This window comes from Macaca fascicularis, chromosome 6 (genome assembly GCF_037993035.2).
Source record: "Macaca fascicularis isolate 582-1 chromosome 6, T2T-MFA8v1.1".
NCBI lineage: Eukaryota > Metazoa > Chordata > Mammalia > Primates > Cercopithecidae > Macaca > Macaca fascicularis.
The window spans coordinates 122,084,139-122,156,227 of NC_088380.1; the positions used below are offsets into that span (position 1 = coordinate 122,084,139).

The window sequence follows — 72,089 nt, forward strand, 5'->3', positions numbered from 1 at the left end:
GGAAAAACAAAACATTGGCAACTTTAACAAAGTTCCAAAATATTTTGTTGAAATTTTACTATCCAACAAATTCAAACTTCTGCCAACTCCCATGGCTCTAGTCCATACATCTTATTCTGCAGTCCGGTTCTTATTTGCAGTCAAGTGATTCCCTTCTGTCTAGGGTAAACAGAGGGGTTAATGAAAAGATCTAAGAAGCTTATAGAATCTGGGAGGACCAGAGAACTGAGCCCTAGGAGAAAGCCACCCCACACCACGTGACTGTTTTGGCAGAACACACACTCCTGCTGTCTGTGGCACTGCATCTACATTGATAAGGGCTGATGCCAGAAATGCTGCCTCAGCTGCCCCCAAAGAACAGATGGCTCTAGCACCATGCCTGTCAAAAGAACTGTTTCCCATCCCACTCCTATGCCCAGCCAATGCCTTACTATATTCCACCTCTGAGTCTCACACAGAACCATCACCTTAGCTGAAGCAAGGTCTCATGCAGAACCATCACTTCAAGGGAGGTGGAAAAATGAATGCTTAGCTCTCTATCCTCTTTGAACTGGAAGCCAAGCTAAAAGATGGCTGGAATGGGTGCTAAGCAAAACAGTTTACAGCATCTCCAGGAGAATCCTGAGGCCTAGAGCCCTTCACCTTCAGGGGAGGGGAGTTTCAGCCCAACGATAGCTAAACTACATTTTTGGGAGGAAAGAGTAGCATTTGGAAAGGTTGTCTAGTGATTCAACACAACAGGAACATTTTTAGCCCATTAGTGAAAGCCACAACAGTAGAAAAGTGAAGAGCTTCCAGATAACTCAGATCTCAAAACAACCTTGCCTGATCACTAAAGCAAAAGGTAAGAAACACACAAACAAAAACTTCACAATCATTCAAATAATTGCTTTAGTGGGTTTTTTTGTTTTGTTTTTTTCACTTACAGACACATCCTCAAACCCTGAAGTTCAATAGGGTAGGGCTGGGTTTGCTTCTCCTAAGTGATGAACCTTAGCTTCTGCAGGCACCTTTCAAATTCGAACAGTAATGTCAATGAAGCCACTCGTCCCTGAATCCAGAGAGGATTCTCTTTAAATAAAATAAATATAGGAAATAACATTAGCTTCTTTGTATCTATTAACATATAACTGCAGTGAGATAAGAGCTAGAAACAATACAATTATACAAGAAACATTCCATTTACAACAAAAGTTGTTTAATGCGATTTTTCAGTAATCGGAGACTAAACACGTCAAAATTTTAGTAGTAGTTATATGTGAATAGTGAAATTACAATGACATTCCTTTTTGTCAAATATTAAACAAAAAACTGTTTATACTAAGTATATGATCTCTTTTTAAAAGAAAGCAATTTATTTTCAAACAATATGTTAATGTACAGATATAATGCATTTATTATTTTTATCCCTTCACCAAATAATTGTAGTTCTTTAAGCACAGGATGTTATCTAAAACATATAAGCCTAAAAGTTATTTGTGATATTATCCCTTTCTCAAGCAGTTTACAATGACATGAGCAAAATTTGGTAACAAATAATATCATCACAAATACTACAAAAGTGTAAGTATTCTTATAAATACTAGAAACTTCATTTTTGAGGGGAAAATGTGAATGCTGGTATGCACATGTAATTCTTGGAGGTACGAAGTTTATGATTCTGTGAGGGGATGAGGGGCTCGGGAAAGAGATGAAAGAACATTGCACTACAGAAGGGAAAAACAAAGACTTGCACACAGAGTGGTTCATGTCTGCTGAGAATCTCTGTTCAGTGGTGTCCTCAATTTCTTACTAGAGCCCAGTGGCCAAAAATACCATTTGTGCATATTTGTGTAACCAGTCCTCCTCAGGATTAAAAATACAATTTTAAAAGTTATAGCTACTGAATTTTCTAATGAAACAAATCAGGACAAAAGATGTTGTGTCCTAGTCTGTGCAAACAGCAGGTGTCTTAGTCCATTAGGGCTGCCATAACAAAAACATCATAGACCAGGGGGCTTAAACAAAAGAAATGTATTTCTCAGAGTTCTGGAGGCTGGGAAGTCCAAGATCAAGGTGCCAGTATATCTGGTATCTGGTGAGGGCCCACTTCCTTGTTTTTGGATGTGTCTTCTCACTGTGTCCTCACATGGCAGAAGGGGTGAGGGAGCTCTCTAGGGTCTTTTTTATAAGGCCACTAATCCCATTCATGAGGGCTCCACCTCATGACCCACTCATCTCTCAAAGGTCCCACCTCCAAATACCACCACATTGGGGATTTGATTTCAATATATGGATTTTGGGGGGACATATTTAATCCACAATAGAAAGCTAAAAATATTTGAGATTGGCCAGCCATGTTCTGAACATTAGAGCCAGTCCCCTCCAGAATGCTATTCATTAAGTGTTTCACTTCTTAAAGTAGAAAGCAAAACTTTAAAGAGGTTGGGCCAGGCCCTGTATTAATCTTCTTTTTTGTTTTAATTAACACATAATAATTGTATGTATTTATGAGGTACAAAGTGATGTCTCAAAATGTATATACATTATGTATTGATCAAGTCATCATGTAACACATCCATCACCTCAAACATTTATCATTTTTATGTGATGGCAACATTCAAAATCTTCTCTTCTAAGTATTTAATATATACCTTAGTGTTTACTATAATCACTCTACTGTGCAACAGGATGCCTAACTTATTCTAATTTTAACTTTGTACCTACTGGGCAACCTCTCTCCAACCCTTCCCTTCTCAGCCTCTGGTGACCCCTATTCTATTCACTATTTATACGAGATCAACTTTTTAAGATCCAAAATATGAGTAAGAACATGCAGCATTTATATTTCTGTATCTGACTTATTTCATGTAACATTATGTCCTCCAGGTTTACCCATGTTGTCACAAATGACAGGATTTCATTTTTTTCAATGGCCAAATAGTATTCTGTTGTGTGCAAGTACTACATTTTCTTTATCTATTCATCTGTTTTTGGACATTTAGGTTGATTCCATATCTTGGCTATTGTGAATAGTGCTGCAATATACATGAGAATGGGGAATCTCTTTGACATACTGATTTTATTTCCTTTGGATATATACCCAGCAGTGGGGTTGCTGGATCATACAGTAATTCTATTTTTAATTTTTTGAGGGACCTCCATACTGTTTCCCATAGTGGCTATACTAGTTTACATTCCCACCAACTGTGTGTGAGGGTTTACTTTTCTTCATATCCTTGCCAACACTTGTATCTTTTGTCTTTTTGATAATAGCCATTCTAACTATAGTGAAGTGGTATCTCATTGTGGTTTTGATTTGCATTTCCCTGATGATTAGTGATGTTGAGCATTTTTTTCATATGCATATTGGCCATTTGCATGCCTTCTTTTGAGAAATGTCTATTCAGGTCTTTTGCACATTTTTAATTGGATTATTTGGGACTTTGGGGGGTGGGTTTGTTGCTACTGAGTTCCTTATATATCCTGACTATTGACCCCTTGTCAGATGTATAGTTCGCAGATATTTTCTTCTATTCTGTATGTTCTTTTCACTCTGCTGATTGTTTCCTTTGCTGTGCAGAAACTTTTCAGTTTGATATATTGCAATTTGTCTAATTTTTTGCTGTTGCTTTTGCTTTTGAGGTCTTATCCAAAAAAAGTCATTGCCCAGTCTAGTGTCATGAAGCATTTCCCATGTGTTTTCTTCAAGGAGTTTTATAGTGTTGGGTCTTAACATTTGTCTTTAATCCATTTTGAGTTGAATTTTCTATATGGTGAAAGACAGGAGTCCAGATTCATTCTTCTGCATGTGGACATCTAATTTTCTGAGCATCATTTATTGAAGAGACTGTCCTTTCTCCATTGCGTGTTCTTGGCATCTTTGTTGAAAATCAGTAGATTTTCTTGGCTGTAGATGCATGGATTTATTTCTGGACTTTCTATTCTGTAATCCTCTTTCTTTGGACTAACTTGAATATTCTCTTGTGGCCAATTTCCAATGAGAGATTTTTAAAGAGCAGCATCTACACAGTGTTCTGAAACCTACTTCTCCACCAACTTTGAAAACACTGGTCTGGTGGTAGCCTCTCAGGTGGGTTTATACTCAGGGGATTCATTTACAAAGAAATCGTCTTGTTCATCAATGTCTAGGTTGCAATTTAATCACATTTTCATAAAAATAGAGTTAGCATTAGGAGAAAGTTGTATTCTGACTACAGGGTAAAATGGAGATGTGTCACCAGGGGACAAAACTGGGACCAATGTGTGGTCACTCCAACTAAAGCATTTTAACCAGAATGGAGCTACTATTTACAAATGTATTTGGAGTTGGACCACACCCCTTTCTCCTCATATCTATTTATGTCTACTGATCTAAATGTAGGCTGGAAAAAACATGTGTCCACAGTTGGGTCCAGACATACACAGACAAGGCTGACAGCCTTTAGGACTTTGACAGAAGCCAGCTTATGGGATCAGAGAGGCCTCTAAGAGTGAATTCACCACTCTGAGGCAGCCTGGCAGAGTTGGCAGCAAGACTTGCATGTCAGAGACAAGTGGTTTCAGATAAACAATATTTGAATCCATCCTGACCCAACTACGTGGGGGCATGCTTGTGCCCTGTGGAAAAATATCTTTGTAGTCCAGGACTGATAGAGCTGTCCCCAAACTCTGCAATGCTCCAGAACTGGCAGAGTCCTCTGCAGGAGTGGTGCTTCCGAGTTAACACATTCAGATGTTAATGTTAATGGACTGTTCCCTTACTATGTGCTAGAGAAGCTGAGGGATAATCAGGCTTCATGAGCAAGATTTTTTCCTCAATATAATTAATTGTTTAATAGAGACTCACATTAACAGAACTTTTTGTCTTATAATATAGTTACCTCCCCAGCACTGGAAGTGTTTAAACAGAGACTGAAAAATCTTCATTGAATGGAAAGTTGGCCCAGCTAGCCTTAAGGTCCCTTACAGGGGGCTATGCTTCTAGTTAAAATGTGGGCTTAAATGTGTTTTTTTTTTTTTTTTTTGCGCCTTTGTTCAGCTCACATGCATATGAGAAAGTGTTAAGATCATATCAAGAAGCCAACTTTCCTACTTCACTGTATTGCTATGATGGTTAATTTTATTTGTCAACTTGGCTGGGCCATGGAGTGCCCACATATTTGGTCAGACATTATTGTGGGTGTTTCTGTTCTAAGTTGGGGTGTTTGGGGAAGAGATAAACATTTAAATTGGTAGATTTTAACATGAGAGTGACATTTGAATTGCTAGAGTAAAGAAAATTGCCTTACATAATATGGGTGGGCCTCATTCAGTCAGTTGAAGGCCTGAATAGAACAAAAAGACCAACTTGCCCCTGAGTAGGAGAGAATTTTCCAGTAGACCTGACCTTGAACTTCATCTGTACCACTGACTCTCCTGGGTCTTAAGCCTGCTGACCTGCACTGCAGGTTTATACTTCCCAGCCTCCGCAATCCTATGAGCCAATTCCTTATCATAAATTATATATATAATTATGTAATTGTGTATATATCTCACATATGAGATCTATATCTATTTACCTATCTATCTATCTAATTTGATCTCTTTCTTTGGAGAACCAACACAATACAACTGCTTTCTCAGTCTCCTTTGTTAAATCTCTCAATTTTCCAATCTCTACTCATGCCTTTACCTCTCTCTCTGATCTTATATCGTGCCACTCTCCCACCCTGGCCTTTCTGCTATTCCTGGAAATCCAAGCCTAGAAAATTCAGGCTAGTTCTCACCTCAAGACCTTCACATTTGCTCTATCCTCTGCCTGAAGCAGTATGTCCTCAAATCTTCACAATGGCTTTCTCCTTTATAGCATTCATGTCTCAGCTTAAATGACACCTCCTCAGAGGGGCTTCCCATGAATACACTGCCTATCCTCTTTTCTCCCCTACCTACACCCCCTTACACTGGTTTGATTTCTTCATAGCACTGACCAAGATCCATCTGCAGAAGAGGCTGAGCCTCCAGACCATGCAAAGCTCACCTATTCTGCTACAAAGTAAATTGCTGCCTTGTAACTGTTTAGCCCAGATAGCAAAGACAGACAGACAGAGATATCCTGAAGTGCCTGCAGAAGGTAGGTTTTGGGCCTGACCCAGGTGTGCTTACTGCATGGGAGGCAGGAGTGAATGGAGAATGCACCTGTCTTAGAGCAGGCTGGCCAGAGAGACACCTGACAGGTCTAAGTCAACAAGGTCCACAATCAGGTAATTATGTCTCCTTTGGAGTAAGGAATGGAGAGAAGGGCTGGTAATGGAAAAACTTTTGTGGAAAGATGAAGCCTGGGAAACAGGGATCTAACAATTTCGGGTAATAAAAAATATTGCTTGAAGTGATTGGCTGAAAAGCAAGTAAAGTGACTAGTGTATCTCTCAGAGACCTCCTCCAACCATAACTCAATGCTGGAAGAAAATGCAGCATCAGTGATGACATCCAACACCTTATTTCTTTAATATAGAACATTGCTCACACTCTACTGGTACCTTGCCTATGATAAATAAAAGCAAGCACTGCCCCACCCTTAGCCCAATACCCTTTCTGCATGAACTTGGTTGCATAAGTTAATTATCTTCCTACTCCTCCTGCCATTCATGTCATTTACAACTTAGGTTGCTTTTCTCTTCACTGGCTTTATTCTCCTTCTGCATCTCTGTGAATATCTTGTTTAGATTGTAGGTTCTTCATTTCAACCAAGGATGCAACATGAAAGCAACAGGCTTATTGTGCAGAATCACACATGTTAAAGGTGTTTATAAAATACTAGAGAAAAGAGAATTTGAACACCCTTTTCTTCTTTCATCTTCCAAAATGAGTTCATCCATGTCTGCATGGATCAGCCATCCAGAGATGTGAGCCTGGGCAGGGCTGGCCTAGCATTCCACACGTGAATTCACTAGGCCAGGCCCTGCCCAGGCTCACATCTCTGCTTGGCTGATCCCCCTGTGTGTGCCTTCTACTGTTTTTCTTGACAGAAAATCACAAGTAAGAAAGTGGCATTTTGGCAAATTTAAATAAATTTTGAACACTTCCAAAGACAAAAAAGGCAACATAAACTGAATATGAACCTTCAAAAACCGTATAGGACACATAGTTGTTTTAAACCATATAAAAAGAAAACTTGTAGGAATAGCAGCATACGTTTAAATGAACACTCATATCACACTGTGTCTCCCTGAGAAAGCCATGAGAACTGATGGGGCATTTAAAGTCATTTTTAAATACACAGATTCTTAACACAATTGCCTTCTAAAGTCTTAGCTATAACTAGGTATTTAAAGAGCACAGAAGTCTTCTTCAAGCGTTCTTTTGCAAAACAGTGGAACAGTTTTTATTGAAGCAAGGATTTATTACTAAAAAGATAAAATGTAACTGTGTTTCAGTTAGGATTCTTCAGTTGCAAGCATTAGAAACTAACCTAGCTAACTTAGCAAATAATAGGATTTATTAAGAGCATATGGTGGTAGCAGATACTTGCTGAGGGAAAGCTGAAGAACCAGGCCTCAACAGGCACAGGAACAGGCTGCTCTGGGAATCTAGGTAGTTGAAACCAACAGGAGGGATTTCTTGAATTGAATGAGTGCCAGCCATTTTTTAATGTTTGTATTACATCGAGATTCTAATCCGGAGACAGTGCATCTGATTGCCCCTTCTTGATCAGTGTCAGCAGAACAATCCGTCTAAGGCTGTAACCACCAGGGGAGGAATCAGTCTCAAACAAAAGCATGAGGCTGTTTCAAGAAGACAAGAACAGATGATGCTAGGATGGTGGTGGGAAGGAGAATAAATGTCTACTCTAGACCACCAGGTGACTCACTGATAAAAGTGTTTTCATCTCTGTCATGTACTTTTAAGTATTAATTTGGTAACAGCGTCTAACATAATACATTATGTTAATGTAATATAATGCAATATTGACTTAGCAATCCAGGATAACTTCTTTGCATGGTGATTGTCATAAATTTATACCAGAAGGAATATCCTATGTTCCAATGAAGATACTGTCTCCCTTTCATTTTAGAGAGCAATGAAAAAGAGTGCATGCCATATATTGATTTTGGCATATATTTCTCACAGTGTGTATGCCATATATGTGTGTTCTCTCTTTTTGTTTTAATATTCAGGTGTATCTAAATTTCTGCACTCCTTGAAGACCCATAAGCTAAATAGTCTTACTTTTTTTCACTTTTGAGCTATTAATAGTATTTTGAGGACATGTACTCCAAGCATAGATGGTGAAACTGTCTTAATATTTCCTATGAATCTCTAAATAGCCAATATTTTAAAAAATTTTTTTCATTGTAGATTTTATTTTTATGTTCCATGTTGCATTAGGCCATTCTTGCATTGCTATAAAAAAAATACCTGAGGCCGGGCGCGGTGGCTCAAGCCTGTAATCCCAGCACTTTGGGAGGCCGAGACGGGCGGATCACAAGGTCAGGAGATCGAGACCATCCTGGCTAACATGGTGAAACCCCGTCTCTACTAAAAATACAAAAAACTAGCCGGGCGAGGTGGCGGGCGCCTGTAGTCCCAGCTACTCGGGAGGCTGAGGCAGGAGAATGGTGTAAACCCGGAAGGCGGAGCTTGCAGTGAGCTGAGATCCGGCCACTGCACTCCAGCCTGGGCGACAGAGCGAGACTCCGTCTCAAAAAAAAAAAAAAAAAAAAGAATAAAAAAAATACCTGAAGCTGGGTAATTTATAAAGAAAAAGAGGTTCAATTGGCTCACAGTTCTGCAGGTTATACCTCATGGCTCCAGTATCTGCTTCTGGCGAGGGCTTCAGGAACCTTACGATCATGGCAGAAGGTGAAGGGGAAGCAGGCATATAACACTGCAGAAGCAGGAACAAGAGGGAGTGAGGAGAGGTGCAACACACTTTAAACAACCAGATCTCATGAGAACTCACTTTCGCAAGGACAGCACCAAAATATTTATGAGGGATCTGCCCCATGACCCAAACACCTCTCACCAGGCCCCACCTCCAATTGTGGGAATTACATTTCAACATGAGATTTGGAAGGAAGGGCTGGTAATGTAATATCGAAACTATATCACATGTGAACCAACGATCATATGCAGAGTTCCTTTATTTATGTCTTTGGGTTCTCTTTAACTTTTAAAATTCTGACAGCTAAAGGAATATTTGCTCCTTCCTTTCAGTAACAAAATTAAATTAATCTTTAAAAATTGTAAATATTTGACTATAAAAATTCCATTAGGACTCATGTATAAACATATACTGCCATTGACTGCTGACTACTGTGGTTCAAAGAAGAAAGAAAATGACTGGATTATCGTAAGCAGGACAGGTTTTGTTTTATAACTATTAAGAAAGTGACAAATTGCCAAGCATTTGGCTAGAGCCCCGATTCCTCTTCTTCCCCTCACACTCCTCATTTAACCCACCAGCAATCCTTTAGGAACTACCTCCAAGTGTTAGCCTATGATTTTCTACTTCTTCCCATTTCCACAGCTAACACCCTAGTCCCAGTCTCCTTCTTCTTGCCTACAGCAAGAGCCCTTTGAAGGTTTCTAAGCTTCTACTTGCAACAACTGATTCTCCAGGAGCCAGTTTCTTTTAATAACATGGAATATGTCAGTTCCAGGTCAGAACCATCTCTCAGCTTTCCATCACACCCAGAATAAAACCCTAGCTCCTCCACATGGCCAACAAGACCTGATATAATGCACCTGTCAACCTCTTCCACACTTGTGCTGTCCTTGCCATTCCTTGAATGAGCAAGTGAGAGCCCATCTCAGAGCCTTATGCTTGCTCTTCTCTCTGCCTTCCACACTCTTATCTCCAGAAGGCTGCACAGCTTGCTCCTTTCTACTTCTCAGATCTCAGTTCAAACAGCAGATCCTTGGAGAGGCCTCTGTAATCAGATACCTCTATATTGCTACCCCAGTCCCATTCCCACTCACTCTTCATCTCTCTACATTGGGATTTTCTGCAGCATAATCTGACATTCTTTTTGCATGTCTCTCTTTTATGGGAAGATAAGCTTCATGAGAACAAGAACTTTGTCTTAATTGCTGCTGATTCTCCAGCCCTGTAATGTCACCTATCACATAGTATACTCTCAATTAATACTTGTTGAATGAATTTTTCTACTTCTGAATACAACGTCTATTCCCATGAGCTATTTATGAACCCAGTTACCATAATGGAGAAGACTGATATGAGTGCTACAAAGGTGAGGGTGAAAGTCTAAAAACGTGGTGGTACAGAAACAAAATGAGAAGAGACCCTGGAGATCCGTAGCATTTCAGATAACCTACACTGTACCAGACAATATTATTACTGAAAGACTGTCAGTAATTCCCTACTCTGTGTACCTTACAGATCTTTGGCAAGAATGCATATTCACCTGAGGTTGTAGGATCTTAGAGAACAAAAAATGATGAGGAAGTGCCTGTTCTGAGGCAGACAAATGAAACCAGAAATCTAGGCCTTCTTCAAAGCCTAACCTGTGTTTTGACATTAAAGAATTTGCCCAATCTCCTCTGCAGTTGTGTTCTAACTCTGACCCTACTTCGTCTCTGAAAATGGAAACAGACACATGATAAGTGTAGTGGCAAGAACTCTGCACTTGGAGTCAGAGAGCACAGGCTTGATGTTATGAGTTCTGACACTTAGTAACCTTGTGACTTTGGTCACGTTTCAGGGGAACATATTCCCTCATCTGTAAAATGGAGATAATGCACCTTATTCACAAGTTATCATGGAGAGTCCATGAGATGTGGCTGCGAGGGAGCTCAGCCTGATGCTTATATGGAAGTGCTCAAGGCATATTCATTTCCTTCCATCCTGCAAACTCTGTAGCTCTTTGCTTTTCATCCGTCAAACACAAAATAATGATTTGGCAGGCCATATAGGCTTCTAGAGCATCAATATACAGGCTTTAAAGGTTTGTTTTCTGAGCTTCACATAACCAAATGTATTACATCTAATCAGCCAGAGATGCAGTCTTCTTTGGCTAGGAACAGCCTCAGATCTTGAAAATACATTGCCTTCACTGCATTTTATTCTCAGTGCATCACTAAAATGACAAGCTGCTTTCCTCAGAATGTATCAGGAATTCTGTTTCTTAGCAACACTCTTCCCACAGGCAATAAAAGACAGAACATAATTCCTTTGAGCATTAGGAGTCTGCTCATAATACTGAAAATGTGGCCAATTTCCCCTTATATGCAGAATTAGAAATCAGTTCTCCATGTTGGAAAGACAATACAATTGAGACCCTTCAAAGTACAGCTTTTGAAAAGTTTAGCAAATTTCTTATTCTAGGGCCTGCTATTTCAGGGCTTATTTTTAATGATGTTACAGAATTTTAATGTATTAGGTCATGATTCAAAATTAAGAATGAAGCATTTCTAATTCTAAGCTCTTTCCTCCTACTACCTCTCAAATTCATCTTTTGAGAAAGTATATCAACGTACTCATTTTGACTATCAGCTGCACTCTTCAGTTTTGTATTCCACATTTCAAAAAATACATTTGTGTGTGTGTGTGTGTGTGTGTGTGTGTGTGTGTGTGTATGTGTGTGTGTGAGATGGGGTCTCACTCTGTCATCCAAGCTGGAGTGCAGTGGCATGATCACAGCTCCCTATAGCCCCAACCTCCCAGGCTCAGGCAATCCTCCCACATCAGCCTCCTGTGTAGGTGGGACTACAGGCGTGCGACACCATACCCAGCTAATTTTTAAATTTTTTTGTAGAGATAGGGTCTTGCTATGTTACCCAGGCTGGTCTTGAACCTCTTGGCTCAAGGGATCCTCCTGCCTTGGTATCCCAAATTGTTCGGATTACAGGCACGAGCCACTGCATCCAGCCTACATTTTTAATCAAGTATAAAATAAGCTTATCATAGACATAAAGTTTGTTTAAAGGTTAAAACCCAAATAAGTCTAGTATTTATGATATATTAATGATTTACTTTTCCATCAAATAATAATACTATTACATTTATTTAGAAATTATGTGCCCGGTACTCTACTTAGCCTTTTAAATGCTTTATTTGCTCCTCATAAAAGCCTTGTAGGGAAAGTATTAATTCTCATTAATCATGCAACTGAGGCTTAGAATAGTCAATTAACTAGGTCAAGGTCACACAGCTAGTAAATAGAGACCCATGTAAGTAATATATTAACCTTTACTCTCCAATATTTATTTGTTTCCTTTTTGCCTTTATTTTGTGCTCTGCTCATCATTATCTTTGATCTAGTTTGTTGAATCTAATTGAATGAATAAAATCACATGTAACTTTACATTTCTAGAAAAGGTAATATTCAGTAGTTTCCCAAGGAAATTTGAATATATCCAAAATTGATACTTAATCCTTTACACTGTAATTATATGTTGCAAAGATCCAGAATTAACACTTAATCCTTTTACACTGTAACTGTTGGTTGCAAATAAGGTATGTTGAATGAATTCAATGTAGTAAAAACGTTTCAATGAGCTATGAGTTATTTCAGATAAGATTCTCATCACCAGAGCCAAATTATTTGTCATCTGTTTGATAATTAGGGTGATTTATCCCATCTTCTCTGTGTCTGCAATTTTGTCATGTCCTGTGGATAACTAGGTGATTAGCAAGCAAAACAAATTTGGTCACAATTATTTCAAGTGTGTTGTCATCTGATAAATCTAATTTTTTCTTAGACACCTGACACTTGATGGCTTGCATGTTCTATGACTAAAAACATCTTGCCATTATAATTTAATAAGCCACTCCTTAACTTCAACATAAGCACTCCAGCAAATGCACTATCTGTTATGCTGTTGGCACAATCCAACAAAGTGCATTATCATTTAGCTTTATATTAAGTAGTGTCTTGGGAGAGATCTCTCTTTCCATATATATATAAATATACGAGTAAGTAGATATACAGGTATTTCTCTATATATTTACGTATATGTATGTATTAAATGAAGTGTCTTAAGGATAAAAACACAAAAGATATTTAAAAGAGTGCTTGTGATGAAAGAATGTATTAAATACACATTTCTTCCTTTAGCTACTTTGAGGTAGTAGTCCATTGCTAGAGGCATATGACATTATTTTAAAGGGCCATTAAACATTAAATGATTCATATACAAGTAAATAAGAATATAAATAAAAGTTGTACTTTATACACTAAAATAACACATGGGTGAATTTTTCTAGTAAATTAAAGGAAATGCACTATACAAACTCTTAACCTCCTTGTATCCTGGACCTTGCAGGAAGGTTTATTTGAGTTAGGACTACAGTCTGTGACTACAAAATGAAGACAGGCTCAATGGCTCAAAAGGTTCTCAGTCCCAAGTCTTGGCCTCATTACAGGTTGCTCTAAGCAACTTTGTTTTCTGTTGTGGCAGAGGAATGACACTGTTCACATTCAGAACTGAATTCCATGGGCATACCCAAGGTCACATATGATTCTCAGCACAATCACAATTCTATACTTTTCTGATCTATTAACAAAGTGTAATTAAACTTTAGGGAGAATGTCAATATAAGAATGATCTTAAATCAACTCTGATTTATAAAACAGCAACTCCCTTAATACTTGGTACTTATGATCCTGCATAGTTTGAAATGACAGTGGTGGACTAGCTTAGTACAGACTATTATCCCATTCCAAACACGTGGAAAAGCTAGATACATGCACAAAAAAATTGTTTAAGTAAATGGCTAAGCTTGAAAGGAAAATCCATAAATTTCAAAAATGAAGAGGGTTATTCAAAGTCAGAATAGTAAGTGTATGAGAAAATACCAACTTTAATGGGGGTGAGACCATCTAATGGCTAGGAACTGAGGGTTTAGCACCTACAGAAGGCATCTCCTTGAGTCTCAGTTAAACAGAAGCTGAAACTTATGTGAAACTGAATTTCACATAATTTAAGGAACTCTGAAAAGACTATTCCTTGAGTAAAGAGGGCCAAAAAAACTATAGTTTTCAAGTCCAATGGAAGTAAGAAACTTCCATTGTCTGCCCATTACTCTGGGTTGGATTCAAAACCAAATGCTCCCATGAAAAATCGAAACTTTAACCCTGCACTTGGTACACTGAATCCAAATTAACTCCATCATCTTCATATAAAATGCCCAAGATGGAAATTTAATATAAGAAGCTGATTCTGGAATTGCTAGGGCCCTGATTACTGTGATGGAATTCTCCCAAAGTCCTGGGATTACAGATTTTCCCTTGGAGAAATGCTAACAGCTGAGCATACCTACAAAAATACAGTGACAATCTACATGAGACAAGTATCCATCAAGCAGTGAGCAGCACTACAACAGGAGGATCAGCACTCTAAGAACTTGAGATAGCATAAGGAGACCAGAAAGTAGGGAAGTTTTAAATGATATGTAGAAACTGAAAACAAACAAAAAAAAAATGGGTGAACTTGTAAAGAAGAAATAGAATTTCTAAAAATAAAAATACAAGCATAGAAATAAAACAAGTAATAAATGTTAGCAGATAAGATAGGAAGTCATATCGTTTGTGAATAGAAGATTTAAGAAAATTAGAACCAAGTACAGAAAGATAGAAGATATGTGAAAAGGGCCGGGCGCGGTGGCTCAAGCCTGTAATCCCAGCACTTTGGGAGGCCAAGACGGGCGGATCACGAGGTCAGGAGATCGAGACCACCCTGGCTGACACGGTGAAACCCCGTCTCTACTAAAAAATACAAAAAACTAGCCGGGCGAGGTGGCGGGCGCCTGTAGTCCCAGCTACTCGGGAGGCTGAGGCAGGAGAATGGCATGAACCCAGGAGGCGGAGCTTGCAGTGAGCTGAGATCCGGCCACTGCACTGCAGCCTGGGCCGCAGAGCGAGACTCCGTCTCAAAAAAAAAAAAAAAAAAAAGAAGATATGTGAAAAGTTAAGACACAAAGAATGGATTGGAAAAGTCTAACAATATGCCTAATAGAAGTTAGAAGTTTCAGAAAGAAAGAATAAAGAGAATGACAGTCCATAGAAAGATATAATGAGTAATAATTTTCCAGAACTAAAAAGAAAGACATGAGTCCACAGATTAAAGAATCATACTGCGGTCACAAGCAGAATAAATAAATAAATCCACAACAAGTTTCGTCATAAACTGAAAAATGCCAAAGACAGAGAATATCTAAAAGAAAATGAGAAGAAAAAAAAAAAGATTACTCATAATGGAGCAAAGAATGACTGAACTCAATAGCATTAGAGGGCAAAAGACAATAGATTAGTATCTTCAAAATTCTGAGGGAAAAGTAGCTCCTGGGGCTACACCATGGCATCGATGGGGACCCTCACCTTTGATGAATATGGGCACCCTTTCCTCATCATCAAGGATCAGGACTACAAGTCCTGTCTTATGGGACTGAGGCCCTTAAGTCTCACATAATGGCAACAAAGGCTGTAGCAAATACGATGAGGACAGCACCTGGACCAAATGGGCTTGATAAGATGATGGTGGATAAGGATGGTGATGTGACTGTAACTAATGATGGGGCCCCATCTTAAGCATGATGGATGTCAATCATCAGAATGCTAAGCTGATGGCGGAACTGTCCAAGTCTCAGGATGATGAAATTGGACTTGGAACCACAGGAGTGGTAGTACTGGCTGGTGTCCTGTTAGAAGAAGTCAAGCAGTTGCTAGACTGAGACATTCACCCAATCAGAATAGCTGATGGTTATGAGGCTGCCAGTGTTGCTATTGAACCTGGACAAGATCAATCATAGTGTCCTTGTTGACATAAAGGACACTGAACCCCTGATTCAGACAGCAAAAACCATGCTGGGCTTCAAAGTGGTCAAAGTTGGTACCAACAAATGGCTGAGATTGCTATGAATACCGTCCTCACTGTAGCAGATATGGAGCAGAGAGATGTTGACTTTGAGCTCGTCAACGTAGAAGGCAAAGTGGGCAGGAGGCTGGAGGACACAAAACTGATTTAGGCTGTGATCATGGACAAGGATTTCCAGTCACCCACAGATGCCGAGAAAAGTGGAAGATGCTGAGATTGCAATTCTCACACATCCATTTGAACCACCCAAGCCAAAAACAAAGCATAAGCTGGATGTGACCTCCATGGATTATAAAGCTCTTCAGAAATATGAAAAGGAGACATTTGAAGAAATGATTCAACAAATTAAAGAGACTGGTGCTAACTTAGCAATTTGTCATTTGGGCTTTGATGATGAAGCAAATCACTTATTTCTTCAGAACAACTTCCCTGTGGTTCGCTGGGTAGGGGGACCTGAAATTGAACTCATTGCCATCTCAACAAGAGGGCAGATTGTCCCAGGTTCTCAGAGCTCATGCCCGAGATCCTGGGTTTACCGGTCCTGTACAGGAGATCTCATTTGGGACAACTAAGGATAAAATGCTGGTTATCGAGCATTGTAAGAACTCCAGAGCTGTAACCATTTTAATTAGAGGAGGAAATAAGATGATCATTGAGGAGGTGAAACGATCCCTTCACGATGCTTTGTGTGTCATCACAAACCTCATCCACAATAATCGTGTGGCATATGGAGGAGGGTTTGCTGAGATATCCTGTGCTCTGGCAGTTAGCCAAGAGGCGGATAAATGCCCCACCTTAGAATAGCACACCATGAGAGCATTTGCCGACGTTCTGCGGTCACCCCACGGCCCTTTCTGAAAACAGTGGCATGAATCCCATCCAGACTATGACAAAAGTCCGCGCCAGACAAGTGAAGGAGATGAACCCTGCTCTTGGCACTGTTTGCACAAGGGAACAAATGATATGAAGCAACAGCATGTCACAGAGATCTTGATTGGCAAAAAGCAACAAACATCTTTGGCAACACAAATGGTTAGAAGGATTTTGAAGATTGACGATATTCATAAGCCTGGAGAATCTGAAGAATAAAGACATTGAGAATTCTATGTAGAAGATCCACTACTATGATTAAATGGATGTCTTGTGAGGCATCTACAGTTATTATATACGTTTTCAGACACTGTAGATACTATAATAAAAATAGCCATTCGGTAACCATTGTTTAACTTTTTCAAAGCTGTGTAATTGTAGGCGTACTATCTCAACAAGCTTTTGTATTCATTAAAGGAATCTCCTTAAACAATAACAAAAATTCTGAGGGAAAAGCTGTCTGAGTGAGATAAACATAGCTTAACATACACAGTATCCACTTTCTCCTGCCCTCAAAAGAAGAATATTAAAGGAAGTAGTTTAGGAAGAAGAAAACGTTTCCCAAAAGGAAGGAATGGCTTGCAAGTAATGAATACCGCTATCAATAAAACTGGTAAATAAGTATGACTGAGCACAAACTAAAATAGTAACAACAAAATGAGAACGGGAGGAGGATGAAAACCAAGGTGAAACAAACATCTGTGATCTATAACAACATGAAAAATTAGGGCAAGATGATAGATTTAAACCATCCCAAGGTCTGTGTTCTGTTAAGCTGGTATGCATATTGTATTAGTTTCCTAGGGCTGTCACAACCAATTATCACAAACTTGGTGGTTTAAGTAAAACAATAAATGTATTCTCTCACAGTTGTGGAGGCCAGAAGTCCAAAACCAACATGTTAACAGGATACATTCCTTCTGGAGGCTCTGAGGAAGAATCCGTTGCATGTCTCCCGTGGCTTCTGGTGACTGCCGGCAATCCTTGGCGTTCCTTCACTTGTAGCTAGGACTCCAATCTTTGCCTCTGTCTTCACGTGGCATGCCCCTTTGTGAGATTGCCTTCATGTGCCTTCTCTTTTTCTGCCTCTTACAAGGAACCTCATCATTGGATTTAGAGCCCACTCTAATCCAGGATGACCTAAATTGAGATCCTTACCTTAATTATATCTGCAAAGACCCTTACCCCAAATAAGGTTGTATTCTAAGGTTCTGGGTGGACGTATTTTTTGAGGAACACAAGTCAACCCAGTGTTCATGTTAAAAATGTAAAAGTAGCTACTAAAAAGGTTTTTCTAAAAAGTAGAATGTATACATTCTAAACCAACAGAGAGAAATAGAAATCTCCTTGAGATTTCTCAAGGAGAAAGCAAGGTAGGACGGTAGGAAAGAAGAAATAAAAGCATGGTGAATCATAAACCAAAGTCCAAATAAATTAGATATGATTTTACACGCAAACAAGTTAAAATGCAATTGTTGAGACAAATTCAGATTAAAACAAGACCCACACATACCATTGCTTCTCTAAATATTCACAGACATGTGTTTCATTCTCTTTATTACCTTCTTCAGTGCCTTAGCTTAGCAAGACAGAAGTACATTTTCATTTGATTGGTGTCCTCAAATCATTTGCACCTGTGACATTAAGCTCAGCCTACAGAGGTTACAGAATAGAAAAAAGGAGAAAAGTCTCTTTCAAGCCAAATTTCTCCTTTTCGGGTGGTAGTCAATGGTTAATTTTTCTGGATCAGCTTTAAAATTTTTTATTTTTGAAGTACTTTTAGATGGCTTAAAATATTAGTAAAAGGTTAAAGCTGTAAGATTTATTTTTCATCCCCCATTCATCTTTATTCTTCTGCCAATTTTGTTTTAATTACTAAAAAAATTCTTTGAAATTCCTGACTACAAAGAACAACTCTTGTTACCAAACCTGTAGACTATGACTGATTTTCAATCATGCTGTGCACGAATTCTGAATATACAACATGGGTCAGTGTTAATGAGTTCAGAATTTCTTTTAAAAAGTCATTTGCAAACATACACACACGCTCATCCAAATGGTAGCTCTTACAATTTTACCTAAGAAAAATTATGAATTTCAAAATAAGATGCAAAGTACAAATTTTGAGCACAATAATGATGTCAAAAAGATGAAGAAAATTTAGTCAATGGACTAAATGGACTTTTCCCCTAACCCCCATCTTGATTAAAAGATGCAATAGCCAGCTAGCCCTAAACAGTGTGAACTATGTTTGTTGTTTTTTTTAAGTGGATAATCAATATAGAAGCAATTTTAATTCAAGACGCACTCCAATTCTTATTAAACATAAGTCAGACTATGGGAGAAAGAGTCTTTATGACCTAAGGGAAATAAGTTTTTGGGGAATTTATTGTGTAAATTTATACATTCAACAAATTTATTGACCATCAAGCACTATCCAGTGAGTCGTATATAAAGATGAATTATAGAATCCTGCCATTGAAGAGAGCCTGGTAGTACCAAAAAGTAAAAACTAAAAAGAAAAAAAATAGGACCATGTCAAAAAGATATGGCTCCCAAAGGCCAAAGCTGGAACAATCTGAGCAACAAAACAAATAATTACAGTACTGGATAGTACGGCCAAAATTATAAAATACATATCTACAAGTCTACACTGAAAAATGAGTGACTAAATTGATCTCCCTTACATTAGAATTCCAAATTATGTATGTAGATACCCCTCCCAAGAAAATGGAGCTTAACTCCTCTCCCTGTGAGCACTGTTGGACTTAGTGACTTGCTTCCACAGAATAGAATATGAAATGAGAAAACAGTAACTTTATAATGGAGAAACCTAGCACATACCATTTTAACCAAGTGATCGAGGTTAAACTTAGCAGTGATGTCATGTTTATATCATGTACATCTTCTGTGGAAAACTATAATCCCAGTATAGTCATGAGAAAATATCAGACAAACCCAAATTAAGGGATGTTCTACCAAATATCTAACCCGTACTCTTTAAAAATGTCAAGATCTGTAAAAACAAGGAAAGACTGATAAAACTGTTGGAGTAAGAAGGCATAATGATTAAATACAATGTAGTGTCTTAGATTGTGTCCAAAACCAGAAAAAGGGCATTAGTAGAAAAACTGGTGAAATCCAAATAAAGTCTGTAATTTAGTTAATAGTGTTGTACCAATGTTGACATCTTAGTTCTGACAAATGTTCCATTCTTAAAGTATTAACATTAGGGGAAACTGAATGGTGCATGTAGGAACTCTCTGTATTAACTTTGCAACTTTTCTGTGTCTAAAATTACTACAAGGTTTTTTAAAGTTTTGGAGTATTTAAAGAAATCCAAACATTCTACAACTCTTACTAATTTGTATATTTTATCTGTAAAATAAAAAAAAATTTTCATAATTCAAATATATCAACATGTTCAAAGTCAGTGATATAGGAAGAGAATTAAATACAGCCATGTGTTTCAGTCAACAATAGACTGCTCATACAGTAGTGGTCCTCTAAGATTATAACGGAGCTGAAAAATTCCTATCACCTAGTATTTATTACACTATACTTTTTATGATTATTTTAGAGTATGTTACTATTTATTTTTTTAAAAAAGTTAACTGCAAAAACTTCCTCAGGCAGGTCCTTCAGGAAGTATTCCAGAAGAAAGCATTGTTAAACTAGGAAATGACAGCTCCTTATGTTATTGTCCCTAAGACCTTCCAGTGGGACAAGACGTGGAAATGGAAGACAGTTGATATTGATGATCCTGACCTTGTGTGGGCCGAGGCTAGTGTGTGTGTTTGTATCTGTCTTTGACAAAGTTCAACAAGGAAAAAAAATTAAAAATAGAAAAAGTATATTTTTGTACAGCTGTACAATGTGTTTTAACTGATATTACAAAAAAAGTTAAAAAGGTAAAGTTCATAAAGTAAAAAAGTTATAATCAGCTAACTTATTATCAAAGAATTTATTATAAATCTAATATAGCTGTGTAGTCCAATGTTTATAAAGTCTACAATAATGCGTAACATTCTAGGCCTTCACATTAACTCATTGCTTCCTCACCAGCTGACCCAGAGCAACTTCTAGTCCTGCAAGCTCTAGTCATGATAAGTCCCCCATGGTTTTTTTTTTTTTTTTTTTTTTATCTTTTAAACACTATTTTTACTGTACTTTTTCTATGTTTAGATATACAAATACTTACCATTGTGTTCCAATTGCCCAAAATATTCAGTAACTTACTATACAGGTTGGTAGAGTAAGAGCAATGGGCTATACAATACAGCCTAGGAGTGTAGTGTAGTTGTCTAGACCATCTAGGTTTAAGCACATTCTATGATGCTCTCACAATGACAAAATCACTTAAAGGACACATCTCAGTACATTATCCTAGGCATGAAGTGATGCAAAATACTACAAAACACTAGTTTATTCTTAAGATGATCATCGGAAAGGTTTAAATACATTTTACAAATTCTGTATAACTAAAGCTTCCACCATTTCTGTAAAAATTTATATTTAGATGATTAGAAGCTATTCTACCATCAGCTACTGAAGAGATAAGCAAAAAGATATTGTTGCCTAATGGCATACAATGCAGGCTTATTTTTTGTGTGTGTGAAAGATTACTCTGAAAGAGCATGAGGAATATGCCTAATTTTCACTCAACTTTCCAATATATAATACCGATCACACTTATTTAAATTCATTCGTGACCTAATTCCATTTTCATAATTTACCAAGTTTTAGCTACTACTACTTTAAGAATTTTTGTCTTGAAAAAACTTAAGACTCAACATGGGAAAAAGAAAAAAGGAAAACTTACCTAAGATATTAGTTTTTAGAACAACTATGTACTACTACAAGTATCTTTTATAGTTGTATAATCTACAATTATAAGGATGAAAATATATTAGAAATAGATACCAATCCTAGGATTTTCAATTTTTTAAAGGTAGGGAACTGTGTTATTTCACTTTTGAAATCAGACGTAGACATATTAGAAAAAGCAATTAAATTGACATAATTATATAAAGCTGTAATTTTATGAGATAAAATCTTATTTAAAAGAGCTTTACAAAAAAACATGCAATAAAGTAACATGGAACCCAGGAATCAATAACTTCACTTAACTCCCACAGCCCCAAACTTCTCAACAAAGAAGGTTCTATCCACTAGTACAGAGATAAAAAGACTAAGTATCTTAAAGAAATAGAGTATCTTGAGGACATACTAAGACTTTTTCTTATTTAGAGCCTTAAAAATACAATATTCTTTTACTTATAAATTTGGTAAGAGTCCTCTTAAATATTGGTGGTGATAGTGCAGACAACCATAGAACCACAAGACCAAGGGTAAAGAAGACTTACGTTTAAAAGGGTCCTGTCAAAGGAAGACAAAGTCTATACTTGTCATGAATAAGGGATATTAACAATTCAAAAGTGAAAAACCTATAAAACTGGAGATTTCAATTTATGCTTAGAGTTTAGAAATTACAGCCAATTCATTTTCTGACTCAACTAGAGCTCTTTGTATTAGGTAAGTTAAACATAAAAAAAGACAAGGACTACTTAGATTTTACAACCGAAAAGTGATGGAAAACAAATGTATAAAACTTGCCTTCATAAGAATATGTTTATGATATACTTCTGATCATAGCAAACCAATTAAAAAACAAGAATTAAAGGCATCCCCTCTCTTACGCAGTTGACAACAGAAGTCTCCCCGTATCTTTAGTTTCTGTGATCTCTACTAGAAAAAAAATTTAGAATAAACTGTACATAAATCATACTTACATAGAAATATTAACAATAAATGCTATCTTTTAAGTTTTAACTGGCCACAAATTATCAATTAGGTTTTTCTGAAACAGGAGTCTACTATCATTTGCATTAAAATAATACCAATCAAGTATTAAGAGTTAATAAGAATACACTTAAATTTGGTGCAAATTTAATTTTATTAAACCTTACAATGAATGTTGTGGCATATGATTTTCCATTGTGTGACAATTTATTAGCTGGCATCCGAATACAGTACTTCTTTTGAAAAAACACACAATGGGAACTGACAAAAGGGAGGGAAACTAGTTGTTTAGTGATACAGAAGGGCAAAAAAAAAAAAAACAACACACACACACACAAGAAAAGAAAAAGAGAAAAAGAAAATGATGATGACCAATTAGTTTGTTTCCTTAGTATCTAACCCTAAAATGGTTAAAGTTCTAGGCAATAATGCTGCTGTTACAGTGTAAAAGAGTATGTTATTATCTCATCCAGCCTGCACAATTCTAAGAAAATTAATTACAAAAATTATCATACCTGTAAATTCAGCCTAAGGTTTCTGTTGGGCAATATGATTTTTAAAGAGCTACTTTTCCCATATAACCTAAACAATTTTCCCAAATCATAGTAGACCGGGGTCTCTATACACATTCAGGTAGTCACTTTACAAGTGAGCTATCACTGAACTTCAAATTCATAACGGGCACCAAATTATCTTTGATTTGAGTTTACGCCTGTCAGATTTATGAATAAGAAAAATGACTTTTTAAAGTCTATAATCCACTTGTCTTTATAAAGTAGACTGGCATCTGAGTAAAATGACCATTTCTTTTACAGGAATGATCAAAACAGTGGAACATCTAAAATTCAGGAGGCCCCAAAAGGGTATTTTCATAGAAATGTTAATAACTTTACACATTAACTCCAGTCAATAACACCATGCTACAGTGTACAGTTTAGTTAGACTCACACGAGTATAATTGGTTCATTATTAAGTGTACTCATTTGTGGTTCAAAAAATAACACAAATTTAAGTATTTTATTATAATCCATCTCATAATTTTGAGAATACTTTCTGACAAAGGCTTTATCAGTGTCACATTTATGAAACAATTTTCCCTAAAAGAAAATAAAATCAGGGACAATTTTGAGCTATTAAACGAACTGGTTTTTCAAAACCTCCCAATGGCATTTGTGGAGATGGCAGAGAAGGGAGAAATGTATTCTAAGTGAAATAAGTCATTTCAGTTATCAAGACTGAGTTCTCAGTTATCTATTTTTAGTGGTGCAAAAATGCTATTTAAAGAAATCCTTACTTTACACAGAAGTTGCAAAATTCAAATTCAGCTGCAAAACAGTGAGATGTGCCTCACTCTAAGAGCATATAAGCCCTCCCACCCAGCCCCCAAAGAGGAGGAGGAAATACTAAATCAATTAAAAATCCAATTGTCATCTTTTATCTTCAAATTATCGAGATCAACTAATGTAATTTACTATAATGGCAAAGTTTTCCTTTATAAAAATAATAGCTTATTGATATATAATTCTTATACCACAAAGTTAGAGGCAGATGATTTCAAAATACTGACATTTGATATTTCTAGAATATTGGTTTAAATCACAAAGTATTCTTAATACGTGTGACAGTTCAAATATTTCATCAAATTTTCCCACAATAAGAGATAGTAAAACCTCTTCATCAAAAGGTTTGAGAGCATTCATTTATATGCAATTTAGCTTTTCTTAATGGTGAAATCAAATTTACAACCAAGCAAATGAGTAAGAATATCAAGCAAATGAGTAAAAAATTAAACCTCAATTATTTAACCAAAAAGTCTAACGTTCTCTTATTTACTACTCTTCATTACAAGGTTTTTACTAACTAAAGATGACGACAAACCTAATGTGACTGTTTGCATTGATGACGCCTTAAATAGTGTAACATCAACCCTCAGAATAAAATGTCAACACAAAAATCCAAGTGAGTGATCCAGCTCATTAAACTCACAGGTAAACTGAGTTTTTCTCAAATCAATAAGAAGCTTTTTATTCAGAACAACTTCATTAAGACATATGCAGGGCAAATATGCCATCATAAATTTTATTCTGAATTACAATAAAGTGCTGAATGATAATTACCTGAATCTTTTTTCGTACTTTTCACTTATCTTAAGTTAAAAGAGCCCTTTCTGTGGCATTAGCAAATCTGTAAGAGAAAGAGAGAGAGAGAGAAAGAGAGAGAGAGAGAGAAAGAGAAAGAAAGGAGTGGGGGGGGGGGAGAGAGAGAGAGAGAGAGAGAGAAAGGAAGGAAGAAAGGAAGAGAAAAGAAAAAGCTAACTTCCAGTAAGGGAACAGGAAGCACTGCAACCTTTCATGTTTAACTAGGGTGACAAATAATTGAGACCAAAATAATCAAAGTAATTCATGCAAGTTATCTTTAAAGGTATACGTAAGCTTGAAGAAAGAAAGAACACTGTTACTGACCTTTGATATTATGGCAGTAAATTGCGTACTAAAATACCTTAATTATCCTAGATGCCTAGATCTGGCTTGGCAAGCATCATGCCACTGACATGCTTTAGCTCTTTTTGTAACTAAAAGTGATTTGCAGTTCAATTACTGAATATTTCAATGTGACTCATTAAGCTGTGTGATAGACTTTGAAGTTAAATTTAAGCAAATTCTCTACACCTAATCACACCATCAGCACAAGCAGGACAATGCTGGAGCAGCATGAAAGGTGGGTCACTTTAAAAAGATTCTTCCTTTTACTGCATGATATATTAAGATGACAGACCTAAATTTCAACTGGGTTAATGAGTTAGAATAGATCTGTTTCCCAAATTTAGCACACAATAATTTCAGTGGATTAGAGAAAGAAACCTCAGATGTGAAGAAAATGAAGAAAAAAACAAACAAAAAAGCTTGAGCTAAAATAGCTAACCTGCAGGTCTAAAAATTGTCATGCTACAGAGTACTTTCAAAAAATTAACTTTGTAACAAACATAAGAAAACAGTGTTTTGAGTTGAAGTTGACCAACTGCTGCATAGAAAATATGCTAACATACAACAGTCAAGTTGAAGCCTGTGCATAGAGAAGATAAAGCACTTATGGTAACTGCAAATGGTAACAAGTCCTTAAAGTTTGTACAACCTAGCATGGGTCCATAAGGAGAAAACTGTAGTAGAAATGGTTAGAACAAAAAATAAAGTAGAAACGGGGGAAACTTGAGAAGAGAAGAAAGCAGCAAGGAAAAAAGACTTTCAATTGTATAAAATTCACAAACCAGTAAAGTATAGAGACACCATGGAAAAATGGTTAACTCTGCCGCAAACACCCAACAGCAAACAAAACCAGAATGAATAAGCCTTTGGCAGACAATTTTAGAAATTTGAATGTTACATTTCTCAATAATTCACAAACAATATATTATGGTATATTTATATTAAATACTGGGAAACCAATGTTGTAAATTTGATGCTTATAATGCTTTAGCCAATGAGAGCACGATGATATCAATCAAGCTAAATGAATGCTGGTGTTATCACAACAGTGCTCATTTATGAAACAACTGTTACCAATTCGTGCTTTAACAGTGCTAAAATACAGTCAAGTTATCATCTATGAAGGGAAACAAAGGTCTCTAGCTTTTCTGGGATATGCCCTTTATAATATATTCTATGATTCACTATGACACGAGCAGCAAGACACTGCAATGTGGTATGATTTATAGGCTGGATCAAATTTTTAGCTATTTCCTTCTCATCCAGCAAGTCACTAGCAGTTTGTTTGTGCAAGTTTGTGGCATCAAAATGTGCACCTGATTTAATAAGGAGATTCATGATGTCTGGATGATTGTTAAGAGCAGCGATATGTAGGGGACTGTTGTCATCCGAGTCTCTGACGTTCACATCAGCACCACATTCTATCAGTATCGCAGTAACTTGTAGAGATGGAAATTTACAAACAGGGTACCGCCCTACACATGTAGTATTCTTGTCCACAGCCAGATGAAGAGGGCTGAAGTTATTCTTTCCCCTTGGATGCAGCTTAAGAAACCTGTATATAGTCTGCTTTTTGAAATGGTCCTGTTCTAGAGTACAAGGAACTTTCTCTAACAAGCAAATTAAGTGCAAAATAATAGAAAGGGCCTTATTTAACTGTAATGGGTCAGCTGGACACTGAGTTTGTTTGATAGCTCGCTCTATTTCAAGGACGCTTTTGCAAAGTATGCCCATAAGATCATCAAATGTAACAGTAGTACCCAGCAGGCCTTTAGCCCTATCCTGTAGCATAAAGGAGAATAGTTCTGCAAAAGATAATAAGCTGCTGGCGGTCATTGGGCTTAAAGGATCCAAATTGCTCTGCTGCATATCCAAAGCATACTTCCATAGGTTGATGCATCGTTTGAAATTTCCAGAGTCTGCATAGACAGCGCCTCTATATCTAATATAGTAAGAGGTATCAGGATGAGAAGGACCAAGAATACGTTCTCTGATTAATAGTGCCTGCATTCTCATCTCATCAGGATCAGCAATAAGACCTTCTAGCTCTTCCGCACTGTTCACCTCCTTGGCATAATCATAAGCCATTATTAGTGTCTGTGGCACTGGTTTACTAATAATATTAGTTCTATCACTGTACCTCATGTTCATTGCCTTTTTCCAGTATTTCAAAGCCCCAAGCAGATCTCTTTTTTTGTCTACAAATGTAGCTCCCAGAAGCTCTAGTGCATTAATACGTTCTGTCTTGCTGGTCTGTGCATGGTGTGTCAGAAAATCCACAATATTTGTGTGACCTGTCACACTTGCCGAGAGAAGGGGAGTCATTCCATAACCATCCTTTTCCATCTTGGCACAATACATAAGAAGCATCTTCATGATGTCCAAACTTCCAGATTCTGCACAATCATGCAATGCAGTATTACCTTAGAGAGAAAAAAAGAAATAACATACATTGAGGGACCAAAATAAAATGTAATATGTATATGCACTTTAGAACCTAAAAAGCAGGCAGCTTTAAGCTCCTAAGTAAGACATACTTGGTTTACAGACAAGAAAAAAAATTTCCCCCAATACCTAAAACTAGTGTCTGATACTAAACTTGTTGAATAAATGACATGACCAAATTAGTCATAAAAAGACATCCAAGGTCACCAGAAGAAATTCAGACTAATCCATGGTCTCTTGGTATTTTTCATTAATGGTTTAAAGTGCATATTTTATGACCTAAAAATGGATAGAATACAAATAACCAGCTATTCACCATTTTACTGACAAGTCACTTAACTTCCAAGTCAGTTTCCACATTTATAAACAAGGAATTGGTCTTTTTTTTTCTTTAGAGACCAGGTCTTGCTATGTTGCCCAGGCTGGTTTTAAACTCCTGGACTCAAGCAATGCTCCTGCCTCAGTCTCCCAAAGTGCTGGGATTGCAGGTATGAGCCACCATGCCCGGCCAGACTGGTCTTTAATATATCTAAGATTCTTCATTTTGACTCAGAAATTATTTTTTCAATATTTATTTCTGATTGCCAAGTTAATTTCAACTATCTTAGACAAAATTCTTGGTAACAAAGGACTTTCCCCAAAAAGCTCTCATAAGAAAAACAAATCCACGGAATCTAAAAAATATGTGGGTGGTTCAATATGAACATTAAAAGGAGATATCTGAAGTGTCCTTTCATAATGGATTATTTCCTATTATAATTTAACTTTTTAAACATTCTTTATAGCTGTACTAAATGTTCTAACACTGTCCTTTTCTTCCCACACACAGATTAAAACTGACAACCGGCACTGGCACATTAGTAAAAGCCTGTATGAAACATATTAAGAGATCAGAAACACCAGGTATTTCAGCTAAGTTTAATGATAAACATTTTACTAATCGTCATAATAGGAATTATCATGCTGATCTCTGCTATTTACATACAATGTTTACATAAAATTTAAACAGTCAGTCATTTTAGGCATGTCTGTAGAAAAGAGGTAGCATGGCAGGCTGAGACTGCTATCCTTAGAAAGACCTTCTTGCAAAGTTGGACTTTTGGCTGGTAGCTGGGAACCTGGCTGGTAAACAGTTCTCTCTACTGATCTAAAACTTTCCCTAAATGATAAGGGTGTCTCACCGTACCTAAACTGTTTGTATGAACAATGCAGTTTATGCTGAATGTCTGGTTTCTTTCTGGGAGTCTAAAATTTTGGGTATGAGCTAGGCAAAGGGTACCTACATGACCACCCCCCAATAAAAACCTTTAGCACTGGGTCTGTCATGGGTTTCCCTTGGTAGAAACAGACACATATGTATTTACATTACTGGGGAAGAATATGCTCTATGTGACCCCTCACGAGAGGAACAAAGCATAAAAACACCTAAAGATTTCTCTATACCTCACCTGCACCTTTACCCCTCATAATTCAGTTGCATGTCCTTATGACGTTACAGTAATAAATCTTACCTATAAGTACAGTTGTATGGTGAGTTACCTCCAAATACGGGGGTAGCTTTGGGAATGCCCAACACAGCATGTGTACCAGAAAGTATTTTAAACCTGAATACTTCAAATAAATCTGCTTTGTAACTAAAGTTAGAAAAAAACAAGTTATTACATGAAAAATTGAGTCCTTCCACAAGTTTATCCTGTTTAGTCTTCTATGATATCTACAAGGACTATATAATTATTCTGACCCAAGGTTTCAATGGTCTACAATGTTTTTGATAAAATGTTTTAACAATGAGTAAGCTAACCAAGCACTGAAAGAGCCCAGACCTTCTGACTATCGATGTTCATTTGTTTAAAATAATTTCAATTAAACATGACTACTATACCAAGTATATTTTAAACACTCTTTTGTATTGAGGACCCCTACTATTCCCCATGTTTTTCTAAGAAATAGGCAATATAAGAGAAATCTGAATATAAAGAAATGGCTTAGATGGCACTTTTCTCTATTCAGAGTAGCACAAAATCAAGAATAAAATGTAGCAAAAGCTGGCCAACCGCAGTAGCTCATGCCTGTAATCCCAGCACTTTGGGAGGCCGAGGTAGGCAGATTACGAGGTCAAGAGATCAAGACCATCCTGGCCAACATGGTGAAACCCTGTCTCTACTAAAAACATGAAAATTAGCTGGGCGTGGTGGCACATGCCTGTAGTCCCAGCTACTTGGGAGGCTGAGGCAGGAGAATCGCTTGAACCTGGGAGGCGGAGGTTGCAGTAAGCGGAAATCGCGTCACTGCACTCCAGCCTGGTGACAAAGCGAGACTTCGCCTCTGGGAAAAAAAAAAAAAAAAAAAAAAAGAGGTAGCAAAAGCCAATTTAATGAACTATATTTCTATATTTATTGAAAAAATACAAAATATATTTATTCTGAATACACCCACATACCAGGAGAAAAAAAGTAGCTTTAAAAAAACAATAAGGAAGACTTTCACATCTAGTAATGGCAGAGACACCTGTAACGTGATCATCCTCCCACTAACAACTAAAAAAGCTGAAAAATGTATTTTTAAAAATCTGCTTGACAGGATAAGACATAACAAGGGTACAATATGCAGAAGAAGAAAAAACTAGAGAGGTCAAGTCCAGAACTTGAGGCAGCTTTCCCACAATGGCCTCCACCAACTCTGGAAGAGCTAGTTGAATAACTAACTGAGCAGAACTTCTGACAGCCTTGCAGGGATAGAGGGGAAAAATGGAGCCTACAGCCTGCTCAGAAAGGAACTTAGAAAATTCCCCACACTTTGGGTTAAAGCTCCAACTTTAACCCTAGGGAGTTAAAGTTAACTGCAAATAGACTAGCTATCACAAAAACTTAAATCTAATTTAAGATCATCTCATTATTGAATTAAAATAATCCAGGATTGCTAGTATACATAATTAAAAGCCAGAAGCAAATATAAATACTATTTAGAGGAAGATATTATCATAGTAGGGTTCAAATTATTTATATTTTTCATATGTAATGCTTGGTATCCAATCAAAAATAATGAAAAGAAAATAAGGAACCATAACATAAAAAACAACAGAAATAAAGAGCTGACAGAAAAGCCCACCAGGAGACCCAGATAGTGCAGTTTATCAATACAGATTTTTAAATAATAGCTATGCTTAGCATATTCAAGGAGATTTTTTAAAATTGGGAATTCAACAGAAAACTGGAAACTGAAAATTCAAGTAGACATTCTAGAACTGAAAAACTCAGTGGGTGGCTTTAAAAGTGTATTTACACACAGCTGAATAGAAAATTAGTAACTGGAAGATAAGTCAGATGAAAATATACAGAAAGAAGCAGGGAGTGGTAAAAGAACAGAAAAGATGGAGACTGTAAGAGAAAGAGGGAACAATGTCAGAAGATTGTTAACATACTCAAAACCAGAATTCAAGAGGAAGAAAATGGGTCCCAAAGCAATATTTAAGAAAAGATAAAGCCCAAGAATTTTCAGAAGCTGATGAAAGCTTAAACTGCAAATTCAGTAGGTTTTGCAAACTCCAAGAAGGATAAATAAAAAGAAAAACACATTGACATACAACGCAGCAAAACTGCTGAAAACTAAGGACAAAGAGAAAAATCTTAAAACAAGAGAATGAATGGAAATTACCTATAAAAGAGCAACAATCTTATAGCAAAGTTTTCATCAGGAACAACAGAAGCTAGGAGACATGAAATGGTATTTAAAAGCACGAAAGAAAAGTAACTGCCAACTTAGAATTCTATACCCGTATCAAGAATAAATGTCAAATAAAGAACCCTTTCAGGAGAGAAAGAAATGAAACGGAAAAAATTAAGATATTTATTACCAGCAGATCTAAATACTATATGGTGTTCTTTAGGCAGAAGGAAGATGAGCCACATGGAAGCCTGGAGATATAGGCAAAAACATCAACAAAAAGGGTAAATTTGTGAGTGTATCTAAATAAATATTGATTTTAAAAATAATAATATATTGTAGGGCTTGAAATACATACATAGAAATGAAACATTTGACAGCAATACCATGACAGTAAGGAGAGTAATTGGTGTTACCATGTTCTAAGATCTTTTTATTGTAAAGATATAAAATTAGAAATTTATGTTAGCCTTTGATAAGTCAAAGTAATGCTACCTAGAATAACTACTAAAATAATAGAGGGCATGCACATAACTATATTTTCTCTAACATAGAGAAAAAATTGAAATAATAATCCAAAAGGTGGCAAAAAAGACCAAGGAATACAAAACAGGCAGGGCAAATAAATTTCAGAAAAGTACCCAGGAGATGAAAATCCAAAAATATCAGTAATTACATTAAATGTAAGTAAACTAAATGTTTAATTTAAACATTTAAAAGAAAGTGTCAGACTGAGGATACAAAGAAAAGACAAAAACTTAAAAGACAAAAACTGTCAGACTGAAGATACAAAGAAAACTCAAGACACACTGCCCACAAGACACACCTTAAATATATGGGTAGAAAATGATCTTCAGAAATGAAAGGTTGGGAAAAAAAATACCCTTTGCAAAAACTAAATATTAAGAAGCTGTCTGATATTAAAATATGAAAGTAGACTTTCATGCAAAATACATAATTAGCAACAAAAGGAAATATTTTATGTTAAAAAATTCAAAATATACAGATACAATTCTAAACTTTCCACCTAATAACATAGAATTAAGTTACATAAAGTAAAAATCGACAGAACTACTAGGAAAGCAAACAAATCTGCAAACATTAGTACATCTAATCATATCTTTCTCAGCTTAGAAGACCAAAACCAGCAAGGACAAAGATTTGAACATTACAAACTTCATTTAACTGGCATAAATAAAAGAACATGGCAATCAATAACCATAGAAAACAATTTTGCCCCCAGGGATACAGGGAGCATGTCCAAATACTGACCATATTCTCAGCCATAAGGCAAGTCTCGACAACTGTCAAGGGACTGAAGTCATTGAGTATGTTCTAAGTCCACTTACGAATGAAGTTAGATATCCAAAACAAAAAGATAACTAGAAAAACCTATTTGAATTATTAATACTCTTCTAAATAATTCGTTGGTCAAAGAAGCAAGCCCAATGAAAATCAGAAAATATTTTTAACTGGATGGTAATAAAAACACTAAATAACAAATTAGATAAAAAGAAAGGCTTAAAAAATAGCTAAGTTTCTATATAAAGAAGTTACAAGAAAAAACAGTAAATTAGAGAAAGTAAAAGCAAACAGTAAAAAAAAATTAATGAAAAAAAGGGACAAGTATGCGAATATAGCATTTTTTTATATTCCTACATTTTATTTAACTGTTGCCCCCTTTTAATCTTATATTAATAACTTTGCAAGGTAGAGATGATAAACTCATTCTACATGCAAATAGAAAAGAGAATTTAGTGGGAAAATATAAACTCCTGTCTCCCAACTGCCAATTCAGTGTACTACTCATTTCTAAGGTCATATTTTAAATGCCAGTCATATTAAACCTCAGTGAATAAATTATATCTAATATAAAACCAAACCTCCTAATAGAACTTCAACCAGTCACATCACTTTCCAACTCAGAAAGCTTTCACACTTCCTCTAAGGAAAAGCAGACAATCTTTGAGACGGCCTTCAAAATTCTACATCATTGATTCTCAAAAGCACTATCTATGTGGAGAGAGCAATGAGGAAGAAATCTATAGTTTCAGAAAACATTGTATAAAGTAAAATTTAATATTGGATATTCAGGGATATGGATTTTAAAAGACTAACAAATATTTCCCTACCTTATCTCTTTAACTTCATTTCTCATTATCTCCGGAATGAATGATTCACTGTGCATTTAACTAAGGGACTGGCAAACTTTTCCAGTAAAAGGCCAGATAGCATTTTAGGTTTCCAGGCCATAAGGTCTCTGTTGTAACCACTAAACTCTGCCAAGTACCATGAAATATGCTATGGTAGTATGTTAAATTAATGGACATGTCTGTTTTCCAACAAAACTTTTACTTATGTACTCCAAAATTTGATTTTCATGTAATTTTCATGTGTCATAAAATATTTTTCATTTGATGTCTTTCTCAACCATTACAAAAAAGTAAAAACCTTTCTCAGCTCTCAGGCAGTACTGAAATGGGGTGGGCTGGATTTGAACCCTGGGTCATAGTTTGCCAAACCTGCTCTAACCCCAGAAGACACTGTCTGCATCTCCCACACACAAGGCAGAAATTCTGCTTATGCTTCACATTATTCGATCCTAAGTACTTCTCCCAGCACCAGGAACAAACAGCCCTGTTCACTTCTACCTCTATGCCTCTGTTCTTGATTTTTCTATAATGCACTTCCTTCTTTACCATTTTAACTTCTTGTACTTCAAATTTCACTAGAAATTTCAACTGCTTAAAGAGGTTTTCTTGGTTGTATCATATCGATTTTATCATTGTGAGAATACCTGGTGAATAAATATACGAATCATCCTAATAATTATTCACATAGCTACTATTATAATACCTTATAATAGTATAATGCTACTGCTTCACAAATAAGTCCTTACCTAAACAGTCTATTCTTAAAGTACACGGATCCTGTATTATATTTCTTTTATATCCCAGAAGCAATTAGCACACTGTTAAAGATAAGGTAGATTCTAAATTTTTAATATTTGATATCATAAAAAGTAATTCAATCTTAGCTTTTGCAAACAAAATAAGTTCAAAAAGTTATATCCTAGAAGGAGATCTTTTTAATTACTCTAACAGGTTAAGTGTATAACCACTACACTGTTCTGCCCTGGAAGGCCCTAAAGGTAAGTTTTTAAATTATAGCCTAGAGCATTACTTACAGCTTAGAAAACAGAGGCAAAAGAAAAAAAAAAAAGCATGATCTTAAATCAATTATAACTTTTGTGTCATTTCTCCAAATCTTTTTATATAGTATGTTTTGACAAAGTTATAATCAGTATATATATAACTGTTTCCTGCTTTTCACCTACATCTTGGGCATTCCATCATGTGTTATTACATCATCTGCATAGTTTCTGTAACTACACAGATTCTACATAATCCTTCTTAATGGTTTTATGGTGAAAGTTCAAGCAAGGGAACATGTCATACTTTACATCAACATTTCCCTGTTGATGGACATCTGCACTGCTTCAGAATTTTTACTATTAAAATTAATGCCTAAAAAACTATAAGGACAGATAACAAAGCAGTGATTGGCAAGGGCTAGGGGCTGGGAGAGGGGTTTAATGCAAAGGAGCATGAAGGACATTTTTGTTCTTACCTTTAATAAATGAGTAGTATATGTTTGTCAAAAATTACAGTACTGTACACAAAAAAGTATGAATTTTATTGCATGTAAATAAGTCAATAAACAAATGACAAAAAAAATTAATGCTTAGCTAAAATAGAATCAAAAATGTGTGTTGGCTTAATACACATTTTCAATTCACTACCAACGGGATTATAACAACTGTTTAAAGTTCCACTTTATAGTATTCTTTCTACGACTGAAATTAACTTTTTAATTTATATTACCTCTATTCCTTGGTAAACAGAATATTTTCTCATATCTGTTTATAAACTTTATTTTCTTTCATGACATATCTATGTTTCAGTTTCTGAGATTAATCTGGCTTTCTATGTATAAGCACTATACAAAATGATAACCAGTTGTTTGTAAAATTGACTGTAAATATTTTGCTATGTCAGTTGTTTCAAGTATTAGATATGCTGTAATTATTAAATGTAATTTTTTGTGAAAAAGTATAACAAGCCAAATTTAAAAAGTGAGTTACCAGGGTCTTGTAACTAGTACGTGCTGTTAACATGCCAAAGATCATTAAAATCATATTTTCTTTTTTGCTAGGTAACATAATTGATTTTGAAGTTTTGGTGCATAACAATACATGCCAAGTACTATAGATTCAGCTCAAGAATTTCCCCTGGATTACATAGGCCCTTTAAAAACATTCCCATAATACAGTGATCGTACTTCCCAAAGATTTTCCATCTCCACATCTTGTCTTCTTTTTGAATTCTCAGAATGAGAAAGACAATGAAAAATAAAACAACACAAAGTTCAAAAGTAAATATTACCAGGCATCTGAGATGAAATTAAGGATATGCACCAATGAAATTTAATGAATTTACCTTTGGCTAAAGAAAAAAAAAAAGAACAGAAAAAGAAAAACACATTATATTAAACAATTCTCAATGCCTAAGAAAAAGTTCATTTGGAGAAAAAAAATATTCTGGCACTGAATTCATAAAAAAAAAAATTTTCATGATTTCTCAAAAGACATGTTTGTTAAATATAGGCATTTCTTAGAAATCAGGTTAATGGCACAACATTAAGTATTAATTCTGTTAAAGCATTTCTCTAGAAAGCTAAAATAGTATGATACAAATATATTAATTTTCAAATTCATAATTTAACACAAAAACAATGCTAAGAAAATCTGGAAGAATGAAAAGTGCCATTTTCACTGGGATGCTTCTGGGATGAATATTAAGGTCAGGAAACTATGGTAAGTGCTCATGCATTAAAGGATGGTAGTATTCCTCAAGAAGCATCTGAAGTGCCAATCTTCACTGCTGTTAATTTTAAAGACACCTGTAATCTTTTAATAGCAGGTGAGTAAGACATTAAAAATTCATGTTCAACTGTGAAGCTTAGGTGCCTAGGAATAGAATCAATATTTTTTTCAAATTAGGTAACCCAAAAACATAGCTGTATTTTGAGAAAGAACTAGTTAGAGGTCTAAGAATTATCTGGGTCCAAACCAAATGTTTTGAGTTTGACAAGGGCCAGTGATTGTTACCAACCAACCACCTAAATCATAAAAGAGCTTCAACATAACATATAAATATCTCAATTTGGATAAAATTACCAAGATTCACCAGGATGAAGTCAGTTGCTAAACCACCCTCATGGAGTAGACAGAATTTACTGCTCTTTTTAAAAAAACAAAAATGTCCTCCTAAGGACTGCAACACATTTAACAAACACAAAATGTCTTTAATTTAAATTGCTTTTTCTAGCAATAACAACTTGGTAGATTCTGCTGTTTGTAAATTCCTCATGTATTTCAAGCTTTGTGTGTGTGTTTAGAATAAGTCAAATAAAGCTGTGCTTCTCAAACTTTCATGTATAAAATCACCAGAGAATCATAATAAAATGCAGATTTTGATTCAGATCATCTGGGCTGGATCCAAGTGATACCTATGCTGCTGGTCCTACAGTAGCAAGAAAATAGAGAAAGAATCTTATTTTCTTGTTTGCTAAATGGATACCTGCCACATAGCTCATATATCTAATAGCAATATCAAGTCATATGAACATAAATTTTTTTTTTTTTTTTTTTTTTTTTTGAGACGGAGTCTTGCTCTGTGCCCCAGGCTGGAGTGCAGTGGCCGGATCTCAGCTCACTGCAAGCTCCGCCCCCCGGGTTCACGCCATTCTCCTGCCTCAGCCTCCCAAGTAGCTGGGACTACAGGCGCCCACCACCACGCCTGGCTAGTTTTTTGTATTTTTTTAGTAGAGACGGGGTTTCACGGTGTTAGCCAGGATGGTCTCGATCTCCTGACCTTGTGATCCGCCCGCCTCGGCCTCCCAAAGTGCTGGGATTACAGGCTTGAGCCACCACGCCCGGCCATGAACATAAATTTAAATGGAGGGCTAAGTCACAGCCCTGTTTTACACCATACAGAAATAAAATTGTATCATTCCTCTTTATTCTAAATTTAACCATATGACAAAGCAGGAATGGGTGTGTTTTACAATTAGAATACAAAGTTTCATCCATGGAAAAGTTCCCGCATAGTAAAAGGCACAGCACCAGTAAATCCTGCAGTCTATTCCTAACAATTTTCTTGTTTAAGCAAGACATCATATAAGTGACACAGAAATTTATTTAAAAATCAGTTTGTAGAATAAAAATCCAAATTGGTCTAAACACCACCATCAAAAACATTAAAAAAAAAAAACACAGAATGGGAGAAAATATTTGCAAATGATATTCAGGGGTGATGAAAAGCTGATAGTTTTCATGGTTGTATAACCCCTTGAACATACTAAAAAGTGACTGAATTGTATACACTTTAAGTGATTTTGTGAATTTTATCTCAATAAAGCTGTTTTAAAAAGCCAATTAAAATAAAAATATTGTATTTTTGGTGAAAGTATAAGTTTTGACTGATAGAAGCCACAATTAGAAGGTCTTATAATAGATTTATTTGGAAAGACACAAAAAATCCTCATCTTTCTTTCTTCAGCCTACTATGCTTGGCACCAACCCATTCCTTCCTCAACTTTGTAGATGGGGTGGGGCTGAGTACAGAGGTGGTCCACTTGTAAGATGAGGACAGGGTGTGTGGTTCAATTGCACAATAATGCTGATTCCAAGTATTTTATTCCCCAAATAACTAATAGGTATGGGTTGATGGAGGGGATAAGGGATAGAAGGAAAAAAACAACTTAGGGTATCAAAGGAGCACTAGAAGAAGGATTCTCTGCTTAGAAGTTTCTCTTCCCCATGTGTAGTCTATCATGAGAGATACGCAAGAACAGAAGTTCAAAAAAAAAAAAAAGGAAATTAAAAAAAAGAAGATAAATTGTGCCAAGGCTACTATGTGCCCTTCTCTCACTAATTCTTTGTATAAGGCACTGAGCAAAGAACAAACAGAAATTTCACAATAAAGGTCCTTGAGCTTACGACAAAGTTAAATGCTAAAAAATATCTGCATCCAAAGAGGTAAGATGCATTCTTATAACCTGAGGAAGATGAGGAATTGCATTTGAAATGAGTCTTGATGTTAAGTAGAATTTTCAAGGCTAAGAGCACTGGAGCTAAGGGATGAGGACTAAAAACAACTAATTATGTGTACAAAACTCAAATGACAGAAAACTTCAACATTATAATTCCCTGTCCTCTAGTTCACAGACTCCCTATTCAATCACAGCTCTTCCCAAATGGAGGAAAAAAAAGAAGGAAGACATGTTTTGATCAGATTTGCATCCATGTGACTTTTTCATCTGGGTCTCTCCCTATCTCTTCCATTTCTATCTTCCATCACATATATTCCTGATGCCTCAACAGCATAAATCTATGTGATGCCCAGGGTTTCCTGAATTTTATTTCAAACAAACATATTTTATCAATCAATCAATGAAAATCTGATAAAAAATGAACCAGTGAAGGAACCACATTGTATCCGAAGGCCAGTAAGTGAAACATAACTTCTATCTTCAGTTCATGTTACTGCCACCAACAATATCAACAGCAGTAGTGCTCAGGATCTACTCATTCTCACCAAACTGTTCAATTCTGTGAGGATTCACAGTTCAAAATCCAATCTCCAGGGACAAAGGACCACATGGATATTTCCCTATTGAACTCAATTTGCACACCATCTACAGCTTAGTTTATCCAACTACGATATCAATTCTTCCCAAGGACACAGAAAAGTGTGCCAGGGGATACAAGAGGGAAAAGAATGAACATGGAACAACTTGCAAGAGTAACTTCATAATTTGGGATTAAAATGTTCATGAATTCAACTAATTAAAGTTATTTAAACATTATTGCTTAATCAAAATAAATATAGATATATTATGGAGTATAATTTTAAGTCCCTCCCTTCCCCCTTTTATTTTTCTCTGTAAGTAGGTGTGCTGAGGTAACCAACAGCTGAGAAGAGTTTTCAAAGTCAAGAAGGAAAAGAGAACTTAAGCTTCCAACACTCACATAGTACTAAAGTATACTAAAATAACCTAAAATGACAGCAATCATTATCTTAGTCATCTGAATACCAACAGCTTTTAGTTTACAAGGGAGATTTTCTCATTTGAGATTCTTGCGCATTTACAGTGGGGAATTAAATAAGATTTTTCTTTAGCATTTCCTTGACTAAAATACATCTATACTCTAAATGCCTATTCTATGAGAGAGAAATAACATAAAGCCTTGGATTTGCTTTAAATTACTATAGAAAACAAAAGGAAAGTAGAAACTTTTTTTTTTAACTTTAGCAAATGGATAATCGTTGAAGTAAGATGATGAATACATAGTGGTTCAATGTCTTCTCTCTGTGTAAGTTAGAAAATTTCCATAATGAAAAGGCAAATCATCTGTCTGAACTAGCTCTCTCAAACCCTTTTAATGCTAGCTATCCTTGCCACATGCCTACATGGATTTCTCCCTTTTCTGAACCCCTATATTCTACCTGTGCTACTCATTTTTGTCCAACTACTGTCTTCCTTTGTTACTTCAAGTCTTCATGCATGTATTTATTTCCCTACAGAAAGGCCTATAAAACATAGTGCTTGCCATCAAGGAGCTTATCATCTTTCCTCTCTTAAATCCAACATTTCCACTCAACAAGCTCATTTAGGGCCAGATACTCTTCCTATTGCATGGGATAAAAACAACAGGTCTTTAGCCTCAAAGACCAGGTAGTAGAATGCAGTTAGACGTCACAATGTTGTAGTAGAATGTAGTTAGATAAGTTTTCTCTAAAAACAAGCAAGCAAACAAACCACTCCAGTTAGTCCTCTCCTGAAAAACTTTCACTGGCATGAAAAATAAAATCCAACGCCTGTACCTCGATTAAATGTCCTTTAAAATCCAGCCCTGAGTGCCTTTTAGTTCAAATATGCCTACTTTCCAATTCCTAGACCCTCCAAGCATATTATTCAATGTGCCTTTCCTTATGCCATTTTCTAAACCTGCAAAACTGCCAAAACCCTTCTACCGATCTACATCCCAACAAACTTTCTGCAGATCTAAACTGCAAACTGTCTGTAGATCTAAACCCCAAAATTCAAGGCCCTGTTTAACTACTACTTTCTCCATGAAGCATTCCTAGTCAGTACACTCGCTCTAAAATCCTACAGCATGGATTACTTATACTATTCCTTCAGAAGTTAAAAATGTGACACTTCGTGTCTTGTCATCACCTCCAAAATGTCCCACAGAATGCCTTGCCTACAGAAAGTTCATGTTAATTACCTTATTACCAATTTACTTAATTATTTTGGGTATCTAAACTGACTGATGAATGAGAACAGAGTGTCTTCCGGAGCCAGTCTCCAAATCTGAGCCTACAGTTTTCTATTGGTCTGTAGTACTGAATCAAGAACTTTTAGCTGCTCAATTTCTGTTAGAATTAGGGTTTAAAGTGGCACTGAAGAGGACTTCACTTTGGATCTGCAAAGTTCTAAGTCCAAACAAAAACAAAAACAAAAACAACCCCAAAACACAAACAAACAAAAGAACCAAAAGAAGCCAAAGATGACTATAACCATGAAGCGCTGAGATCACTGTGATAGCTCCGAGGACTCACCTAATCACTTCAGATTTAGTCTAGATTCTTAAATAGGAACAACTCCTGTCTCAAAACTCAATTGCTATGACTGTTAAACTGAAGAGGTATTCCTAAATATATCAAAGATTTTCTCCCCTTTTGGAATGCCATGGGAAAAGAAACCCATTGTCCCCTCAGGTTATAAGTTGCTGGGGATAAGGTATTTCCAAATATCTAATAGAAGAAAGCACTACTGTTGCACTTACCATACTGTGGTTTAAGTATCTGCTTATGAACCTGTCTCTCCAATCAAACCATGAGCTCCTCAAGAGCAGGGAATCAAGGACTGGATATCTTGTCTTATTCCTCTTTGTATATCCTAAGTCTAACAGCCTGGCACACTGAGGGACTCAACTACTGCTCTCTCAATTAGTGAATTCCACCTTAGGTTAAAACATGTTCAAAATGCCAACAGCCTGTTAAAAAGTAATGAAAAGAGGTTAAATAATATGTTCAAATATCAACGCCTGTTTAAAAGTAATGGAATGTAGAAGTCACATGCAAAATATCTTTAAGCAGACCAAGCACAATGTATTGACATTTTCTTTCCTCAGAACCATTTCCAGTGAATGACACACAAAGTGTCCTAAGGAATTATTCTATTTTAACTCTAGTTTTATTAATCTTTTCTACTTTTTGAATGGGGCTAAAAAAGTGGGGGAAAATCCTCTCTTGCCACTATATCACATCCTTCTCCAGTGTCCCTGCCTTAGTTCCAATTGGTTCCTGTTTTTGTTACCATTAACCCATAGGAAAAAATCCAAAACCAATGAGAGAATGAGTAGTGAAGCTTCAGGATCAGAGTGGAGAAGGATGCACATGTACTTTAATCTGCCCCCAACATTCATGAAGAATCACTATGTAAATTAAAAGATACCATGAAAAGGTAAAAATTCTGCACATAAAGTGACAATATCTATATGCATGTGTATGTGTAAAAAGTTGAGGTTACTAGAAAACAATTTTTGGGATGAAATTGTTTTCTCATGTTATATGTAGTTTTTTAAAAGACATACATATTAGATATTAACACTGGGGGAAAAAATGACTTAGAATTAGTTTGGTCAAAAGAGAGAACATACATACCCTCACATATAAGGCTAAAAGATGACAGTGGTCCTGTAATCCCAGCACTTTGGGAGGCCGAGGTGGGCGGATCACAAGGTCAGGAGATCGAGACCATGGTGAAACCCCGTCTCTACTAAAAATAGAAAAAATTAGCCGGGCGCAGGGGCGGGCGCCTGTAGTCCCAGCTACTCGGGAGGCTGAGGCAGGAGAATGGCGTGAACCCGGGAGGCGGAGCTTGCAGTGAGCCAAGATTGCGCCACTGCACTCCAGCCTGGGCGACAGAGCGAGACTCCGTCTCAAAAAAAAAAAAAAAAAAAAAGATGACAGTGGTGATAAAAGGAACATTCTTTTGAAAGAGCTCAAAGGTAATCAAGTTAAATACTGTTCACAGCTTCTCAGGAGAAAATGCTGAAAAAATATGAGCTACTTATATTAGAGTTATCTCATATACTATATCTCCATAAGTATATAAAGCTTTGAAAAATATAAGGGAAGTAATACCAGTTCTCATCTCTCCAACAGCATAGGAGTTTAAAACATATCCCAATTTGATTTAAATATGAGTTTATCAATAATCTCTACATCAAGTTGATGAATAAAAAGCCCAAAACAAAGAAACAAAAAATTCAACAAACCTAAACAAGCAGCCATGATTTCAAACGTGGTTAGTTCAGCAGTAATTTGTTGTCTTAAAACAAGCATTCTTCAAAAGAATAATTGTTTGGAGAAAAAAAAAAAAAACCCATGCTGTCATTTGATCTACCAAGCCACCTCTAAAGATAATCAGGAACAAATGAAAACACTTATCAGAAAGAATGTTTACAGAAACATTTTTTATCATACTGAAAAACTGGAAGCAACATAAAACTCCATTAGTAGAAGAGTGTGCAGCTATTGAAATTAAAGAGCTATAATTGGTAATGTTAAACATTTATTAAGCTAAAAACAGGTTATAGAACAGCATATAAAACTGCATACATACATCGGTACACAAAATTCAGAAGTATCTTTGGAAGTATTATCCCTGAGTACTGGGATTTTGTGGGATTTTTACACTTCCTCTGGGAAAAAAATTCAGAAAAATCACAATGATCTTGTATCATTTTTATAAAAGATCACACTATCTACAGTAAATATGCTCAGTAACTATACAGTGCCCCGTAATTGTGTGGTTTAACCTTTCTGAAAGGCAGACACTATTACAATTGCAAATGTACATACATTTACATTTGATTTAGCAATTCTAAACACAGGTATTTATACTACAGTTTATTCTCACACAAGTGAGAAAAGAACCTAAGACACATTTTTGTTCAAGAATGTTCACAGCAGCATTGTTTATATTAGTAAAGTACTGGATGTGACCTAAATATCAACCAATAGACTAGATAAATTATGTACATTCATACAATGAAATACTCTATAGCCATGAAACAGAATGAGGTAGGTATGTGTGTTCGAGTTGAATGACATCCAAGGTTAGAAAAATAAATAAAGATAGAAAAGTATGTAATCAACCACTAGACGGAAGGCTACACAAACAGGTATGCTTGTACATAGACAAGTATGCTTGTATTTGCATAGACCAGCTCTAAAAGGACACATAAAAAACTGTAAATAGTGGTTGTCAGCGCCTTAGACATCTAGAAATCAGGAATAAAACTTTTTATTCAAATGTAAACCAACAATGTAAACCAATTTACACTGTTTGATTTTTTTAACATGTCTATATGCTACTTTTAAATTTTAATAGCTTTTAAAAAGTAGGTAGTGAATTATTTTGCTGTCGTATAAATAGATTGGTGTAAGGAAAGTTAAGGTTTTCATGTATCAAAATTATGCTATCAAGACAGTTGCTTTTAAGGGTTAAGAAAAATTCTGAACTACTTTTCCCTGCTTTTAGTTTATTACAATCAACAAAAATTATACAGTCACAAACCGGAGCCCTTCTTCTGGACAAAGGTGTTTACACTGTTGCTAGCCAACAAATCCACATCTGTTTAATCTAGTCCTTGTTTTTCACACTCAGTATTGAAGCAGTTTTAAAAATGTGTTTTCTGTCTTGCTATATTTAATGCATGTTCTTATAAAAGGATTATCTATTGACTACAAACAAATATAGAATAAAGGAACAGATTTTCTCCTTTCCACTGATATTAATCCTTCCAGGTCAGTTTGGCCTAGCCTTCTCTGTCAGAAGTGAAATGACTACCTAGAACAAACAAGACCATGACTCAATAACTACAGTGGTTTCTACTCCAAGGTTGTTCTAAAAAACAAAAAAACAAGACAACAAAAAGCTAAGAAAAACGTATTACACTTAACCATATTCCCAAGTAGATTAAGTATAAGCCTAAAGGCTCAGAACGGCTACTACTAACATGATCTGTAACTTCGGGGAAACCCATTTCCCAAGAATTTTAAGTTACTCCAAATAAGAAAGAAAATACTGCTTAACAGAGTAACAGAAGTCTTTTATCACATTTTTTCAATGTATTACCAAACATCAGAGAAACACTCAACAAAGTCATACTGGAAGACTTACCTAATCAAAACAGGTCTGTCAATGTGGGTTTACTCAACACCAGTGCTTATAATTATGTATCAAACTTCCTGAAAATAAGTGGTAAACGCTGAGAAAAACAAAGAAGCTGAACTCACCTTTAACACTTTTTCTATTAACATCTGCCCCCTTTTCAAGTAAATACTGAGCAATCTCTTTATGTCCTTTGTAACATGAAATCATCAAGCACGTATGCCCATGTCGGTTTGACACTTCCAAATCAGCTTTGTGTTCTACGAGGTACTTCACTATTTCCAAATGGCCATCAAAACACGCAGCTCGAAGAGGAGTTGAATTGGTTAAAGTCGTGTTGTTGACAGATGCTCCATGATTTAACAAGGACTGGACCACCTTCAGATGTCCTGCTGCAGAAGCGGCCCATAAAGGGGGAGCCCCCTCAATGGTTTCGCCATCAAAATTGACGGAGCCCCCAACTTCTATGGAGGCACTGCACTGCTCTAGGAGGAATTCTACCATGTCAAGGTGCCCATACCTGGCGGCCATCAAGAGTGGCGTGGCCCCATTTGTTTTTTCAGAGATCAAGGAGGAAACCTCCTCTTTGGATTTGCTTGCCAACAATTTGGTGAGAAGCCGGAGTTTGCCATCCCGAGCTGCGTTAAATACTGCTGTCTTTAGATCCATTTATGTCCAGTTGAGAGGCTGTACTTTATTTATCTTTCGAAGTAGAGCTCCAGTTTAACTCTATCGACACAGGCAAGAGGCACAGGAACCAAAGTTCAATGTTAATTGCTGCACCCCAGAACGGATACACAAACACACACAGTATGTTCCGTCCTACTGCTTTCCAACATCTGACAACCAGGGCACCAAACTAGAGAAAGAAAAAAAAAAGTAGCAGCATTTAATTTTCTATAGAAGAAGGCAAAACACTTCTTAATTTCCACTTCTGTAGGAAGAAAGGAATAAAACCTATACTTCAGGCACTACTCCGTACCACACCCCACCTCCCACCCCCAAAGAAAAGGTGGTAAAGAAAAATACAGAAGGGCACACCGAGACCCAAATGTTCTGGTCGCAGGCAGCCTCCTCTATGTGTGGAAAATTTAAACACTACAGGCAGCCCGTTTTTTCGCCTCCAGCTCTAACCAGCCAAGCTTTGTTCTAGTTTTGCTTTGCACACGCCCAGGGAGCGTACAACCGCAAGAGGCAGGAGACTCGGGTTCAGAAATGTTTCTCTTTCTTGCAACTGCAGGCGAGCTGGCCAAGGGCGCCAGGCTGGAAGGCCTCACTGAGGCCGGGTTTCGAGAAGGAATAAAAAGGTCGGATACACCAAACCTTGGCTAAGGCCAAAACTCTGCCCCGAAAGATTCTCTTTCCTTTAAAACTACTCACGGCTCTCAGGAAATCCGCCTGCCTTTTAGTCATTAACTTCGCCCGCCCCGTTTTGATCACCCCTCACCCCCCGCCAAGGGATGATCCGCAGGTTCCTCAAACCACAGTCGCCCCAACACAACCTTCTCCTCTCCCTATTCTAGACAACGGCAGCCCCCTCCCCAATCTCCTCCGTTGACCACAACTCCCTCCCGATGGGCCAAGCCTGTGGCCTCCAGCCCGCTGCCCGCCTTCGGCTCCCCCGGCGCCCTCCTTCCCGCCCAGGCCTTCCGCGGGCATCTCAGGCCCCGGCCCGAGCCCTGGCAGGCCGCCGCCGCCGCCACTACCTGCCCGGAGACTAGTCCTCCCCGCCGCCGCTGGTCACTCGGGCTCTGGCCGTCCCCTTCAAAGGGAAACCGTTGTCCCCGCCGCCGCCCGGGCCGCCCTGCTCCGCCTGCGGCCGCACAGCTCCTCCATGCCCCGCGCCCCACAGGAATGAATCCGGCCGCGCTGTTCGCCCCGCCCCGCCACCCGAGCTGCCTCCCGCCCTCTCAGTCAGCTCGGGCTGCAGCGGCTGCAGCTACTGCTGCGACGGATGGTGTAATGGGCTGCGAGCCGGGGGCCGGACAAGCCTGAGCAGAGCTTCACATCACTGACTGTGCAGCCACGCCATTGGGCCGGGGGAGGGCGGCGGCCGCTGCCAGCAACCGCCTAGGGGCGGGGCGGGTCGTTGCGGCCGGGGCGGGGCGACGGGGCGGGGGCGGGGCCGTGAGCTGCTGGAAGGACGTGCCTGCGTGCAACGTGCCGGGGGGCGGGGCGCTGCGAGGGGTCGGATCTGCGCCCATCAAAGCGGCCTGAGGCAGCTGGAGTTCTGAGATCTCGCTGGCTCCTCTCCACTCGGATTTTCGGGGTGCTCCCTTAGGGAATCTTTCGATCCCATCTCAGAGCCCCCAGAAGGGAAGTGTATTAGTCCGTTTTCACGCTGCTGGTAAAGACATACCCGAGATTGGGTAATTTATAAAGAAAAAAAGCTTTAATGGACTCAGAGTTCTGTGCGGCTGGGGAGGCCTCACAATCAAGCCAGAAGGGGAAAGGCACGTCTTACATGGCAGCAGGCAAGAGAGAAAATCAGAGCCAAGCAAAAAGGGAAACCTCTTATAAGACAATCAGCTCTCATGAGACTCACTACCACCAGAGCGGCATGGGGGAAACAGCCTTCTTGATTCAATTATCTCCCACCAGGTCCTTCCCACAACACATGGGAATCATGGGAGCTAAAATTCAAATTTGGGCGGGGACCAGTATTACCCTCACACACATGAAGGCTCTTCCACTAGTCTTCTGTCCTTACTTTGGTGGGCTGTAGAGGACTACGTGCTCCCAAACAGGGTGTTCCTGACCCATAAGTCCTGCTCTTGCAAAGGAAGCAGGGTGTTCCCCATAAGTCCTGCTCTTGCAAACGAAGTCAGGGAAAGGTCAGAAAAACAACAATGTGTCTTGTGACTTGGTAACATGCCACAAACAACTGTATAAAATAAAGCAGAGCACGCCATTCGAGGCGGCCGCCATGTTTGTCTTGTCTTGTGTTGTCTTGTGTGTTCATTCCTTTGTTTAGGAAACACGCAGACCCCTACAGTGGGCCCTGGAAATTACCAAGCTCATAATTACACCTGGGAACACACACAGAGGAAACCAAAGTTTCAGAAATGAGATTAGTTTTGGAGGCTGCCAAACATGACTCTCTTTTTAAAGTAGCCTCTAAAAAATATAAAGGCCACGAGAAATGGTAAACCTTAAGAGCAATGTAAAGTTAATGAGATCAAGTTCTTGAGCTCTGAATAATAAAACCGGGAAATAAAGCTAAAAAGGTTATATATATGAATGAAAAGAATTACTTCTTCATACAGTAGTTGATAAATCTCTGGAATTTGTGATGCTAAGTCCTAGGTTGCATTAAACTAGGATTAAAAAGTTTAAATGTGTTTGGGGAATAACGCCCATAATGAATCCTGATGAGAAAACAGAATTTTTGAAAATGGACCTTCAAGAGTGAAGTGGACCTTCAATCACTTTGTTTGAGGGAACTTAATTAAGCTCGCATAATTCTTTAGTACCACTAGGAGAAATAGAATATTACAGTAGGCAGTCTGACCCTCAGCATATGTAATCAATAACATTATGTTAGAAGTCATAATGAAAAACATTTATTAAAAAATCACAACTTTATTTTTGTATATTGTAGTGTTCAGAAGTTTATGTAGTTTTGCATAATTGCAATAATTTTCATACAACTATATATTTTGCTTTTCCTTTCTATACTCTAAACATTTCTTATGTTTTTACAGTCTTAATTTTTAAGTCTAGCATAGTGTTTCCCTTAGGTAGTCAATATCAGACTACACTCAACATCAGATTCCCAAAACCAAAGTTAAGGTAATTGCCACTGAGAAGAAAATATAAAAGAACAGAGTATAAAGGATAAGATCGACCATCCATAAAAATTAACCAACCAAGAGGACTGGCTGTTTTATCCCCAGCGTATGCCACAGTTCTATACTCTCCCCCAGGGTACAGATACCAGTGTACAGTGTCCCAACCAAGGCCTAATCTGAGCTGACCTGTCTCTCTCATCTAATTCAATAAGATGTAAACATTCACATCAGCCATCTTCAAACTGAGCTCTGTATCCCCCATGGGATTGTTAAGGGATAGATGGACACTTAGTTTAAAAGCTACCAGTTTCTGCTGTGGCTCACTCCTGTAATCCCAGAACTTTGGGAGGCTGAGACAGGCAGATTGCTTGAACCCAAGAGTTAGAGACCAGCCTGGACAACATGGTGAAATCCCAACTCCACACACGCATGCACGTGCGCACACACACACACACATGAAATTAGTGGGGCATGGCATGCAAGAGGCTGAGGTGGCAGGATCACCTGAGATGAGCTGGAGAGATCAAGGCTGTAGTGAGCCATGATCACACCACTGCACTGCAGCCTGGGCCACAGAAAGAAACTCTGACAATTTAAAAAAAAAAAAAAAAAAAAAAAAAGGCTACCAGTTTCTGAATCTTCGATTTACACCTATGTTCTTTCCTAAAGTTGATCTGCTGGTAAAGGAATGTGGTCAAGGTGTCTCATTTCCCAACTCTTTCACAATAGCTGTATATTTCCCAATTTGTAAAAGGAAAGACATTTGAGAATTGTACAGGCATTGCTCTGGGTTGTAAAAGCTTCAGCAATCTTTGCCAATTCTTTATATATTTAAAACACTGGGCTATATTAGAAAGTGTATACTTTTAATGACTGGGTAACAAATTCTTTTGCAAGTCAGATGATTTCCAAATAATTGCTTTGAACTAAGTATTACCTAAAGATCACTGATATCAATTAGAAGGAGTTCAAAGAATTAAGTGACATTGATATAATGACAAAACTCCTTATAGACCCAACTACTTTTTTTTTAGACAGGGTCTCTATCTGTTGCCCAGGCTGGAGTACAGTGGCACAATCTCAACTCGCTGTAGCCTCAACCTCCTGGGCTCAAGTGATCCTCCCATCTCAGCCTCAGCCTCCCAAGTAGCTGGGACAATAGGCATGTGCTACCACACCTGGCAATCTTTATCTTTTTTTTGTAAAGACAGCATTTCACCATGTTGCCCAGGCAGGTGTCGAACTCCTGAACTCAAGCAATCCACCTGCCTCCCACTCCCAAAGTGCTGGGACTACACGTGTGTGCCACTACACCCAGTCTCCATCTACTTATTAATGTGAAAACATTTTCTCAGAATTATAAAAATGAAAAATTGAGAAAACATTGAATCTGAACTCTGTCTCATTCTAGTAAGAAGTAGTATTTAACAATAAATGCGTGCACTTAATTGTAAAACATCACATTTAATAATCAAAAAATTTGTATTGTTTTGAACACTTGAGAATTACTAATAAATACAATGATGCCTCAATCTAGAAGAAAATGAGCACTTACAGTTTTTAGTCATAAGAAACTTAAAATTTCAACTTATATGTATTTTCTTTATATATGTATATATGTGTATATATATGTATATATTTGTGTGTGTGTGTGTATGTATATATATAGTTTTTTTTTTTTTGTGAGGTGGAGTTTTCCCTGTTGTCACCCAGGCTGGAGTGCAATGGCATGATCACAGCTCACTACAACCTCTGCCTCCCGGGTTCAAGCAATTCTCCCTGCCTCAGCCTCCTGAGTAGCTGGGATTACAGGTGCCTGCCACCATGCCCAGTTAATTTTTGTATTTTTTAGTAGAGACGGGGTTTCGCCATGTTGGCAAGGCTGGTCTTGAACGCCTGACCTCAGGTGATCCGTCCACCTTGGTCTCCCAAAATGCTGGGTTAACAGGCGTGAGCCACTGTGCCTGGCCTTTATATGTATTTTAATTGCAGAGAATATAATAGAGGAATTCATAAAACACATTTGGCTAGGCATAGTGGCTCACGCCTGTAATCCCAGCATTTTGGGAGGACCAGGCAGGAGGATTTCTTGAGCCCAGAAGTTCAAGACCAGGCTGGGCAACAGAGTGAGACCCTGTCTCTACAAAAAACTTAAAAATTAGCCAAGCATGGAAGTACATGCTTGCAGTCCCAGCTACTCCAGAGGCTGAGGTGGGAGGATCACTTGAGCCTGTGAGGTTGAGGCTTCAGTGAGCTGTGATCACACCATTGCACTCCTGCCTGGGTAACAGAGAGAGATACTGTCTCAAAAACAAAAACAAAAAACATTTCAAACATAAAAGTACATTAATTAGGATATATTCCTGAGGGATGGGATGTGGAATGGAATTATAAATGCGAACAGAAAATAAATTATGTAAAAGTAAAATATCCTATAGGTAAAGAATAATTTGTTCATATATTTTTTAAATGGTTGATGGTAAGCATAACTGCCATGATATTTAGATTTCATTGGATTCATTTAAAAGCATGACTGTTTCATTTGAAAATGTAAATTTTTACATTATGTGGAAAATTGCATCCTTTGCAAATACTTAAACTTATGATGAAAATTTTTAAGTGACAATTGAAAAATACGTAGGAGGGTAGATAGCATCTCATGTGCATGAGTAAAAATGTTTGAAGACTTAATTGAAATGTTTGGAGACTTATTCACAACCCTCTATTGGAGATCATTTCCATTTCTAAAGAACATTTGTTCTTCCAATCTTTAAAAAATTTTTTCTTAAATAGAAAAATCAACTAAATTTCCTTTTATATAGACTTTATATTATGTTTCTAAATGCCCACATCTTTTCTACCTTCCATCAATGAGAAGGACAACTTTTTTGTTTGGTTTGGTTGGCTTGCTTTGGATTAGTTTGGTTATTAAGACTTTGATCTCTGGTTAAATCAGCAATTATTGTCTTCCTGAAAGCCACAGAATGCTATTGGGGCATAACAAGAAGATTAATTATTAAGGGGTCTGTAGGAGGGAGCCAAAGACTGGAAAAGGGGAAAGGGACCAGAGATAGCCTCTGAATTACCCATTCAGGTAAGTATCCAGAGATGACAGACAAAAAGGGGAACCGCTTCCGGGAACCAAGGTGAATACTCAGGCTACCCCGTCGGGGAGCAAGATGTTACTTGCATCCAGAGCATTTGCATAGGCCCAAGACTTTATAATGTAAGCCCAGAGGAAACATTACTCCTTACCTGAAAGGGTGATGGGGAGGAGGAATTGGATCAGCAAAAAGGGGACACCCTAATTATAGAACAATGAATATTTTCAGGCCTTTAAGTTGTTTTCTTCTTCTCACATACTGCCTTGGGATAAATTTCCAGGAGGTGAATTACAGAATGTCTTTTTGGCTTTTCATACACATTGTTATACTACTTCCTAGAAGACAGACCAGTCTGTCACCACCAGCATGGCACTATTGACTTCAACAAACATTGAACCCAAACTTGATATTATATTTTTTGAAAATTCTTGCTAGCTTTGTATGTGTAAAACGGTACTGCCAAGTTTCCCAAATTTACCTGGCTACCCTCGTGATTTTTTAGTCTGTGCAATATCCTTGAATTAGTAGAATATTTCTTCTATAGTATTGCTTCTGGGGATTGTCAAACACTTAATTCCTGCCAGTCTATATTTAAACCAGAAACCTCAGTGAAACAGTCTACTTGCATGATTTTGGTATACTTTGTTAACTTGTTCTAATTTGGGAAACGGCCAGGATGAATTTATTTTAAATCTCTAGTTTTTGGTAACTTACTGGGCAATAGTTCTATTTAGAAAAGTATGGAAAGAATCTATTTTAATGAATTTAAAAGTTACACAAAAATAGCATAGCAAGGTATATGCTCCTTATGCTATTTAGAAATGTCTTTCTCATATAAGTCCACTTTATTAACACTGATAATTTGCTTAGCCAAGGTGAGATATTTTAATTGTCATAAATTCATTCACCACCTCAAAAATTATTGAATCCTGGAATCCCAGCACTTTGGGAGGTCTAGGCTGGCAGATTGCTTGAGCTTAGGAGTTCAAGACCAGTCTGGGCAACATAGCAAAACTCCATTTCTACGAGAAATACAAAAATTAGCCAGGCATGGTGGTGCACACCTGTAGTCCCAGCTACTCAGGAGGGTGAGGTGAGAGGGATGGCTTGAGTCTGGGAAGCGGAGGTTGCAGTGAGCCGAGATTGTGCCACTGCACTCCAACCTGAGTGACAGAGCCAGACCCCATCTAAAATAAATAAATAAACAAACAAACAAACAAAACAAAGTTATGGAATCCTATTATGTACTATGTTAGATGCTGGATGAATATGATATAATCTCTACTTTTGAGGAATTGATGGTCTGTAGGAGAGATGTAGCTATAAACAGATGAAAACAAAATATATGTGTAAACAACAGTGAGAGCCCAAAGAACAGAGCTGCTAACTCTGCTTGAGCAAATCTGGGAAGGAGGTGAAGGTTAAATGGAATTTTAAAGGATTAGTAGGAGGAGGCCTAGCCAAAAGTCAGCAGGAGGGGGTTGAGGGAGGCCCTATCCAGAATGCTGGAGCTGAGAGAACACGTGAGATGTTCCCTTCTTTCTTCCCGCTTCCCCCATGCCAGGCAGAGAGTGGTGCCCTAAGCTACCCTCTGAATGCACAAAAATCCCTACTCCCCTCGCTCAAAGTGTATCCTAATATTAACACACCATTTCCTATTTCTGCAGCTCAACCAGCTTTCTTATTTTCTTCATGCAGCTTCTCTCTTGAAGGTTTTAGGAGGAGTGAGACCCCACTTAAGGTTATTTACTTAAAGCAAGAATACTTCTTGGGGTACTAGCATTTTAAAAAGGAAACTTGTGAACCCAAATTAATTTTAAAATTGTAGAAATATGCAGGCAAGAATTCTTTTAGCAGGAAGATTTCCAGGTTCCCTTTGTGTAGTTTGGTCTCATCTTTACTTCTCTGAATGAAGCAAGATAAGGAGGCAGCAACTCAGTCACCAAATTCTGTTAATTTTCTCTTGGCCCAGTCTCCCTCTATAGTATGGGGTTATCATTTCACTTATCACATTATCACAAGCTAGAAATCTTATGTCATTATAAAAGTATCCATTTATTTCCTTTGTTATCTTATTTCCTGAAGTTGTCAGGTGCCCTAACTCTAGCTCTCTAGCCACACCCTAAGTGAGGAACTCTGGTCCTGAGTTCTCCATCACCATCCAAACTGATGTCAGATGGGGCCAGGTTCTTCTCAGTTTTCAACACATGTGACCCCACCCAAAGTCACTGGATCCATGCTTTATTAGAGAGGGAGGAGTCAGAGCTCTTCTAACCCAGTGGTCTATCTAGGTCTCCACACAGAACAAGGACTCCCTATAGTCTCCCATACCTAGGTCAAGGGCACTCCCACCTCCTCTCCCAGGCCTGAAGAATGCCTCAGACTCCACTGCAATGCCCCTGTTGGCCAGGACTAGACACTCTAATGATCTTCTGTTGCTTTCATCTTTCAGAACTCATAAAACAAACTTTGATTTTACAGCCTCACTCTCTAGGTGTCTTCACATCCTGGCACCAGTTCCCAACTATATCAAAGCTGCCTTCTCACACACACACCAACACCATCCCCACACAGGAGCTCCCAACCACCTCTTCAGATGCTTAGCTTGAAGGCCCTCTTCCCCCTATTTGAATAGGAACAAATCACCATGGATGATTCTCTCTCTGCCAAGGTGATTACCCCAAACTCCAGAGCTGCTTCAACACTCCCCAAGTGCTCTCTGGTCTAGGAACCTCATGCCATTCATCGTCCCAGTGGAATTTACTATGTTCTAGTGTGGAATTCTGTGAGGATCAGTTCCACCTCATTTCCCATCCCCCTGACTTTCTGGGCATCTAGTGACTGTGTCCACTGACTCTGTGCCTCTCACTCCATCTTTAGGTCCTTCCTACACAGGCACAGGGTGTTCCACTGCTGCCATTCTCTGAAGAGGCCAGTGCCTCAGCAAGGTCACTTTCCCCAGCCCCATTCCCACCTATTTTTGGCTTCTTTCTCCTGCTGCCAATTGGCAGTTCCAGTATGTCTGGTCCATACCCCAGCCCTGAACTCAGTCCTGATGGTAGGGACCTTCACCTTGACTCTTTCTTGTTGGAGCCAGCCATGAACCCATCTTCAAACTTCCAATACTTATGATTGGAAACCCCCTGGCCAGTTGTTGCCTGAATTATAACTGGGGCTACTGTATTTCTTAATAATAACTCCCGTTTGGCTCTTCCACTGGCATTGTTCTCTGCACCTAGATTAGTTCTTCAAAGCCTGTCCCATTGTAGTGGGTAGGTCTCATGCCAAGTCTTGGCCTCTCTTCCTGCCACATGTGGCTATACATACAATCAAATCTTGAGTTACAAGTGCTAGTCAGAGGGTGTAAGCCCCTTAGTGTATGTTCTGTGAGTTCACTGCTATTGTGGAGCATGCCTGAGGACCCATCTGAAGACTTTCATTAATGGTAGGTCTGTGCTACCTAAGGTTCTCCCCGTGAGAAGCATAGATCAGATCCTCAGAAGCAGGCTGGCAGATGTGTCCTTGACACTGAGTGCTGCTTTACATTTATCCTCTTTAAGCTCAGTACAGTCAATCAGTTTTCCATGATTTATTTTACTTTGGCTAAGTTAGTTTACTGTTATTTATTTTAACTAATAAGTAAGTGTTTTCCCATGTGCTTCAGACAAGCTTCAATTCCTTAATCAGAGGCACCCAGTCCAAGGATACATAAAACAGCCCTTACCTTCCAAGTCCTTATTGAAAGTAACCCTCTGATTAGCCATTTGTGGAGGGCAGGCATATTTCTTTCATCTAAGTCAGTCACTTATTATTTCAACACATATTTATTCCTGACTGTGTAGCAATGCCCACTGCTGAGTGAGCCTGAAAATATAGCATGCTGGAGCAAGATTGTGTCACCTATGCCCTCCTAGAAAATCCAAAGAACATCCTCTGGGCTAGAGCGTAGTGGAGAGGAAGGCTTTCTAGAGGCAGTAATGACTGAGCAAATGCCTGAAGAATAGGTAGGTGTTTTCACAGGTGAAAATTGCAGGCAGAGAGAAATGCTCAGAAGCATTCATTCTGGATAAGAAGAGAAGGCTTGGCTGCTGAAGAACTGAAAGAAATCTCACATGGCTTTAAAATAACCCACAACAGGGGATCAGGGAAAAATGAAGAGTTTTGAAGGAGGCAGATCAGGGAGAATCTTAGGAAGTCATGTGAAATAATTTGAACTTGATGCTATGGCCATAAAACTTTCCTCAGGTGGAACCCAAACCTGGGCACATGGGGCAAGGCCGGGCCCAGCTTCTCCTAACCTGGAGGGGGCCACGTCCAAGTCAGCATCTGGTTGTCCTGAGAACAAGCTGGACATGACGTGGAAAACTGTCCAGCTAAGTCCCTCGCTCCTCAGGCAAAGGGACCCCAGAATCTCACGGGGGGCCTTACCTGGATCTCTTACCTGGATCTCATGGTCTGCCTTCTGGATCACTGAGTAAAAGAAGTAATTTGCTCATGTTCCACCTCCACCTTAAAAACAAAAACAAAACAAAACAAAAAAAACAAAGCAAAAAAACAAAAAAACAGAACGCTCCTTTTTTTTTTTTTTTTTTTTTTTTGAGACGGAGTCTCGCTGTGTCTCCCAGGCTGGAGTGCAGTGGCGTGATCTCGGCTCACTGCAAGCTCTGCCTCCCAGGTTCACGCCATTCTCCCGCCTCAGCCTCCCAAGTAGCTGAGACTACAGGCACTCGCCACCACGCCCGGCTAGTTTTTTGTATTTTTAGTAGAGACGGGGTTTCACCATGTTAGCCAGGATAGTCTCGATCTCCTGACCTCGTGATCCACCCACCTCGGCCTCCCAAAGTGCTGGGATTACAGGCTTGAGCCACCGCGCCCGGCCTAGAATGCTCCTTAATTCTAATTCAGTGCATCTATTCAGTAGGTTCTGGGGCTAGAATCCCTTATTTTCCCTGCCCAGAAGAGTCCTGCCTATTAGGGCTCTGCTTTATCCAACCTCAGAATAAACAATAATGCCTACAGTTGTTTGTTTTGATCAAATCACCGGCTTGGGCTCCTCAGTTACAATCACATACAGGCCCTACTCATGGTTCCTGGGGAAACATAAAGTTGCTATGCCCTGAATGAGAGCCCAAGGTGGTCAGATTGCTTGAGCTCAGGAGTTCAAGACCAGCTTGGACAACATGACAAGACCCCATCTCTACAAAAATTACAAAATTAGCTGGGCGTGGTGGTGTGCACCTGTAGTCCCAGCAACTTGAGGGGCTGAGGTGGGAGTCTAGGCCTAGGAGGTGCAGGCTGCAGTGGCCCGTGATCCGTGATCACACCACTGCACTCCAGCCTGTGTGAAACAGCCAGACCCTGTCTCAAAAGAAAAAAAAAAAAAAGAAGAAGAAAAGAAAAGAAAAGAAAATATCCATTGTGTTGGAAAAGAAAATGTTTTGAGCAGTACCCTTGTTCTGTGGCTAGGGAGAGGAGAAAGAGGAATGTAATTTCCAGAAACCTTTTCTGGAGGACTAGATTAACGGAAGTGATTCACCTAAACTATTGTTGGCTCTTAAGTTAGTTTTGGTTTTGTTATCATTGTTATTGTTGTTCTTGGAGTAGTTTATAAGGTTTGAAGGATTTAGGGGAGAAGTCAAAGGCCTTGCTTCGGTGAAAAATTATGTGAGAATCACGTGAGAATATTAGGCTGAGAGCTACAGTCTCCCCAGTTGATCCTTTGCTCTGTCTACAACCTGTTCATCTCTATTTATGTCTTGGGAGGCAAAATGGTGAAAACTGTGCTTTTTACATCTTCCACAGGCTGATAGCAATCTCACACTCAACCTTGTACCTATCATCAGCAGGACACTGACAGTGATGATAATGATGCTAAACAACCACTAATATTGACATTATTTTTAAGAACTCGTTTTTTCCAGGTCCTATACCTTATTTTCCATTTCTAGCTACTCTAAGAAATATGTATTTTTAAACTCTGTTTGTAGAGGAAAACTGTTAGGATATACATGCAAGGTTTCTGTTGTCCCGTTTCAAAGAAAAAAGTCTACATGTGGACTCAAGGTGGGGGTGGGCCCTGCCAATTTCCCAGCCTCTGTATCTCCCTTGTTATAACTGGATGCCACATATTGCCCTGCCTACTTCCTCCACTCCCCATAACTGCCATTGTGCCCTTTAGTTCCTCTTTCAGGATCCGTGTGATGCAGTTATCTATTTCCTTTATACAACTGGAAGGCCCAGGAGGGCAGGGGCCATATTTGGATGCTCAATTCTGAGTCACCATAATTCAGCAGAGTGTGTGGCACACAGGTTGTCCTCAGTGAAATAGTGCATAGTGAAAATGAATGGGTGGATGTGGAGACTCAGTCCATCTCTGTGTCAGGTACAAGCTGGACTTTGAATAGGAAGATTCAGCCTTTCCCCTAGTTTCAAGGCCAAACTAGATACAGGGAAACAGATTCAAATGTCTTTAGTGCACTCATCAGGCCAGCACCTCTAGAACAGCAGGACTTCCAACCTTGAGGAAGGAATGTATGAGCTGAGATCTGAATGTGGAATACCTTGTGCAAAGACCTAAAGAAGAAAGGGACATGGAAATTCAGAGCTAGCAATGGCAACGTTCGTGCTGACTATGGATTTCCAAATTGTTTCTCAGTTTCCTTTGTTGCTAATTAGTATTATAGTTTGCTGCTAATAATAGCAGTGAGCATTTATTTAGTGTTTCTGTGTGAAAGAGGCTGTGCAAAAAAGCTTTAGTATTGTCACATTATTTTTTATAACAGATATTGTAAGTACTTCTATACAGATAGAGAAACCGAGGGTTAGAGAAGTTGAGTAACTGAAACAAATTCACATGGCTAGTAAGTGGCAGGGTGGAATCTGTCTGACTTTAGACAGTCTGGGCCAGAACGTAGGTGCTACATTGCCTCCCCAATATATTTTCTCAGTAATGGGTCTTCTGTCTCCAATTTGCCATCCTCCGTACCCTCTTAGTCCCTAGGTCCTGGGGCTGAGTTGCTATGTATAGTTGTCTCCTCGAAGGACTCCACCTATTTGGGACCTGGTCTGCAGCTTATAGCTTGCAGGATGACATCCCCATCACTGGGGAAACACCACCAAGAATGGGCCCCTCCACCTTGGTCTTGTTTTCTATCCTGAGAAGTTTCCTCTAACTTGCTTCCAACCTACTTTCTTCTCCCATTCCTGACTCCTGGAATCCTAATTCCTAGATTCATTGCCCATTTGTAGACTTATTTGCCCTTCAGATCTGACATGTGACCAGATTCCACTGGATCATTTGTGGATGGCTCATGTTGATTATGGTTTGCATTTACCCCTTTTGTTTTGCTGTTTCAAGCTTCTTTGAGTAAACACTTTATCTGGGAAATCCCATCCTCTGAACCCTGCCCGCTATGATAGGCTCCACGAGGATGTCCATGCCAAAATCAATATAATCGAAGGAGAGATGGAACCATGGCATTGTCTGAGCCCCTAGATCCCGCCATGTCAGAGGTCAAATATTCCCTGGCTAGTGCCGCTGTGTTGCTTGCCTCCAGAATCACTGAATGGTGCTCCCTGGAGTTAGGCAACATGCTAATCCTGTCCTAGCCTTTCGGGGATGAGCAAACACGTCCCTCTTCCAACACTTTTTGTTTTTTGTTTAGGCCAGTTTGAGCTGGATTTCATTCATTGCTATCAAAAGATTTCTGACAAACAGTAAACAAACATAATATATACAAAGTGAGATCAGCACTACGAAGAAGAAACACAGATGCTTTTGAGGGTGTGCAATAGAAGCCCTGACCTATTCTAAGGGGTCAACATGGGCTGCTTTGAGAAAGTCACTTGATGTGAAAGCTAGAGGAGGAGCAGTTGACTAGGAAGTGAGTAGAGCAGGGAGGAGGAGTCCAGGTAGAAGTAAACACTGTTTAATAAGGACGTGTCTTGAAGTGAGAAAAAAACTCAGTGCACTCAGTGAAAGCAAAAAGAAAGCCAACATGTGTGGAGTATTGCAAATAAGAGGGAGATGTGGTGCCCCCAAGCTAGAGGCAGGTAGGAACCAGACCATGCAGTCCACAGAACTCTGTAATGAAATGATGGAGTATCCAGACTAGTGATGAATGCAAAGTGTTTTTCACTTGGCAGAGAAATAACTTGGTGAATGTAGGAGTGGTGGTGCCAAGCTGTGGGGTTTTTCAGACTGTCCCATCAACCCTTCCAGGCTAGGCATTAGCCTCCTAACAGGGCTTCCTACAACTGCTCTTGCCCTCAGCTACCCAGAGAGAAAGGCCCATATGTCACGAGGCTCCTTTAGATTCAGCAGCTTCTCCCTGCTCTTAGGGAAAAATTTACAAATATTCATGTGGTTTCCAAAGCCCTCCAGGCTCTGGTCTGCAACTGCCCCACATCGTTGATTTATACCTCTCTCCTCTCCAACAGCTCCTTGCTGCCTTATTTGTATTGCTTTCTGCCTGCATGTCAGACTCTTGCTGGTTCCTTGGCTTCAGGCCCCACACACACTCTTTTCCTGGCCGAGGCCTACCTTGCCACGCTGCCACTAGGCCTCCACTTAAATGCCCCTCATACTTACCCTAACCCTGAGGACTAAGTTGGGTCCTAGTTTGTTCTCATTCACTATCTGTGAATCTGTGAGTTCTGTGGGTCCTTTCCTCTCTCAGGGCCAGGGAGTAGTAATGCCAGGAATGTAGGAACCTAGCAATAACTGTCACATTTCTTTTGTTATTCTGTGTGCTCTGGGAGATGGGGGTTGGGGAAGCGGTGAGAGGAAGTTAAAGGAAGAAAGATTTACAACAGTTTCTATGTACTGTTCATGGAGACTGTTTTTTTGTTTTGTTTTGTTTTTTTAATCATCAGGAAGTATTTGCATGAACAAAGAATTTTGAGAATGAATTCTTCTGAAGAGAAGGACATAGGTCATTTCGGGACCTTTCAATGTTAACGCTGTATTTTTCTTGCCTCCACACTTTAACTGTGCCCCTGCCATGTTTCTATCATGCTCTTAAGGTCACTGAGTTTACGTAGTTAACACATCATGCCACGTGATAAGAGCACAGGCTTTAGAAGCAGATAATTCAGTTCAACACACAAGTATGGCCTGCAGCAGGTTCAGAATAAGACAGAGTCCCATCCCTCATGACCTCACAGTCTGGTGTGGACAACAGACACATAAATAGGCAATTTCAATTTACTGGGTAAACAATGAAAAAAGTATGCAGAGTGCTACAGGGGCAACCACCACTTCCTAATTGTGTGTCCTTGGGCAAATAATTACCTCTCTCAGAGCCCCAGTTTCCTCAACTTTCAAATAGGGCCAAAAGTTCCACTGCCAAAGGATTTTTTTGTGTGTGAACTGAGATAACATTTGTAAAACAAATAACACAGTGTTTTACACACAGGAGGCACTTGATAAATGGTATCCATTAGATTATCTAATAAGGTCAGAATCTGGAGTACTTATTCTATTTGTGCTGCCTCAATTTGTGTGATTCTCCACCGCAAACTGAATTTTCACATAACCCTATGCACTGTAGTAATTGTAACAACAACCCACGATGATCCTTGCCCTTGTTCACAGGAGAGACTGGACAAGAAATGATGACTATGTTAGCACAAATCCATGAGTACTACTCGTATAATGCTTCAGAGAACATTCTGTGCTGACAGCATGCCAGGGCCATTGTTATAATACACAAAGAACAAAATGTCCACATTATCACTGTAACTTCTTCTATCATCTTCTTCTCACTTCTGTTCACTAGTCCATTTTTTATCCTATTGCTAACCTTATGGTTGGCTGACTGTTCCCACAATATTAACCCCTCTATTCAGAAATCAAAGATTCCCTCTGAATCAAAATCAGACACATAATTATGTCCTAGGCTTTAAGTACTAAGTGGTCTTTACCTTTGCCCCCCGTCTGCCATAATTCATTAAAGATTTTCTCTCTCTCTCTTTTAATTGATATATAAATAGTTGTACATAATTTGGGGTACACATGATATTTTGATATATCTATAAAATGTGTAATGATTAAATCAGGGTAATTGGGATATTCATCGCCACAAACACTTATCATTTATTTGTATTGAGAACATTATAGTTCTTTTCTTCTAGCTATTTTGATATATGCAATAAATTGTTGTTAACTGCAGTCTTTTCTCTCTCTCTTTGGTCATGTCAGCCTTCTTATGACTTTGTCCAAGATAGCTTTACATAGCAGTTGTATCCAAGGGTGCGTGATTTAAATGCCACTCCCAAAATTCCCCCAAAGAGTCTTCCATGTGCTGGACATTTTACCTAGATTAAGTCTTAGGGATCTCTTTCATATTAAGATCCATTTTATATTAAGAAATTGACTACCAAAGTGATATCTGGTGGCTTTTTCTTATTGATGACACTTATGACACTTAACTATTCTTAGAGAAAACTTAGCTTGAAAAAAATGCCAATAGACTTTGTTTAAAAAAGTTTATTGTGAACTTTTTTCTCAATTATTTGATTTCCTCATGCTTAATTATTGAGATAATCATCTATGAGATCACCATTACCAATGGAGATGCCATAGTTTTAGAAGTCATCACTTATGAGATCACTGCTAGAGAATAACCAAGGGACTTATTCATAATCTGGCATATGGTGGTTAATACTGTCATGCTTAAAAGTTGCAAGTCATTTCATTAGCTTTATAAACATTTGAGTTATATCATACTTGTCACTATATCATGTGTTCCTATGTATCTGCCATAAATATATGAAACGTGGGCTACACAAAAAATAGAATCATTGCTATGGTAGGCAAAATTCTAAGAATGACCCCAGTGACCCTCATCCAGAAGGCAGAACTAAGGGCCTGGGTGGGGAAAGCCAAGAGCCTAGAGAATGAAGCAAACAGTCAGGGATAATTATTCCAAAGCTTTAAAAGCCAATGGAGTTGGTACAGCTAGATGCCAAAACTTCTTTGGACTGATAAGTTATTTGTACCTTCTTTTTTTTAACTCAAATGCCTATAACTGTCATCTTATGCCTGTCCAACTATTGTGTGTTGACAGTGTAGGACACGTAACTTGTCTCTTTAGTTTCACAGGTCCATGAATAATGAAGAATTGTGTCCAGAATTAATTATACCCAGGAGCTTCATCAACACCTGGTTTAGATGATGATATTTTGGACTTTTGAGCTGATCATGTTTAGATGAGATTTTTGGACTTTGAACTGATGGTATATAGAGAAAAGACCCTTGAGAACCTTTGAGGGGCATGTGTTTTGCATGTGTGACAGATGTGGATCATTGGGAGCAAGGGGTGGACAGTAGCAGCTAGAATTCTGCCCCAGTGACTCTCAGTCTTGTACAATTGTCTTGTTTTTGAGTGTGACAGGATCCTGTAAATATGAAATATCAGCCCAATGAGTATGTTATGTTATATATCAAAAGGGGAATAATCCAACTAGACTCACAAACTTTAATTGGATGAGCCTTTAAAAAACAAAGAGTTTTCCCTGGCCCGTGGCAGCAGAGGGATAAATAAAGTTAGAGGGATTTAAACTCAAGGGAAATTCTCCTACTGGACTCAAAGTCTTTTGTTACTGTCATGTTGCAAGAGGGCCTATGAGAAGCAATGGCCTCCAGGTGGATGGCAAGGAAACAGGGACCTCAGTCCTACAATCACAAGAAAGTGAATTCTGCCAACAACTTGAATGAGCTTTGAAGCAGACTGATTGCTCCTTAGTTGAGCCAACAGTGGAGAATGTAACCCACTAACACTTTGACTTCGAGACTCTGAGCAGGGAGCCCAGCTCTGCTATGCCAGATGTTGACAGAACTGTGAGCTAATAAATGGCTATCATTTTAAGCCACTAAGTTTGTAATAATTTATTATAAAGCAAGAGAAAACAAATACAATTCATAAATATTTGTGGACTATTTCAATGTATGTCCCATATAAGTGGAACTCACTTACTATTCATCAGTTGCTCATTATCTTATTAGTTATGATGAATCAACCACTAACAATTCACATATCTCAGCTTTAAAACTCAATCAAATCAAACACTTATATTTTCCTTGAACCCCCAACAGAGATTCTACTTCATTATATTAATCACAGCAATGCAACTGAAACAAATTAGAGTTTTATAGGCAAGAAATTTCATGAGGAACTTAGATGATAACAGAACAAGACAGGACAAGAACGGTTGGTGCAGATAGAAGATGGGTTGGCAGGCACTGCGAGTCATGTGGGTAGGGCAGGCAGGCTGTAGATAAGCCCAAGAGAAGATGCAGCCTAAGAAGACTAGCATCCAGGACTCAGGCTCTAGATAAGAGGTCCAGGAAACAGACTTAGGGCACCAGCAACAAGAAGGGACTTGAAGCCAGGTGTATTAGTCTGTTTTCATGCTGCTGATAAAGATATAGCCAAGACTGGGTAATTTATAAAGAAAATGAAGTTTAATGGACTCACAGTTCCATGTGGCTGGGGAGGTCTCACAATCATGGCAGAAGACAAAAGGCACATCTTACATGGAGGCAGACAAGAGAGAAAGAGAACCAAGTGAAAGGTGTTTCCTGTTATAAAATCATCAGATCTCTTGAGATTTATTCACTACCATGAGAATAATATGGGGGAAACCACCCCCATGATTCAATTATCTCTAACTGGGTCCCTCCCACAACACATGGGAGTTATGGTAGCTACAGTTCAAGATGAGATTTGGGTGGAGACACAGCCAAATCCTATTAGCAGGCCATCTCAAACTGATCTCAGCATATTGAAAGATTAGTGCTGAAAGGAGGAACATATAACCCACCTTGCAGGGAGTTCGACAGGTAATATTTTAAATAATTCCTTTTCCAAGGAGTTCAACAGGTGGTGCTTTAAATAATTCCTTTTCCAATAAAGTAATGTTTTCTAAAGTGTGGTCCCTGTATCAGCCATATCAGCATTACCTATGAACTAGGAAATGTAAATTCTCTAGCCTAACTGAGACTTAAGGAATCAGAAACCCTTAGGGGTGGGGCTCAGCAAGTTGTGTCTTAGCACATTCTCTGGGTCATTTTGATATGCAATAAAGTTTGAGAACCACAGCAAGCATTTTCACCTTTATCTTCTACTGATAAGCATCTTGAGATCCACAGAAACAAGTAAATTAGTCTAGATACAGCTCCTTCTGTTTTCACACGAGAGCCTGTTTATCAGGACATGTGGAGGGGAGCAACAGCCTCCAAATGTTGCTCATCTTGCTTTTCATCCTGGGTATATCATAAAGCAGAGAGAGTTTTGTGCCTGTCTTGGGTCAGTGGTTCCCTTTATAATCTAAGTATTATCTTAATTTCTTTTTCAGAAATGTCATTTACTAAAATACTTTTATTGTGTCTCCTTGACTTTTTCCTCTGTAGTTTTATTTTTTAGCTAGTAATCCAGAAACTTATTGCAGCTCTTTTTATCCCTACACTTATGTCTACATGGTTTATTATCAGTTTTCAACTGGCCACATGGCATTCAAATATTTCTAGAACTGAAACACAACTGAAGTTCATTTATGACTTATTATCTGTACATTAAGATGCTATTACCAGGATCTTTTAAAATCTTTTAAAAATATATAAATATGAATAGATACTAAGAGAAACCCAGGACAGTCAAAATATTGTTTTCATTTAATTTACATTTTTTTCCTTCATGAACAGTCATATTGCAAAAAAATGACTTTTTAAAAAAGTAAATATAACTAGGATTTGATTGCCAAAAGTTAATTGTAGAATGACTAAAACATAGGTAGAAATTATCTTTTATTTGTACCACGATGAAGAATATAACCAGTGTAAGACTATACCTTTTGAGGAAACATGTTTCTGCTCTTTTGTGGTATTCTCAGTCTAACTTCCTTGAATCATCCAAAGAGAACTATAGAACTTCCCCATTGAGGACCATTAATAGGAACAAAAAAATTTTATTTCCTTTATATTAAAGTACCATCACCTTATTGACTTTAAATCTGAATTTCGAACTAAGGCAATACATATAGAAAAGAAGATGTGCATTTTATATTGTTGTACTTTTCAGTGAAAGGAAAACAAAAATGACAGTCCTTGACATTCAGAATCTCACCTTACACTAGGCCATATTATTCTCCTATTAGGCATAAACCATCACATAGAATACTAACTGCAGACAAGATTACTCTAAGACCCTGATAAAACAAGACAAAATAAGGACTCTTCATAATTTTGTCTATGCACAGAAAAAAATACAAAGTCAGCATTCAACCCACAAAATATAAAATGTCTCCTCTCTTGGCCAGAATAATTGACTACTACTTATTAGCCAATTGCAACTTTATGATCATTCTAACCTCCTCTCCCTATAAATAAGATTTATTGATATACCCAACATACTATTGACCCTGCTTTCTTACACTCTAATCTAGAACAAACCCTCACGACTTCAGACCATTCCCTAAATTACCCTGCCAAAGTCCAACCCTATAATGGGTTCCTTCTCATACTCTTTTACTGAGGTGCTCCATGGTTTCCCATGGTGTATGTTCTCCCTCTCTGCAACAGGTAATAAACCCACCTTGTTCAGTTACAGATGTGCTTTCAGTGGTGAATTGTAAGCTATTTGAATTTTTTTTAATGAAAGTTTATTTCATGTAGATGCCTATAATCCTTTAATATACGTTATAAAACTTGAATAACTTGAGTGGATCTGCAAAGCTAATTAATGATTGATCCAGCAGCTCATCTAGTAGTTCAATGTTCTGTGCTAACTCACCTAGCTATTACTTGGCATTATGTTTAATCTCTTGAGAAGTCAAACAGCATCAACTATTTGATTTATATATTACTTATATGCTTAGATTTGGTAAATTTAGAAATGGTGATTGGTATAGTTTGAGTATTTGTCCCTGTGAAATCTCATGTTGAACTGTAATCCCCAGTGTTGGAGGTGGGACCTAATGGGAGGTGTGTGAGTCACGGGGGCAAATCCCTCATGGCTTGGTGCTATCCTTGTAATAGTGAGTGAGTACTTGTAAGGTCTGCTTTTTTAAGTGTGTGGCACCTTCCCCCAGCCCCTAGCTATTGCTTTCATCATGTGATGTGTCTACTCCTGCTTCATCTTCTGCCATGAGTAAAAGCTCCCTGGCCAGGCACAGTAGCTCATGCCTGTAATCACAGCACTTTGCGAGGCCAAGGCAGGCGGATCATGAGGTCAGGAGTTTGAGACCAGCCTGACCAACATGGTGGAACCCTGTATCTGCTAAAAATACAAAAATTAGCCAGGCATGGTGGTGTGTGCCTGTAGTCCCAGCTACTTAGGAAGCTAAGGCAGGAGAATCACTTGAACCCAGGAGGCAGAGGTTGCAGTGAGCTGAGATCACACCACTGCACTCCAGCCTGGCGACAAAGTGAGACTCCATCTCAAAAAAAAAAAAAAAAAAAAAAAAAAAAGCTCCCTGATGCCCTGATGCCTCCTTAGAAGCCAAGCAGATGCTGGCACCATGCTTGTACAGCCTGCAGAACCATGAGCCAGTTAAATATCTTTTCTTTATAAATTACTCAGTCTCAGGTATTTCTTTATAGCAATGCAAGAACAGCATAACAAAGGAAGTTGGTACCAGAAGGGGGGCATTACTATAAAAATACCTGAAAATGTGGAAGCGACTTTGGAACTGGGTAACAGGCAGAGGTTGGAAGAGTTTGGAGGGCTTAGAAGAAGACAGGAAGATAAGGAAGTTTGGAACTTCTTAGAGACTGGTTAAATGGTTGTGACCAAAATGGTGATAGTGATATGGACAGTGAAATCCAGGCTAATGAGGTCTCAGATAGAAATGAGGAACTTATTGGGAACTGGAGCAAAGGTTACTCTTACATCTTAGCAAAGAACTTGGCTATATTGTGTCCATGTCCTAGGGATCTGTGGAAGTTTGAACTTGAGAGCAATAACCTAGGGTATCTGGCAGAAGAAATTTCTAAGAAGCAAAGTATTTAAGATGTTCATGGCTGCTTCTAACAACGTATGCTCACATGCAGAAGGAAAGAAATAACTTTAAGTTGAAAGTTATATTTAAAGGAAAAGCAGAGTATAAAAGTCTGGAAAATTTGCAGCCTAGCCATGTGGCAGAGAAAGAAAAAGCTTTTTCAGGAGAGGAATTCAAACACACTATGGAGCAACCACTTGTTAGGGAGATTTGCATGATTAAAAAGGAGCCAAATGCTAATAACTGAGATAATGGGGAAAAGGCCTTGAAGGCACTTCAGAGATTGCAGAGGCAGCTCCTCCCATCTCAGGCCCTGAGGTCTAGAAGGACTGAATAGTTTCCTGGACGAGGGCCAGGGCCAGGGCCAGGGCCCTGGTATACTGTACAGCCTTGGAACACTGCTTCCCATATCCTTGCCACTCTGGGTCCAGCCTTGGTTCAAAGGACTCCAGATATAGTTCATGCTGCTGCTTCAGAGGGTGCCCGATATAAGCCTTGGCAGCTTCCATGTGTTAAGCCTGTGTGTACACAGAATGCAAGAGTGAAGGCTTGGCAGCCTCTGCCTAGATTTCAGAGGATGTATGGAAAAGCCTGGGTGTCTAGGCAGAAGCCTGATGTGGGGCAAAGCCCTCATGGAGAACCTCTAATAGGACAGTGCAGAGGTGAAAGGTGGGGTTGGAGCCCCCATACAAAGTCCTCACTGGGGCACTGCCTAGTGGAGCCATGGGAAGGGAGCCACTATTCCCTAGATCCCAGAATGATAGAGACACTGGCAGCTTGCACCCTGCACCTAGAAAAGTAGGCACTCAACAACCTGGGAGACCAGCTGTGGGGTCTGAATCCTGAAAAGCCACAGGGGCAGGGCTGCCTAAGGCATTGGGAGCCCATTTCTTCCACCAGTGTGCCTTGTATGTGGGACATGATATCAAAGGAGATTATTTTGGAGCTTTAAGATTTAATGACTGCCTTGCTGGGTTTCAGACTTCATGGAAACTGAAGCCCCTTTCTTTTGGCCTATTTCTCCCTTTTGGAATGGGGATGTTTACTCAATGCCTGTACTCTCATTCTATCTTGGAAATAAATAACTTGGTTTTGATTTTACAGGCTTATAGGTAGAAGGAACTTACCTTGTCTCAGATGAGATTTTGGCTTTGGACTTTTGAGTTAATGCTGGAATGAGTTAAGTCTTTGGGGGACGACTGGGAAGGCATGATTATATTTTGCAATGTGAGAAGGACATGTGATTTTGGGGGCCAGGGGTGGAATGATATAGTTTGAATATATGTTCCTGCCAAATCTCATGCTGAATTGTAATCCCTAATGTCGAAGGTGGAGCCAAATGGGAGGTATTTGGGTCATGGGGGCAGATCCCTTTTAGCTTGGTGCTATCCTTGCAATTATTAGTAAATATTCACGAGATCTAGGTAAGTAAGTGACACCTTCCTGACTGCTCCTGCTCCTGCTTTACCTTCTGCCATGAGTAAAAGCTCCCTGAGGCTTCCCCAGAAGCTGAGCAGATGCTGGAGCCATGCTTGTACAACCTACAAAACTATTAGCAAATTAAACCTCTTTTCTTTACAAATTACCCAGTCTCAGGTATTCTTTATTGCAATACAAGAATGCCTTACTAGTAATGATCAAAAGCTACAAAATAAACACCATGCTTAGAAGACTTTGACGAAGAATATTACAATAGCCTCTATTATTAAGCAGTTACTATATGCCAGTATTATACTTAGTGCTTTACGTAATTTAGCTCATCTAAAACTCAGTACATTTTATTTACCTACGAGTAACAGAATGTTCAATTAAAAGTGGTTTAAATACTGAAGAAAATTTGCTGTATCACATAATTCCATGATATTACTGGCTCAGTGATGTCAAAAAGGATTCCTTTACTTACATTTTTCTGCAGCTTATCCTCAGTGTGTTTGTGACATCTCATTTTAGATTGCAAGTTGGCTAGAGTAGTATGAGGTTTCACATGACCATATGTAATGAAAGTAGATTTCTAGCATCTTTTTTTTATTAGAGAGGAAATGTTTCTCCTGATGATTTCTCCCTTCAGACCCCATTGACCAGGACTATGAAATGTTGTATTCAGGCCCTAACTGCAAGAGCAACTGGGATCATGAGAATCTGGAATTTTCAGCCACAGTAATTGGAGGTGAGCTCCATTGGCAAGGAGTAAGGAGGGCAGGAGGGGTAACTCTTAAGTAGGAAGCCAACAGCATCATGCATAGGTGCTACCATTGTCTTCATTTTACAAAAGAGAAAACTGAAGCTTAGAGAGGTTATGTAATTTACCAACAATTACTCAGCTAGAACATGTGGTATTAGAATCCAAATTTAGCTCTGTAGAATTCCAATGCCCAAACTCTTTAAGGACTTAGACTCCAAGTCAGATGGACCCAGGTTTATATCTCGACTATGCCTCTTTTCATTGATGACCCTGATTTTTTATTTGTAAAAATAAATTATTGTATTATCTGTTTCATTGGAATATGGCGATGATTAAATTCATAATGTCTATGTAGATATAAAGACCTGGCCCTGATATTACTGCTGTCATCATCATCAATCAGCAGGAGCAACATTATTACCCCACTCCACTGGATGAAATTTCTAGGTCATCGTTCAGAGCCCAGTTGTTTTTTCCCATCTTTCATAACACACGGTATATGGAATTTACTTTGTTACTATGGCCATACTCTTACTTGGATTTTTTCACTCATATAGCTCCTTGAAGGCAGGAACGATGTCTTATTTATTTTTATATCTTCAGCCTCTTATACAATGAATGATGCATAGTATGTGCTCAATAAAATATTTTGCATGAAGCTGTAGGTGAGGGTAGGAATAGCAATATAGTGCAACAACTGGGAGCTATACATTCTATTCTCAATATTAGAGAAATCATCACATTCCAGAAAAACATTTGATTATAAATATATTACACAGGAAGGTCTATAATGACAGACTTAGTATTTAAACAGCTATGTATTTTCTTTTTTTTTTTTTTTTTAGACAGAGTTTCCCTCTTGTCACCCAGGCTGGAGGGCAATGGCACAATCTTGGCTCACCGCAATCTCCGCCTCCTGGGTTCAAGCAATTCTCCTGCCTCAGCCTCCTGAGTAGCTGGGATTATAGGCATACACCAGCACGCCCAGCTAATTTTTATTTTCAGTAGAGACAAGGTTACTCCATGTTGCTCAGGCTGGTCTCGAACTCCCAACCTCATATGATCCTCCTGCCTCGGCCTCCCAAAGTGCTGGGATTACAGGCATGAGCCACCGCACCTGGCCAACAGCTATATATTTTAAAAAAAAATTTTTTTTTAAATAAAGTAAGGTGTCAACTTGAATTTTCAGTTCAAAGTAGTTCATTGTCCAAGTCTCCAGAAAAATCCATGTGTATTAAAAACCGAAATAGTTTAAAAATTCGGGAATAACATTTTAAAATTCAGCAATAAAATACTTCTTGGAATAAGAGGAAAATGTCTTCTAGAAAACTTTCAAATAAAACCAAACTTAAAGGAAATGTGCATTTCTTAAATTTGATTTCAAGTTCTCAAGTTTCCTTGTGTCTGAGGGTAGGAAACATAACTCCTCAGCACAGGATTAATAGCAGCTGGCTTATAATACTCACCCTGAGAGCAAATACGTGCACTGTGGGAAGCAGATGCTGCTCTCGCTGAAATAGATATTTCAGTGGCAGTTAAAACAGGGCAGACATATTGATGTCCTCATCTGCTCATCATCCATATCACAATCATAGAATTAACTTTTCTTTTTGCGAATTTATAGGTGGTTAAGATTTCTTTGACGGTAAAAGTACAATGGATGATTTCTCTTTTCTGTTACTTTGTTTTACAACAAGTGTATAGTCATGCTACTGGCAAATAATAAAACTGTCCAATAATTTCTTTCCAACTATGCACACTTAATTTTACTATCGTGCTTCTTTAAAAAAATTCTACAAGTCACTATTTTTAAAGTTATATATTTACATATCAGTCATTCATTAATGAATCTATAATTTCAATAAGAGTTTCTTTAGGAAGAGTAGCTGTATCATAAATAAAGTGAAGAAAACATCCAGCATTTGTAGGCTGCTCTGATTTGGGAAAATACTGTATTTTTAAACTACCAATATACCTCTTATGCCTGTCATTCAAACACAACCTTGTTACGCAGCTAACTTTTTAGGATTTCATTATTTAGATATAAAATAATACTGCTTCTTGTAGAAAGGTTGGAAAGTACAACAAAACAGAAGGAAAAAAAAAATTGCCCACAATCCAACCCTTGCAAATGGCTAATATTAACATTTTAGTTTACTACCTTCTTGTCTTTTTTCAAAGCATATGTAATATACACATTCAACTTTTTAAAATGAAGTCAAGTCATGTTAAATATATTTTTGGTTTCTTGTACTTTTACTTAACATTATAGTTGGAATTTTTTTTTTTTTTTTTTTTTTTTTTGAGACGGAGTCTCGCTCTGTCGCCCAGGCTGGAGTGCAGTGGCCGGATCTCAGCTCACTGCAAGCTCCGCCTCCTGGGTTCACGCCATTCTCCTGCCTCAGCCTCCCGAGTAGCTGGGACTACAGGCGCCGCCACCTCGCCCGGCTAGTTTTTTGTATTTTTTAGTAGAGACGGGGTTTCACCGTGTTAGCCAGGATGGTCTCGATCTCCTGACCTCGTGATCCGCCCGTCTCGGCCTCCCAAAGTGCTGGGATTACAGGCTTGAGCCACCGCGCCCGGCCAATAGTTGGAATTTTTTTGTCAATAAATATTTATAAAAAAACTTTTGAATCAC

The 72,089-nt window shown here is 38.3% G+C and overlaps 1 protein-coding gene and 1 pseudogene across 1 annotated transcript; one reads left to right on the forward strand and one right to left on the reverse strand.

The window, feature by feature from the left end:
* Nucleotides 1–15,266: 15,266 nt before the first annotated feature.
* On the forward strand, nt 15,267–16,884 carry LOC102140802 (T-complex protein 1 subunit epsilon pseudogene; annotated as a pseudogene).
* Nucleotides 16,885–22,602: 5,718 nt separating this feature from the next.
* On the reverse strand, nt 22,603–46,336 carry FEM1C (fem-1 homolog C). Its single transcript, XM_005557547.4, has 3 exons — nt 46,082–46,336; nt 44,501–45,234; nt 22,603–27,373 (listed from the first exon to the last, which is right to left on the reverse strand). Exons 2-3 carry the CDS (start codon nt 45,042–45,044, stop codon nt 26,064–26,066), a joined length of 1,854 nt encoding a protein of 617 aa, XP_005557604.1. The 5' UTR covers nt 45,045–45,234; nt 46,082–46,336; the 3' UTR covers nt 22,603–26,063.
* Nucleotides 46,337–72,089: the final 25,753 nt, after the last annotated feature.

Coding starts and splice junctions, on each gene's coding strand:
- FEM1C (XM_005557547.4), bottom strand. CDS start 45,044: ATGGATCTAAAGACAGCAGTATTTAACGCAGCTCGGGATGGCAAACTC. Junction 27,374..44,500: donor TAATAGAAAAAGTGTTAAAG/GTGAGTTCAGCT, acceptor TTTCTCTCTAAG/GTAATACTGCATTGCATGAT.